The sequence below is a fragment of the Rutidosis leptorrhynchoides genome, chromosome 10 (genome assembly GCF_046630445.1).
Source record: "Rutidosis leptorrhynchoides isolate AG116_Rl617_1_P2 chromosome 10, CSIRO_AGI_Rlap_v1, whole genome shotgun sequence".
In the NCBI taxonomy this organism is placed as follows: domain Eukaryota; kingdom Viridiplantae; phylum Streptophyta; class Magnoliopsida; order Asterales; family Asteraceae; genus Rutidosis; species Rutidosis leptorrhynchoides.
In genome coordinates, this window is record NC_092342.1 from 33,251,673 (window position 1) to 33,323,761 (window position 72,089).

The 72,089-nt window shown below is 35.4% G+C and overlaps 4 protein-coding genes across 8 annotated transcripts; all 4 read right to left on the reverse strand.

Moving 5' to 3' along the window:
• Positions 1 to 15,529: 15,529 nt before the first annotated feature.
• Positions 15,530 to 16,147, reverse strand: LOC139870176 (uncharacterized). The gene is made up of 2 exons (XM_071858018.1): positions 15,753 to 16,147; positions 15,530 to 15,701 (listed from the first exon to the last, which is right to left on the reverse strand). The coding sequence occupies exons 1-2, from the start codon at positions 16,145 to 16,147 to the stop codon at positions 15,530 to 15,532; spliced, it is 567 nt and encodes a 188-aa protein (XP_071714119.1).
• Positions 16,148 to 16,852: 705 nt separating this feature from the next.
• Positions 16,853 to 17,966, reverse strand: LOC139870178 (uncharacterized). Its single transcript, XM_071858019.1, has 4 exons — positions 17,956 to 17,966; positions 17,677 to 17,903; positions 17,464 to 17,591; positions 16,853 to 17,365 (listed from the first exon to the last, which is right to left on the reverse strand). Exons 1-4 carry the CDS (start codon positions 17,964 to 17,966, stop codon positions 16,853 to 16,855), a joined length of 879 nt encoding a protein of 292 aa, XP_071714120.1.
• Positions 17,967 to 25,952: 7,986 nt separating this feature from the next.
• On the reverse strand, positions 25,953 to 27,819 carry LOC139873354 (uncharacterized). Of its 3 annotated transcripts, none has more exons than XM_071861283.1 (2): positions 27,632 to 27,819; positions 25,953 to 27,341 (listed from the first exon to the last, which is right to left on the reverse strand). In XM_071861283.1, the coding sequence occupies exon 2, from the start codon at positions 27,219 to 27,221 to the stop codon at positions 26,373 to 26,375; it is 849 nt and encodes a 282-aa protein (XP_071717384.1). In that variant the 5' UTR covers positions 27,222 to 27,341; positions 27,632 to 27,819; the 3' UTR covers positions 25,953 to 26,372. The 3 variants fall into 3 exon arrangements, with proteins under 3 accessions (XP_071717384.1, XP_071717382.1, XP_071717383.1); XM_071861281.1 differs by having other exon boundaries at positions 25,954 to 27,438; XM_071861282.1 differs by having other exon boundaries at positions 25,954 to 27,469.
• Positions 27,820 to 28,955: 1,136 nt separating this feature from the next.
• LOC139871890 (uncharacterized) lies at positions 28,956 to 37,982 on the reverse strand. 3 transcript variants are annotated; one of them, XM_071859640.1, is made up of 23 exons: positions 37,770 to 37,982; positions 37,189 to 37,263; positions 36,930 to 36,973; positions 36,777 to 36,840; positions 36,516 to 36,630; positions 36,362 to 36,429; positions 36,179 to 36,276; positions 35,918 to 36,089; positions 35,604 to 35,826; positions 34,880 to 35,006; positions 34,663 to 34,772; positions 34,484 to 34,576; positions 34,213 to 34,338; positions 33,994 to 34,127; positions 33,510 to 33,602; positions 33,344 to 33,414; positions 32,285 to 32,471; positions 32,124 to 32,195; positions 31,601 to 31,640; positions 31,198 to 31,454; positions 30,915 to 31,092; positions 29,861 to 30,072; positions 28,956 to 29,506 (listed from the first exon to the last, which is right to left on the reverse strand). In XM_071859640.1, the coding sequence occupies exons 2-23, from the start codon at positions 37,252 to 37,254 to the stop codon at positions 29,204 to 29,206; spliced, it is 2,853 nt and encodes a 950-aa protein (XP_071715741.1). In that variant the 5' UTR covers positions 37,255 to 37,263; positions 37,770 to 37,982; the 3' UTR covers positions 28,956 to 29,203. The 3 variants fall into 3 exon arrangements, with proteins under 3 accessions (XP_071715741.1, XP_071715742.1, XP_071715743.1); XM_071859641.1 differs by lacking the exon at positions 37,770 to 37,982 and having other exon boundaries at positions 37,189 to 37,405; XM_071859642.1 differs by lacking the exons at positions 36,362 to 36,429; positions 36,516 to 36,630; positions 36,777 to 36,840; ... (1 more) ...; positions 37,189 to 37,263; positions 37,770 to 37,982 and having other exon boundaries at positions 35,918 to 36,078; positions 36,179 to 36,214.
• Positions 37,983 to 72,089: the final 34,107 nt, after the last annotated feature.

Consider the following 72,089-nt stretch of genomic DNA (forward strand, 5'->3'; position numbering starts at 1 on the left):
TATCGTCTTCTCTTACTGAAAATGAGAAATCACAACTCATTTCTGTGTTGAAAGCTCATAAACCAGCCATTGCATGGAAGATTCATGATATTAAAGGAATAAGTCCTTCGTATTGCACACATAAAATCCTTATGGAAGAAGGTCATAAAACGTATGTGCAACGCCAACGAAGACTAAATCCTAACATGCAAGACGTAGTTAAGAAAGAGATTATTAAACTGCTAGATGCAGGTTTAATTTATCCAATTTCTGATAGTCCATGGGTAAGCCCAGTTCAATGCGTGCCTAAGAAGGGTGGCATGACTGTCATCACAAATGAGAAAAATGAGCTTATTCCTACTAGGACTGTAACAGGATGGCGTGTATGTATTGATTATAGAAAATTAAATGACGCCACCAGAAAAGATCACTTTCCCTTACCTTTCATAGATCAAATGTTGGAAAGATTAGCCGGAAATAGTTACTATTGTTTTCTAGATGGATTTTCCGGATATTTTCAAATTCCAATAGCACCCGAAGATCAAGAGAAAACCACATTCACGTGCCCTTATGGTACTTTTGCTTACAAACGCATGCCATTTGGACTTTGCAACGCCCCTGCAACCTTTCAAAGGTGTATGATGGCAATTTTTCACGACATGATAGAAGAATGCATGGAAGTATTCATGGATGACTTTTCAGTCTTCGGTGATACATTTAAATCATGTCTAGTTAATCTAGAACGAATGCTAATTAGATGCGAAAAATCAAATCTAGTACTTAATTGGGAGAAATGCCATTTCATGGTTAAAGAAGGCATCGTTCTTGGACATAAAATTTCAAAAGAAGGAATTGAAGTGGATAGAGCTAAAGTAGATGTAATTGCTAAACTTCCACATCCCACCAATGTTAGAGGAGTTAGGAGTTTTCTAGGGCATGCCGGTTTTTACCGACGTTTCATAAAAGATTTTTCAAAAATTGCCACTCCTATGAATAAACTCCTAGAAAAGGATGCGCCATTCATCTTTTCAGATGAATGTATCAAATCTTTTAATATTCTTAAAGAAAAACTCACTAATGCGCCGATCATGATAACACCAAATTGGAATCTACCATTTGAACTAATGTGCGATGCAAGTGATTTTGCAATGGGAGCCGTTTTAGGACAAAGGATTGAAAAACGATTTCAACCTATATATTATGCTAGTAAGACATTACAAGGAGCACAAACGAACTATACAACTACTGAAAAAGAACTCCTTGCTATTGTCTTTGCTTTTGACAAATTTCGATCATATCTAGTTCTAGCAAAAACGGTGGTCTATACCGACCATTCTGCTCTTAAATACCTATTTTCAAAACAAGATGCTAAACCAAGATTAATCCGTTGGATCTTACTCTTACAAGAGTTTGATATTGAAATCCGAGATAAAAGAGGAGCAGAAAATCTCGCCGCTGATCATCTTTCTCGTCTTGAAAATCCCGAATTAGAAGTTCTAAATGAATCGGCCATACAAGACAACTTTCCTGATGAATATCTATTGAAGATAGATTATAAAGAAATCCCATGGTTTGCAGACTATGCAAACTACTTAGTTTGTGGATTCCTTGAAAAAGGATTATCGTACCAAAAACGGAAGAAATTCTTCAGTGATATAAAACACTATTTCTGGGAAGATCCACATCTGTTTAAAAGTTGTCCCGATGGAATAATACGCCGATGTGTATTTGGAGATGAAGCTAGTAAAATTTTAAACCATTGTCACACAGGACCAACAGGAGGGCATTATGGGCCTCAACTAACAGCAAGAAAAGTTTATGAAGCTGGATTCTATTGGCTTACAATTTACAAAGACTCACACCTCCTTTGCAAATCCTGTGATGCATGTCAAAGGGCCGGAAGAATAAGTCAACGTGATGAAATGCCACAAAATGTCATCCAAGTATGTGAAGTATTTGACATTTGGGGTATTGACTTTATGGGTCCATTTCCAAAATCTCATAATAATTTATATATACTCGTAGCCATTGATTATGTATCTAAATGGGCGGAAGCACAAGCTCTCCCAACTAACGATGCACGAGTTGTAGTAAACTTTTTAAAACGTCTTTTTGCAAGGTTTGGAACACCGAAAGCTTTAATAAGTGATCGGGGTACTCATTTCTGTAATAATCAACTTGAGAAAGTTCTTAAAAAATATGGAGTAACTCATAAAATCTCCACCGCATATCATCCACAAACAAGTGGACAAGTTGAAAATACAAACCGAGCTTTAAAACGTATTCTAGAGAAAACCGTAGGATCAAATCCAAAGGAATGGTCCATTAAATTGGAGGATGCACTCTGGGCTTTTAGAACAGCCTACAAAACTCCAATTGGAACCACACCTTTTAGACTTGTTTATGGAAAAGCATGTCATCTTCCAGTAGAAATTGAACACAAAGCATTTTGGGCTTTGAAGACATGTAATCTTGATTTACATGAAGCTGGACGTCTACGATTAAGTCAACTAAACGAATTAGAAGAATTAAGACATGAAGCATACGATAATTCGTTAATCTATAAAGAAAGAACGAAGAAATGGCATGATAAAAGAATCAGAAGATCAAAAGAATTCAAAGAAGGAGACAGAGTTCTTCTTTTCAATTCACGATTCAAGCTATTTCCTGGAAAATTGAAATCAAGATGGTCTGGACCATTCATAGTCAAAAGAGTTTTCCCATACGGAACGATAGAATTGATAAATTCAAATGGGATTGAATTTAAAGTTAATGGTCACAGAGTTAAACATTACATACAGGGTCCAATGGAAGTCGACAACGAAGTTAATCACAATTTCGACAACACAGCTAACTAAGTGTGGGGAGAATCAAGTCTTTAAAGGATAATATGTATTTCTATTAGAGTTAGATTGTCTGTTTTCGTGTAGTTCTCGAAAATGGAACACGTATGGTCTTTCCCTAGCAGACCCTAAAGAACTAGTCTTCTCCCCCCATTCTGAATTTTTATTTTTTTTAGGTTTTTACGAAATGAAGACTGCCTGTGAACTAAACCATGGTCTAATGCTACACGCTTTGATCACTAAAAGAAATAATGACATACTACCGAGTGAATTAGTATCAGTAATCAGAGAAAGAATGGACGGAGTTAGAAAAGGATCCAGATGCGAAGATAATAAGTTACAATTTGGTAAAGGAAAATCAAAATCCGCAGCGAAAAGAAGAGCACGACACCTAGAAAAATGTCACAAATGCGGAAAATGGTCACATGGAGGTAAATGTTCAAATAATCAAACCTATTCAAATACCGAATTTGTTACTTTATGCAGAGACGGACCGTTCATATGTTTAGAAGAAAAGACAATGAATGCTCGAGGTTACGCCTATGCAGCCATGGAAGACCAATTAAACCGACTATCTTATGAATATAATAGATCATATAACTAAGAAATCTATTTCACAGGTATGTCTGTACAGTTTTTATTCTTATTTTTATTTTTAACCTTTTGATAATAAACGCTAATTTGTTCGCTAAAAAGTATTAAATTGGTATTAAATAAAATTAGGTTTGGCGACCGAAATTATTGATATCCTTCAAAAATTTATTACATCACTGCGAAATTTAACGTTTATTCTTAAGGTATAAATATCTTTAATCAATCAAACCAAAATATTTCAAAAATTCGTCATGAGTTAAATTAGGTCTTGGAACCGAAATTACTTTACCGAAAAGAGGGGCGCATATTTTTGATAATATTTGATTGATTAAAGTGGGATAAAAAGACAAAAAGATTTTTAATTTTATTTTTACCATATTTTTAAAAATTAATATTTAAATCTTAAATTAATATTGTAAACTTTGTAAAAACAATATATTTAAATTATAAATATTTGAAAAATTAATATAAGTTTGATATGAATTTATGAATTTTTTAAATTAAGTTTGGTGTGAATTTTTAATTTTTAATTTTTTAATTTTGAATTTTATATTTAAGTTGTGTGAATTTAAAAACAAAAATTTACTTTATCTCATTAAGTTAAAAATATGATTTTTAAAATTCGTCGTAAGTTGAAGACTAGGTCTTTGAACCGAAATTGCTTTACCCGAGGGAGGGACGAGAACTTTTATTATCATTATTTTTAATCTTATTGATTTAAAGTATGCAAAAACATTAAAAAACCCAAAAATCTTAGCTTTTAAAACAATCGCTACAAAAAGACAAATTTTAAAATTTTGTCGAGGGACGGACTAGGGCATAGTCCCGAAACGACCTCGTCTTAAAAAGAAACAAAATTTTTAAAATTTTATTAAATTTTATGTTCTAAAAAGTTTAAGGTTTATAAAATAAAAAAAAAAAAAAATAAAAAAAAAAAAAAAAAAAAAAAATACCTGGGAATTGACCCCCATGCGAGTCGCATGGGGATGGGCAGGCAGCCATGCGACTCGCATGGCTGTTAAAAACTGGACAGGATCAAAAAGGCAGCCGAGTTCTGCTTCATTCACAACACACACACATATACACGAAAACTCTCCAAAATCCTCTCAAAAATCCGCCATTTTTTACCAAATTTCTTGCAAAACTTCACAATAATCATGCCTAGATTCAGTAGTCTCAACCCCTTCAGGAGAAAGGTAAAGATTTCACCCCTAATCTCTTTAAATTCGAATTTTTGTGTTCTTGAGCTAGAAAATTTATATTTTGATTTTGTTAAATTTAGGTGTAATTAGAGCTAAATTGTTGTTATATTATGCATGTATATCCTAGATAGAAGCTATTTAACATGAATTGAAGCTAAAAACTTCAAATTTTTAAGAATCTAGGGTTTGTGTTCTTGAGCAATTTGGGGCTTTTTGATATAAACAGGTTATGGCCGATTTTTGTCATGAATTGTTGCTAAATTAAGTAGTGTAACATGTTTAGGTAGTTAATTGATCCAAACTTTGAGCCTAAACATGTTTTTGAGAATTAAAGTAGACTTTTTAAGTCTAAAAATTCATGAACTTGGATAATTTGATATAAAGGCCATTTGAAACTTGTTTCATTGCTAGTAGTAATTATTTTGGCATGTTATTTAAGATAAATGCTTATGAACTTGATGTACATTTTTCGTATATGCTTATTTGACAAAGTGTAGACTTGACAAAAATAAGAAAATGAGCACTAGTTTGATTTGAATGCCATGTAACAAGTGTTTAATTGTTATAATAATTATTGTTGACATGTTTAAGAGTTTAAATGTGATAAAACATTGTACACATTTTCGTATGTAAAAGTATATAATTGTTATTTTTAGGAAAATATGTATAAAATATGTTATGAATTGAACATGTCATCATAATTGTTTCAAGTTATTATTTTGCTAACACTAATGCATATTTGGATGCAAAAATTTTGTGTTTAATGTGTTTTGCAGAAAGCCGATACTGGAGGTTCAGGAGCATCATCATCCAGGCAACCAGAGCCCGAACCGCAAATGTTTCATGAACAAGAACAACATATGCAACAAGAAGAAGAAGAACAGGAGGAGCAACATATTCCTTATCACGATCAAGATCAATTATTCGTGAATCAGTTTCGTCAATTCGCTCCACATCAAAGGATTCTGAGCTTAGACATTAATGAAGATCAGTTACATCCAAATCTGAGATTTGATAGATGTTGGATAGAGTATCCAGACTATCAAAAGAACATGCACATTCTCTACTTTAAGGTTGTTGAAATGCCAAGGGCAATTGACTGGGTACCTTTGGAAACAGTTGACCTTGCCGAACCGATTCGGCAATTATTGGTGCAAAGGTATGGTAATTCTCAGTTTAACGATTGGATGCGTCTATTTTCCATTCGTAGAACCATATATAGGGAATGGTGTATAGAATTACTTAGTACTATTAAGTTGAACAGTGATGTTAGGAGGATAGATGATAGAAGCTTTATTAGATTTCTGTTAGGTGGACGCATGTACAGAATGTCCATGATAGATTTAGCTAGGGCCTTACAGATTTACACCCCTGCTGAACTTTTGAGCCCCGACTGTAATAGCCTGATTGCCCAAGGAGAAAGGGTAGATAGGGAATTTGATGTTAACGCTGTCTGGAGGCGTATGTCCCACTTTAATGAATTTCACGCCAGTGGAAATCATACATACTTAGATATAGACAGAGCTGAACTCCGGGTTATTCATAGATTCTTAGCAAACACAATTACACAAAGGGGTAGGAATAAGGAGAAATTGACCGTAAACGATTTGTTCTACCTCAAGTGTATTAGAGACCCGAGGAGTTTCGTTAACATTCCCTATTGTGTTGGCTATTATCTCGCTAATGTAGTTTCGGGGATGAAATCGGGGAGTATTATAGGTGGTGGTATTTTCATTACTCTCATTGGAGAGTATTTAGGTGTAGATAAGCACCAAGGGGGTCCAATGAACGAAATAGAGGATGGAGGTGAAACCATAAGTTCAAACCTTTATCACGGTGCAAGGGTATTATTGATGAGACGTGGTCGGGTATATCGATACGAGGGACCTCAGCGACAGGTAGAGAGAGGTTCGGATGATGAGATGGAGGAGGCGAACAACATTATAGGAGTTGTTCGGGAGACTGCTCTTGATTTAGGTATTCGTATGGAGGATGAATACATGACGAACTATGATAGGCATATGCAGTACGAGGCATGGCAACGCCGGAATGACTACGAGCATTCCCGGCAACGAGAGCATGACCGATGGGATTATCATCAGCGCCAAATTATAAGCCAGTTGCAGCCTGGCGAGATGTATTATCCGACCCGACCCGCATACTATCCCGCACATCAGCCAGAGATGAGACCACCCTATGATTCATATGATTATGACGCAGCATACCAGTACACCTATAATCAGCCATGGAACCCGGACGCGAACATGAATTGGGATCCATATCCTAATTTTCCTCCTAACCCACCTCCTGATCAGTAGATATAAGTGGTAATTTCTATTTTTATTTTAAACACTTAACATTTTATTATATTTATGTAATGTTTGATATTTTATTATTATTGTGTACTAATATTTTTCTTATAGTTTGAAAGTGGGATGCCAAAGTTCCATTTCAAATTGCATGTATGATTATATTTGTATTGTATGTATTCTATTTTATGCACAAAACAGGGTAAAACAACGCGTTTTCAAAGACTGGCATTAAGTTCAGCAAAAGCAAGTAATTTTGACGACAATGATGCAAAATGTATGTGAAATAACAACAAGACTGAATGAACAAATGACGTGCACCATTTATCATTCAGCAAGCAAACGCCAATATATTTGGAAACTTTGGTAAAAATTTAATCATTTTCACACAAATCACCCTAAATAATTTAAATTGTTACTGATTTCTTGCAAATGAGGGCATTGCAAGATCTTAAGTGTGGGAAGGGGTTAAATTCTTTCGGATTTTAAAATTTTTATATTAAACACTTGGTTACCATTAAAAATACTAGTAAAGCAGTAGTTGTATTAGAATCTAGTGCTCTCTGATAAAAAAGAACAGCCCTAGTCTTATATACTGACTACCCAATTCTAGTAAAATTTTTCAAAATTTTCAATTAAATGAATTCAAAATCATGTTTATACATATTTATGAACGATAAAACTAGGTTTTAACACCGAAATTATTGTTACCTCGGAAAGGACATAAATTGAGAAACAAACTAAAATGTTAAAATTCATTTAAAAATGGAATAGAGGACGATAAAAAGAAAAATAAAAAGCCAAGTGTGGGAAAATTTACCAAGTTATTTTAAACATATGCCACATATATTTGTAACAAATAACTGAAAATACTTTTGCTTTGGACTAAGCTAAACTGTTTTACCCAATGAAAGAAAAGAAGAGATGGATCCACACAATGAATCAATTCCATCATTAAAAGGAAGTAAAGTCTTCCGAAAAAGACACGCGCTTCTTGATTTAGGTCATGAAGTTGTCGTCCAGACCAGCTGTAGGTTGACGAAAAATCTAGAAAAGTCATCACTAAAATCAGCAGGAAATCCACGGACCTCAGCATCAAACAGGGTCGCCAAGTGGTCAGATTTATCCTAACCATGAGAAGGATTTATCTCGTACAATGGGGGGGCACCGTGCAAATTAGCTTGATAAGACTAATGAATCAGATCCCCAGAAAGGATAATCTCCTTAAAGATTAAAAATCAGCTTTTAAGACTGATATTACTCAATCCTAGAGATTGACCGTAAAGATTGAGAATTCAAACTCATGGAATTCAATGATATCTAAAACTCGAGCTGAAACGAGAAAATATTTTGATCAAAAATACAAACCGATTTGTTTTCTGAAAACCCTATTTTCAATGCGTTCATTACCATTGAACGTAAAATCCTAGGAATTCACCTGGAATTCATTAGGTCACCTGAATTAAATCGGGTGTCAACCGTAAGAACGGTGGTTGCATAGTGGTCAAAGACAGGACCTTGTGCCAGGCCGAAAAATTATAAGGATGAGCTTTACTATTGCTCCTACCAAGGATAGTAATTGCGTCCGACACGTTATAGACCATAATCAAAAGCATGTCACGGGACATTGCCTTAACAGTTGCTTGTTCAACGCTTTCCTTTACAACCGGACGGTAGTTTGCCGAAAGGTAATATACGGGACAAGTAAACTGGACGTGTTGCTTTCCTAATACAAGGTTAGCAAGTGGGTGACACAAAACCGCAAGTTTTGAGCTAAAATTTTCAAATCTGAAACCCACCAAACCCACAAAAATATTTTGCAAACACCGGTAAAGGGTTATTCCGGAAAACTTATCTAGGGTAAAAACTAGATTTCAAAAGATCAAATGTTTTCATAAAGATCCAATTTCCTTAATGGATCTAAATTTTTATAGTCATGTGGGACTGTAAACCATATCGTTACTTCCATTGTTTATACCGCCGTATAGAAATCACTGATGTACAAAGTATGAAGAATAAAGAAGTGATTCTAGTATTTCAAGACAATATTGCTTGAGGACAAGCAACGCTCAAGTGTGGGAATATTTGATAATGCTAAAAACGAACATATATTTCATAGCATTATTCCTCAAGAAAGACAAGCTTTTAGTTGCAATTGTTCTATTTACAAGTGATATTCGTTTAAATAATAAAAGGTGAAGACAAAAGGCAGATTCGACAAAATGAAGACAAAAAGGTCCAAAGAGCTATAAAGTACAAGATACAACTAAAAAGGTTCAAAATATTGATGAAGAACGTCTCAAAATGACAAGAGTACAAGTTGCGGAACGCAAAGTACGCGATTTAAAATAATACGCGAGGACGTCCGAAAATCCGGAACCGGGACCTGAGCCAAGAAGAAACGCCCGACGCAACGGACCAAAAATATCTAGTCTACTATGCACAAGAATATAATATAATATATATATAATTATATATAATTATATATTATATATATTATTATTATTATATTACGTCGGCAAGAAGAAAACAAAAGTAGTTGGCTGAATCCAGGGTGGCCATGCGACTCGCATGGCCAGAAGCACAAAACCATGCGAGTCGCATGGTGTGAGATTACTGGTCAGGTCCTATAAATAGCCAGTTTTCTGACGAGTTTTAATATCCTTTTTCTCTTCCTCTTCATAAGTAATATATATTTATATTTATAATTTATAATTTAATTTTAATTATAATTCTAATAATAAGGGTATGTTAGCGAATGTTGTAAGGGTGTAAGTCGAAATTCTGTCCGTGTAACGCTACGCTATTTTTAATCATTGTAAGTTATGTTCAACCTTTTTATATTAATGTCTCGTAGCTAAGTTATTATTATGCTTGTTTAAAACGAAGTAATCATGATGTTGGGCTAATTATTAAAATTGGGTAATTGGGCTTTGTACCATAATTGGGGTTTGGACAAAAGAACGACACTTGTGGAAACTAGACTATGGGCTATTAATGGGCTTTATATTTGTTTAACTAAATGAAAGTTTGTTAATGTTAATATAAAGATTTACAATTGGGCGTCCCTATAAATTACCATATACACTCGATCGGACACGATGGGCGGGGTATTTATATGTACGAATAATCGTTCATTTAACCGGACACGGGAATGGATTAATAGCCACTAGAATAATCAAAACAGGGGTGAAATTACATTCAAGGGTAATTGGTGTAATTGTTAACAAAGTAGTAAAACCTTGGTTTACACGCAGTCGATAACCTGGTGTATTCATTAAACAAAGTATTAAAACCTTGTTACAATTCGAATCCCCAATTAGTTGGAATATTTATCTTCGGGTATAATAATAATTTGACAAGGACACTTGCAATTTATATTTATGACTGATGGACTGTTATGGACAAAAACCAGACGGACATATTGAATAATCCAGGACAAAGGACAATTAACCCATGGGCATAAAACTAAAATCAACACGTCAAACATCATGATTACGGAAGTTTAAATAAGCATAATTCTTTTATTTCATATTTAATTTCCTTTATTTTATATTTAATTGCACTTCTAATTATCGCACTTTTATTTATTGTTATTTCATTTTATCGCACTTTTAATTATCGTACTTTTTAATTATCGCAATTTAATTTTTATCGCATTTTTATTATTCGCAATTTCATTATCGTTATTTACTTTACGCTTTAATTTAAAGTCTTGTATTTATTTTATATTTTACATTAGGTTTTAACTGCGACTAAAGTTTTAAAATCGACAAACCGGTCATTAAACGGTAAAAACCCCCCCTTTATAATAATAATATTACTTATATATATATTTGTAATTTTAATAAAAGTAAACTAATATAGCGTTGAGCTTTGCTTAAAGATCTCCCTGTGGAACGAACCGGACTTACTAAAAACTACACTACTGTACGATTAGGTACACTGCCTATAAGTGTTGTAGCAAGGTTTAAGTATATCCATTCTATAAATAAATAAATATCTTGTGTAAAATTGTATCGTATTTAATAGTATTTTTCTAGTAAAATAATAACTATTTTATATACTACCCCGCTGCACATCAATACTCGTCTCTCGATTCGAGGTTAGGGAGTCTGGACTCCGACGTTATGCCGAAAGAATTTGGGTACCTCTTTATGGAGATCTACGGAACCTTATACTTAATGAAGCGCATAAATCGAGATATTCGATTCATCTCGGAGCGGGCAAAATGTACCACGATCTTAAGGAACAGTATTGGTGGCCGAATCTTAAGAAGGATGTTGCGACTTATGTTGGTAAGTGTTTGACTTGCTCGAAGGTTAAAGTCGAGCATCAGAGACCTTCTGGGTTACTTCAACAGCCGGAAATCCCGCAATGGAAGTGGGAAAGGATAACTATGGATTTCATCACCAAGCTACCAAAGACGGTGGGCGGGTACGATACCATCTGGGTTATTGTTGACCGCCTTACTAAATCTGCACACTTCCTAGCGATGAAGGAAACGGATACGATGGAGAGACTTGCTCAATTATACATCAAGGAGGTTGTATCTCGTCATGGTGTACCTTTATCGATCATCTCAGATCGCGATCCCCGTTTTGCTTCCAGATTTTGGCGTTCTTTGCAAGAAGCCATGGGAACCCGTCTCGACATGAGTACTGTTTATCACCCACAGACCGACGGGCAAAGTGAACGAACGATTCAGACCTTGGAAGACATGTTGCGTACATGTGTCATCGATTTCGGAAAGGCCTGGGAAAGGCATTTGCCACTCGCCGAATTTTCTTACAACAACAGTTATCACTCGAGCATTAATGCCGCACCTTTTGAAGCATTGTATGGCAGCAAGTGCCGATCTCCTATCTGTTGGGCCAAAGTAGGTGAAAAGCAAATCACCGGACCTGAGGTAGTACACGAAACAACGGAAAAGATTGCTCAAATTCAAGCTAGACTTAAGACTGCCCGCGATCGTCAAAAGAGTTATGCCGATCTTAAACGTAAAGACTTTGAATTCAACGTTGGTGACCGTGTAATGTTGAAGGTTGCACCTTGGAAGGGTGTGATCCGTTTTAGAAAACGTGGAAAGTTAAACCCACGATACATTGGTCCTTTTAAAATCTTGGAACGTGTTGGACCCGTTGCTTACCGTTTGGATCTACCAGCACAATTGAGCTCAGTTCATCCTACCTTCCACGTGTCAAACTTGAAGAAGTGTCTTGCTGCACCCGAACTTATCATACCATTAGAAGAACTTACTATTGATGACAAACTCCACTTTGTGGAAGAACCTGTTGAAATTATGGATCGTGAGATCAAAACTTTGAAACGCAATAAGATTCCGATCGTCCCAGTATGATGGAATGCCAAACGAGGACCTGAGTTTACTTGGGAGCGAGAGGATCAAATGATGCGGAAGTATCCTCACCTTTTCCCGACTCCTCCATCTACCTCAGCTTAAAATTTCGGGACGAAATTTTCTTTAACAGGTGGGTAATGTAACGACCCTGGATTTTCCAACGTTAATTATTAATAATTATTATTATTAATACTTGTGATTAAACAAATGTATGTTATTACATTTACATGTTGCCATGATTAACCGTACTTGACTTTTAAATGCCCTAAACGTCTTTGTGACACACGAAACTTTCACGAATAATATTTTTAAAATATTATTTACATTCATGATTGATTTTATTAATCATTTTAATTAACTATGGTGGTTAGTTAATTACTTGGGCTTTAATTGGATTAACTTGTTAAATACTTGAACTTGGGCCTTGTTAATGTTATGAACTCATGATATTGGGCTTATGAGCCCACCCTACATCTTAAATGGATTCATTAGCCCATGTCTCTCATGTGTAAGTATTACTTAATGATGTAACTAGCTAGTTTTTACATGAAGAATCTAGTTACCACCTTATCCCCATGCAAGCTCCCTTATTATCCAACTTTTAAGGCTTTACATACATGAAACTAGTGGACTAATCCTCTCCCCTACCCTTGATCAAACCGTCAGCCATATAGCATGAAAGGGGAGTTTTTTTTAGTTTCCTTAATACTCTTTCACTAGACTTCATTTCTCACACACACTCAAAAATTACTTGCAACTTTCTCTCATTTTTCTCTCAAGGTTTTCTCTCTTTCTTGTAAGTAACAAGAACTTCTTTTTCTCCCTTTTCTTTGGCCAAAACCGAAACACACACATACATATCATCATCATCTTTTGTTCTTTGTTTGTTGTTTGATACTTGTTAGTTGTTGTTACTTTGTTACTTGTTATTATTTACTTACTAGTTTTCAAGAACCAAACTTGTTATTTTGTTCTTCATTTATCTTGTATTTATAAGAACACACAAGAACATAAACTTTCTAGTTTATGTTCTACACTTAATATGTTAAAAGATTTTAAGTTCATGGTTGTAGAATCATTACTTGTAAGTCATGTTTGTAAACTTAAAGTTTAGATTCTTAAAGATCAAACTTTGGTTTGAATCTTTAAAGTATGAACAACCCATGAACTAGTTACTTGTTTACCTAGCTTGTTTCTTTATATTATGCACTTTAATTTCATGTTTGTTAGTTTAAATGGTCAAGTATTACAAGTTAGTCTTGATCTCATACTTTCTTGAACTGAAGTTAACTTTGAAAGTTCAAGAACATGTAAGTAAGCTTTCTTTAACTATAACTTTGTACACTTATGTTAGATCTAGACTTTTGCGTCTAGGATCTTCAAGATCTAACTAAGAACTATGTTCTACAACTTAAGATCTTGATTTCATAAGTTTACTTTCAAGTTTGTAACTTATTATTAGTTTTAAAGTTCATGTATGTGTTAGATCTAAGACCTTGATGTAACTTTGGTTCATCAAACTTCATACAACTCTTAAGTAAGTTGTGCTACATGTCTTAGACTTACACTTGTGTCATAGTCAAAACTTGGTTAATATTACTTTTATACTTCATGTATGTGTTAAATCTAAGACTTTGATGTAACTTTGGTTCATCAAAACATTTGCAACACTTAATTGAGTTGTGCTACTTATCTTAGACTTACACTTGGGTTATGATGGTCAAAACTTGGTAAAGATGATGCAAACACATCAACGAGTTGTACACTTGAAGCTATATGCATCAAGGATGAGAACCGTGATAAGCATCGAGCACCAAGAACCCCCGGAACCTACTGCTTTACTGTTTTTGTGCCTGACCCGTACGACCTGGGCTACTGTAAAGATGATTTTCAGATATCTCTGTTCTAGTGGAAAACTTTTCATTTAGGACTCATCTTAATCCGAGTTACGTTTTAGGATTTATGGCCCTCCGATCGTCACTATGACCTTTTAACGTTGTGCTGAAAATTCTGACCTACTCACACTTAGACCGTCGCCACGGTCAAACGAAGACGAGTTTGCTTCTGGGATTTTTACCACAACTAAAGGACTCATATACGGAGCCATGGCCACTGGTCTCACCTTATTTCAGTAGGTATATAGGCCGTGGTGACTGACCGAACTCAGCCTTTGTTTTAAACTCTTTCAATAACGAAACTTACTTTACACCTTTTGTTTGATGATGAATGATGATGACCTTTAAGACCTTATTTACATACTTTTAAACCTATTCGGACGATTTACTGACTTAGTACTATTTGACTTAGGTTGAGGACTTTCCGGACCTACACACTTGCTTATTTCCCGAGTCATACTTTACCGCTACTTTATCATTGTAAGTTATAGCATTCCCTTTTTACTTTAACTATTTTGGGAATTGAGAATACATGCGCATTTTACGTTTTACATACTAGGCACGAGTACTTAAAATTTATATGTATAGGTTATACAACGGCATAAACATTCCCTTTAGCTCGGTAACGTTTAGTCATTGGTTTTTGAACCGGTGAACGCGAATCTTAGATATGGATCCATAGGGTTTGACATCCCCACTCAGGCTAGTAGCGCTAGCATTTAACGGGTGTTTAATACTTCGTATACATACGCACTTGCCAAGTGTACTTTCAGGGGGTATAAACGTTAAGTTAGTTACCAAGTGCCCACGGTTAACATATACTTTATCATACTGTTTTGAAACGCTCTTTGTAGCACTGAAATCTCGTGGCCTACCTTACATTACTGTTATACTTAATCTATAGCTCACCAACCTTTGTGTTGACATTTTTAAGCATGTTTTTCTCAGGTGCTTAAGGTTGCTTCCGCTGTGTACTAGTCTTGCTGTAGACACCCGCTGCTTTAGAGATGTCACTGCATGAACTACTTTATCTTGCATTCAAACTTAATTACATTTGAAACTATGATTTGTAACGACCTAAGGGTCACGTACTATTATTAATGGCTTCTGTTCATTGAAGCATACTTTTGGTTACTAAACATTCGACGTTAGTTATGACATCACCTTTTTATCATGAACGCAACTTGTTTTGAAAACGCATATAGTGTTTGACCTTGTAATGATCCTGTTGTTGATGGTCCGTACATGATGATTTAGTACGGGGTGTCACATATTCTAATTCTAGACCTCCACAAATTCCTATCAGAAGTCATGTCCTCGGTCAACAAAATCTCCTTCATGTCGATCTTCACTCGATCTTCCCATCTACGCTTAGGTCTACCTCTTTTCTAACACCGTCCACCGTGAGGGCCTCTACTCTTCTAACCGGAGCCGTAAGTGGGCGCCTCATAACATGGTCAAACCATCGAAGTCGTTCTTCTTTAAGTTTGTTGATGATACTCCCCACTTCCAGGTTTTCTCTAAAAACCACATTTGGTATCATATCTATCATGGTTTTACCACACGTCCACCTAAGCATCCTCATCTGAGCCCCCTCCATCCTTATTTCCAGAGCCTTCGTCAATGGCCAGCGCTCTGAACCATATAACATGGCATGTCTAATTGCCACCTTGAAGAATTTCCCCTTCAGTTTAAAAGGTACCTTCTTATCGCATAAGACTCCGGTCGATGCTCTCCACTTCAACCATCCTACCTTAATACGATGAGTCACGTCCTCGTCAATCCTTCCCGATTTGTGGATCATCGAGCCTAAATATCTAAAAGAATCTTGCGGGTGCAAGATCTGGTCCCCGATGTGAATATCCACATCATCATTGAGCTCGTTTTTGTTCCCATCGAAGTCGCTCATAAGGTATCCAGTTTTTTGTCTACTTATTCTTAGACCATTTCGTTCTAAGACCTCCATAGCTCAAGTTTTCTATTTAGCTCCTCCTTGGTTTCCGGTACTAAAACAATATCATCGGCAAAGATCAAGCACCATGGGATGTTGTCTTGTATCCCTCGAGACAGCTCGTCGAGAGGATTAAAGCGAAAAGAAAAGGGCTAAGTGCCGATCCTTGGTGTAGGCCAACTTCCACCGGGAAAAACTCCGTGTTTCCCACATGCGTCCGAACACGAGACTTCGCATCATCGTACATGTCTTTAATAGTTCTGATGTAACTACTCGGGATACCCCGATCACTGAGGCTCTTCCTAATCAATGCCCGTGGAACACAGTCATATGCTTTCTCCAAGTCTAAGAACGCCATGTGTAAGTTCTTTTGCTTTTCCCCGTACTTCTCCATAAGGCTTCTAATGATATGAATCGCCTCCATCGAAGAACGCTCTGGCATGAAACAAAATTGGTTCTCAGACACCTTTGTCTCGCGTCGAAGCCTAGTATCAATCACTCTCTCCCAAAGCTTCATGATATGGCTAAGTAATTTTATACCCTTATAGTTACTGCATACTTGAGCATCCCCTTTGTTCTTATAGATGGGAATAACCTCGCTGAGTCTCCATTCCGTTGGCATTTTTTGGCTTCTAAACGTCTTGTTGAAAAGACTTGTCAGCCACCTCACACCATCATCGCCCAGACATCGCCAAGCTTCTATAGGGATTTGGTCCGGTCCTACGCATTTATTTCTTCCCATCTTCTTAGAGCCTCTCTAACTTCATTCTCTTTAATCATCGAGTAGGGACAGTTGTTTTGATACTCTTCTATTGATGTGTCATCACGCTCATCGTTGCGCTCAGATCTACCCGCAATGAAAAGAGGCGAGAAATACTCCTCCCATCTTTTCCTAATTCCATCTTCCTTTACGATGCTTTTACCAGCTTCATCTTTGATAAATTTAATATTATCCATGTCCCTTCTTCTACGCTCCCTTGCCTTAGCTATCTTGAAGATATCATTTGCTCCCTCTTTAGAGTCTAGTCTCTTGTACAACTCTTCGTACGCCTTATCTTTCGCACGCGCAACTGCCTTCTTAGCTTCTCTTTTTGCCTCTTTATATCTTTCTTCTGCCCTCGTTCTGTCAACAAGTGGACCGTCTCGAAGGGTGATGAGCTCCCTGAACCTTACATGTTTAACCGTGACTTTGGCTTGGACCTCCTCACTAATCCACCAAGATTCCCTACTTGCCTGAAAGTCCCTACTGTCTCACCTAGGGATTCTTTGGCAACCCCCCTAATGGTGGATCCTAAACTATTCCACATACGATCCACGTCAACATGCGATACATTATACATTTCATCTACTCTTTCGACCACCTTCGCTCTAAAAGATTCTGCCTTATCTCCGCTCAAGTTCTTCCATAGGATTCTTGGTAAAATTGCTCTCACACTCATGTTGGTTCGTCTCTGAATTTCTAAATCCATGACCAACAGTCCATGTTGAGAGCAACAATACAAAGCCTGTCAGGACCTTACAGTCCCTACATGTCCTAAGGTCACCTTTACGAAGCAGCAGATAATTAATCTGAGTACTACGCCCCCCGCTATAAAAAGTAGCTAAATGGGCCTCCGTCTTTCTAAAGAAAGAGTTTGCAATAACTAAATCATGGGCGATAGCGAAATCGAGGATAGAGCAACCTTCTTCATTCCTTACTCCATACCCAAAACCCCCGTGGGCACCCGCATAACCCTCCGTACTGGCTCCTATGTGACCATTGAGATCGCCCCTATAATCAGACGATGATCAGTCGAGCACCCTCTCACAACCTCTAGAGATACCCAAAAAACATCTCTTATCTTCTTCTCCTAGAACCGCATGAGGTGCGTAAGCGCTAATGAGCATTCAAGTGTTTAATGGTAGCCCTTACGACTTTGGTTAGTAAAATTCTTTTTTAATTTTCTCCGTGAGTCGACATTTCTATCCACTCTTGTTCCACTTTCACGTTTCTTTCCAAATATGGCATTTTCTCTCTCTCATTTCACCCCATCCCTACTATCACCACCATCATCATCAACAATCAAACCCACCACTAATTACCAAACACTCAATCCCACCTCTAATTTCACACACAACAAAACCAACCGCCGTTTCTCCATCGTCGTCAAATCAACAGAAAACGACCAACAACAACAACAACAAAAACAACAACAACCATCGTCCGATGAAGAAGAACAATCACAACTGGGAATCGAGATAAAGAAAGCAATGGTGGAAAATAAAGAAAATGAAAGTGAGAGTATTTGGAGTGGAGTAGTGGATGAGATTGGGAAGATTGAGTGGCCTGCGTTTAATAAAGTTATTGGAACTACGGGTGTTGTGTTGGGTGTTATTGCGGGTTCTAGTGTCGTTTTGTTAACTGTTAATGCCGTTTTAGCTGAGCTTTCTGATCGGGTGTTTGTTGGCCGTGGCGTTCAAGATTTTTTTGGTTGATTCACGATAAGGGTTTCCGGTTGGATCCTGTGTGCGAAGGTTTAAGGGTTTACTGTGGACTTTCGTCTCTGATTCTGCCACGTCATCATTTGTTGATTTCGTTAGTATAGTTGATTTTGTTCTATTTCTACTGTATGATTTATTTATTAACATTATATAATGTAAAAAGGTAAATCACTTTGACCTTTTAACAAACACTCAATCCCACCTCTAATTTCACACACAACAAAACCAACCGCCGTTTCTCCATCGTCGTCAAATCAACAGAAAACGACCAACAACAACAACAACAACAACAACAACAACAACAACAAAAACAACAACCATCGTCCGATGAAGAAGAACAATCACAACTGGGAATCGAGATAAAGAAAGCAATGGTGGTAAATGAAGAAAATGAAAGTGAGAGTATTTGGAGTGGAGTAGTGGATGAGATTGGGAAGATGGAGTGGCCTGCGTTTAATAAAGTTATTGGAACTACGGGTGTTGTGTTGGGTGTTATTGCGGGTTCTAGTGTCGTTTTGTTAACTGTTAATGCCGTTTTAGCTGAGCTTTCTGATCGGGTGTTTGTTGGCCGTGGCGTTCAAGATTTTTTTGGTTGATTCACGATAAGGGTTTCCGGTTGGATCCTGTGTGCGAAGGTTTAAGGGATTACTGTGGACTATCGTCTCTGATTCTGCCACGTCATCATTTGTTGATTTCGTTAGTATAGTTGATTTTGTTCCATTTCTACTGTATTATTTTTATCAACATTATACGGAGTATTATGTAAGATAAATCAATAAATTAATTTGACCTTTTAACCTGTATTGAAAGTTCTAAATCAATATTTACAAAACAGAATTCGATTTTTTAAAATCTATAACGTTGATAGAAAAGGAAATTAGTGTAAATGATGAGACTTGAGATTTGATCTAACCTCTAATTTTAAGATGATTTAGATAGAAGTTATTTTATTTTATTTTATTTTATTTTTTTGAAAAGCAAGTCTTTTATTAGAACACGAAAGAATTACGACGAAAGAAAACCCAACAAAGATCCACGAAACCTATACAATCTGAACGACTAGAACTATCGAATATTTACATGAACTAAACTGAAAAAACACGATGTGAAGCTTAGGTTAGCCAATCCCCGATCTATGATTGAATGCGAAGCATAGAAACCAGGATTTATCAACCATTGATATCATTCCAACGAGGATTTTTTATGGCGTTTAGAGATCCATCCGAAGCTCGATGTTTGAATATTGGATAATATCTTTGAAGCATTCTACCCCTGATTTTTGAACACTGGATCGTTTCGAGCTTTCCATAAGAAATAACAACTCACCCATTTTACACCTTGCCAAATAAGCTTTCCTGTCACAGTGATGCTTGGAAACAGGGATTCATCAACGAGCGCTTGTGCCAACGAAAGGGAGATTCCACCATTTAAGAATTTGGTTCCATAGATCAATCCCTTGTGCACATGGTGTTAAACAATGGTCTACTGTTTTCAACATCATTTCTACAAATCGGACAAAGAATAGAGTCGATACCTCGTTTGTCAAGCTCGACCCGAACCGGGATCCTTTTTTGGATTGCCCGCCACACAAAAATACCGATTTTTAAGGGAATAGATTTATTGCGAAGAGTTTCACCAAAGGTAGAGATATTGGCCCTTTTTTCCTCGATAATTTTTTTTATAGTATGGGATTTGATACGAGAAGAATACTACACGATAAAACTATAGCTTTGATTCATATGTTTAGATGCTAATGAATTCCAGATTTTGTAAAACAGAATTTCGATTCCAATTTGATTTATTTACATTTACAATTTTATAAAAGAGAACATGATCAAACATAACCGAATATATAACTGATCATTTCAAACAACCGTTAAAACCAGTGACGCCCCCATCTTCAAAGTATTAGGACATAAAGAGTACCAAGAACCATAACCCAACTAAGAGCGATTTAATCTCACAAATCTTTAATATCACGTTCATAGTTTATGAGGCTGCATTTTAACTCAAAATGAAAGGGCATTAACAAGCACAAACCATAACAAATCTACTACACATTTGCGGGACCCACAAGGTCAGTCAACTCTTTCTTCTTCCTCTCCAAAGATTCATTTAATCGGGTAATCACAACTTCAATTTGTTCCTTACTTTGCTGCACAGCTGGCAAAACTTCCTTGACTGTTCTTTCAACAAGTACACCTCCAATCATTCTGTAAACACGCCTTGTAGGATCAAGTGGTTGTATAGTGTTGATCACTAAAGAGTGTTCACTTGCTTCCATTTCGAGTTCTTTAATTTTGGAGTAAATTTGACTCATCTCTGTTCTTATATTAACTTCTTGCTCGTTGATCGGGTCTCTTTGTTCACGTCCAGCCATGATACTGAAATCAGAGATACTGCAACTCGAGATATCTCTATCAAAATATGATTATTCAAGAAATCATTGGTGTATAGCTATTAAATATGATTATTCTCTTTTACTTGCATTATATTCTATGTCAACGCAACTTGTGTACGTGGAAGCTTACAGAAAAACAAAAATTAACTGCAAAAACTTGTTTATCTACAAGTAAACATATATACTAGAACAAATTACAGTCAAGGTCGAAGAAGACGTGAGACGGGGTCGAGACAGTAGGGACCTTAAAACGTTGGAACGGAAAAACGGCGTCGAGACGGATGTCGACCAATGTTGACTTTTTATATATATTTCAAACATAAATATTTCAAAGTAAACATAGATATTTGCCTTTAATTTGATATATTTATGTTTAAAATGTTTACTTTTGGAATTTATTTAAAAAGGCAACACTGGTCAAACATCCGTCTAGACCCCGTCTCTGCCTTTTTTTACCGTCTCGGCCGTTGTTGACCGTCTTTTTGGCGTTGTTGACCGTTTTTTAAGCGTTGACCATTTTTTTAACTGTTTCTAGGTCCGTTGCAACGCTAGCATGGTAAAACCGTTGCGACGCCCGTCTCGGCCGTTTTTTACAAAACTGGTTACAGTACGATGTAAGATACATATAACAAGCACGAGTTAGTATAAATTAGATAAACAAGTGAGGTTTGATCCTCAAATAGAACTATAATGGGGACACGAGCCACCAAAGTATCTCTTTCACAACGTTACCATGAGTGATGAGTCGAGCACTAAAAACAACTTGACATTCAACGCATTATCATTAATGGATCAAAGGAGTTTTCTACTTTTATTTTGTCACTGGTAAGATATTATCCTATCTTCATATAACATTATGAAGCATCCCTACCCCAAAAACCATAAAAAGGATGATGAGTCCTATTTCACCTTGTAAAAAGACAATATGACTAGATTGCTTAATCGAACTGAAATCTTAGTAAAATATTTCCTCCCTCAGAGAACATATAGTGCCATTTCGTAGAAAAGGTAAACAAAAAATAAAGGCCACATCAGATCCCTTATGATCACAGAAAAATCTATTTAATTGTTGTATTTTCTTGATATTTGCAAATAACTTGAAGACACAGCACTAACAAAAAAAAAAAATGGACTTATAGATATAGACTTTAAACTTGCAAAAACCTACACAAGGACCACTTGAACCATACACAACGACATATGTATATAGCCGACTCCTTTGAGACATTTCATCGAACAGTTGGGCAGCATAACAAGATTCAATTGCATAATAAACAAAATTACAAAACTTCACTGTACATACCATTAAATCAGTTGCTCGCTAACTATTGTAAACAAGGGACTCTAATTTCGTGTAAAGTCGGTAAATTTGCAGCTAAATATAAGTACACAGGGGTGATGATAGCAGCAGAAGAATAAAAAAATAAGAAGAGAAAACAAATACAGAGTAGAAAAAATCTTACTGCGTATACGATGGTAGCAGCTAAAAAAATACGTCAGGATATCAACGGCGACGGAAGCCTTCCAGCGATCGACAAGGTCGGTAACAAGGAACCCTGATATGTTAAGTAGACTCACTTTCTTCCTGTTCAAAAATTACGTCCTGTTTATAATTTTTATTATATTTATTTTCCCCTTTTGGTTGGGTTTATATGTGGCTTAAACTTATTCTTTAAATAAAAGTTTTGTACTTCCATTTACCTGCAAATTACCGACTCTACACGAAATTGGATGGGTTTATATAGCGATTATTTTATTGCCTTTTTAGAGCGGTCATTGAGTTTAATAATGAATGTTAACGATGGTCTTAAACTTCTTCTCTGATTCCGTGCCTGTTTCGCATACGCTTCGCACGTTATTAACGCTAAAAGAGGTCGTTAACAAAAAAAAATTCCTAAATGATGACAAAATACGGGAATTTTTTCATTAATATACATCAAACTTAAACTCACAATCTCTTAGAGTGCACTTTATAAAAGTGAATAACTAATCGTTGTATGATTCATAATCTGAAACATTCAAAAACATCTTAATGAATTTCATTCTAAATGAATTTTGTTATGAACGACAATGACATGTTTGATAAATAATAATCGTTGTGAATGAACTTCTAAATAACGTAGAGTTACCATATTAACATTTTGAACAAATAAATAAAAGACTATATTTATTTAACACGGAGTAATTATTTTTATACATAGTTTTAAAAGGTTCATAGAAATAATGAAGGTGCTCAATGGCTAACAGATGATTTCAACTGGGTAAGATTCGGCATATGATTTTATTTTTTTTTTAGCAGTACTTGTCAGTAAAAGGATACTAACACAATGAATGCTTAACGATTCAACATTCAGCACTGAGTTATTTTATTAAGATGCAACCAAATGCACTCTTAGTTTACTTCGACACAGTTAAACCTATTTTGTACATAAAAGTTAAGATTTTATTGTAAAAGTAAATTTTAGAAGATGAGTTTCAAATAGCTTTTTATAAACTACAAGTTCTAGTATTTTTTTTTAACTGATAAAATCTTTAAATAAAAAAAAATAAGTTATAGAGAAGCCAGGTAAAATAGTTTTTAAAATAATTTATTAGTTTATGAAATAATAAATTACATGAATATCACTAATATAATTAGGTATTGTATCGTATTTGTTTGTCTTGTTACGTCACATTACGTATTTAGGTTTCAACTCCGATTAGTTATGTCCAAATACTTATAAGAGATTTTTTTTTATTTTTATTTTTAATAAAATCATTAAATGTAAGCTTAAAGCTCCAACTACATGCTAATTTCATCAAACACTTTCTTGGTCCTATCATACTCGATACCCGAATCTATATGACTATATAGTCATATAAATCTCTAAATGATGATTTAATTATTAAGCTAATTACCTTTTAATTTTCATAATGATGATGTTATAATTATATACTCCGTATTTATTTAATTAAAAAAATAATAGGAAATCTTTTATAAAAGGAAATACTAATTATACTATATACTAAATATGGACAAAACCCACCAATCATACCACGCCACCTACCCCAAAAATCACTGTAGCTACTGTAGCACTGTAGCGAAATCACTGTAGCATTTATTTTTTTTTTCTCCTTACCACAATGGAGTATAAAAATATAAATTCATAGATAAACAAAGTTGCTCTGAATTTTTTTTTTTTTTCCGCTTACCACAATGGAGTATAAAATATAGATCTTTTGGGTTTTCCCTTACCACAATGGAGTATAAAATATAAATCCATAGATAAACGCAGTTGCTCTGAAATTTTTTTTTCTTGCCACAATGGAGTATAAAATATAAATCCATAGATATACTATATACTAAATATGGACAAAACCCACCAATCATACCACGCCACCTACCCCAAAAATCACTGTAGCTACTGTAGCACTGTAGCGAAATCACTGTAGCACTGTAGCGAAATCACTGTAGTAATTTTTGGGGTAGGTGGCGTGGTATGATTGGTGGGTTTTGTCCATATTTAGTATATAGTATATCTATGGATTTATATTTTATACTCCATTGTGGCAAGAAAAAAAAAATTTCAGAGCAACTGCGTTTATCTATGAATTTATATTTTATACTCCATTGTGGTAAGGGAAAACCCAAAAAATTTATATTTTATACTCCATTGTGGTAAGCGGAAAAAAAAAATTCAGAGCAACTTTGTTTATCTATGAATTTATATTTTTATACTCCATTGTGGTAAGGAGGAAAAAAAAAATGCTACAGTGATTTCGCTACAGTGCTACATTAGCTGCTACAGTGATTTTTGGGGTAGGTGGCGTGGTATGATTGGTGAGTTTTGTCCGTATTTAGTATATAGTATAATTTTCTAAAAAAATTTAAAAGACATTTATTATTACTAATAATTATTATTATTATTAAAAATATAAATACTCAACTTTAAGCGAACTTTATTATTATTATTTACTTTTAATATAATAATTATAATTATTATATTATTAATATTCAAATATGGATTCTTTTTACTAAATTAATTACGTTACACATGTATGCGAAATGCATGTCTCTATATATTTGTAAAAACAACGACAAGTTTCTTAGTCAAATGGGTCATTAAAAATAAATGACTTCAGCATTTATATTCACTTAATACCTAAAACATGTCATTAAATTGTTTCGTTTAAACAAATCTGTGATTTCACGGGTCATTTTATAAGTTAACCAATAAATTTATAGTATAATGACGGTAGCTTCTAGTTTTAATTGTGACCAGGGGCGATTCTGCATTATGCCTTACGGGGTCACCGGACACCACTAGTTTGAAAGGATGTTACGGACAAGCTTTGCGAGAGGTTTAAAACACTCTACCGCCTCGAATCTAGAAAATCTGCACTCATAATGGAGAGATTTAAATGGACGATCTGGGTGGTGAATCATCTTGGAGCTTTATCATAAACCCATCTAAATGGGCTGTAGGTGAGCTGCTCACGCGAACAGAAGAGCTGATGGCATTTTCAACCACAACAAAGGATTACGATAAATGGTGTTTGCCGCTGGAATTGAGTGGAAGCTTCAAAACAAAGAAAATGGCTTCGCTAATAATAGATGACAAAAATAATCCCGACTCCTTTTATAGAAAATATGTGCAATCCGTTAATCCCACAAAAGGTGGGTATCTTTATGAAAAGGAGGCTATCAGTTCGCGTGGAGGTTGACATGAGAGACATTTATTTACACTTTGTTCATTGCCCTTTTTGTGATGATGTCATAAAAACAGTAGAACATTTGATTGTTTTCTGTAAGTTTGACATGGAACTATGAGCAAAAGGTTTATACATGTTGGGACATGGGAGTTTTTCAAGCACAATTATTGGTGAAATTTTCCTCGGTAATGGAAGACATGCAAAGACCTCCATTGGTAAAAGGCGTCGCCAAGCTACAGAATGGATTACTGGATATATCATATGAAAAAACAGGAATCAATCTGTTTTTGGGAAAGACCGAATGAGTGATGCAGTTTTGTTCAATGAGATACGGGTAAAGAGTTTTGAGTGGATCACTATTCGCTGAAAGAAAGCTTCACAAGTTTGGCATCCATGGCTAACTTCTCCTAGCTGTTATGATCCTTCACTACAAGATAGAATAATTATTGGTTGAGGCGTCCTGCATGCACCTACTATTCTTCACTCTAATCCTAAATCGAGTGTACAGGGCTGTAGCTTTTTTTGTTTATAGGATCACTTCTTTAATTAGCTCTCCAAGTATACCATGGTCTGCACAACGCAGCCATACAACTTTGTACATATAACTGTATATTTATAATAACAAAATGATTACATGTATGTCACCACTAAATTAAACTACCATAATTAAACTGCAGAAGTAGTCGGAACATTACTTGAATCTGCACCACCACCACCACCACCACCGCCATCACCCGCCACTTTAACAACGGTCGTCCTATCACCCCCACCAATTCGTTTCTTCTTTTTTCGGTACGAAACACCTCGAGCTTTTGCTTGATATTCTTTGACTTGTCTCAAATAAATCTTCACGACCCGAACTCCAAACGGGTTCGACTCCGGGTTCCCTCCATTTTCCTCGTAAGCGGCTCGAAGTCGACCAATTACCGCATCCAGACTGCCCCAAGCTTGTTTTAGTAGACAACTACATGAAACCGGTTGATTTGGGTACCCAAAATACGGACAAGTAGAAATGTGCACTTTTGTTTGACCAAATCGATCAAGGTACTTTAAGAACTCGATCACGTGAACTCCATTACATGTACTTAAACTTAAGGGTGGTTTATGGTCACATAAGTATTGTAAGAACGTGTTCCAGTCACGTTTTTTTTGTGACTCGTATCGGCTCGGTCGTTGTTGATGTTGTTGTTGTTGTTGTGGTGGTTGTGGTTGTTCGGGTAGTTCTATTGGGTCGGGTGACTTGGGTCCCAATGCTAGTGGTTGTGGTTGTGATTGTTCGGGTAGTTCTATTGGGTCGGGTAACCTGGGTCCCAATGCTTGTGGTTGTGGTTGTGGTTGTGATTGTTCGGGTAGTTCTATTGGGTCGGGTGATCTGGGTCCCAATGCTTGTGGTTGTGGTTGTGATTGTTTGGGTAGTTCTATTGGGTCGGGTGACCTGGGTCCCAATGCTAGTGATGGTGATTGTTCTGGTAGTTCTACTGGGTCAGGTGACCTGGGTCCCAGTGCCAAATCCATTGAATGTATTTTATGCACCAATTGTGAGGATGAAATACGACGATCCAAACAGTATACTGATATTTGCAAATAACTTGCTGACTTACTGCTTACATATACCCACTTGAAACTTGCAAAAACCTACACATAATCAATTGAACTCTAAACAACGACATATGTATATAGCCAACTCCTTTGAGACATTTCATCGAACAGTTGGGCAGCATAGCAAGATTCCCTTGCATAAGAAACAAAATTACAAAATTTTACTGCACATACCATTAAATCAGTTGATCACTAACTATTGCAAACAAGGAACACTAATTTCGTGTACATACGATAAATTGCGGCTAAATGGAAGTACACAGGGGTGATGATAGCAACAGAGGGAAAAAAAAAAAAGAAGAGAAAACAAATATAAAACAACTTACTGCGAATTCGATGGCAACAGCATAAAGAAATACGTCGGGATATCAACGGCGACGTCGGGAGATCAACGGCAACATCAGAGCGTCCGGCGATCGACAAGGTCGGTAAAAAGGAAGCCTAATATCAAGTGGGCTCACTATCTCCGTGTTCCAAAATCTATACTGTGTATTTTTATACTGTGTGTGTGATCTTTTTTTCCGTTTTCTTTTTTTTTTTTTTTTTCTTCTTAATTTTGACTGTTATATATGGATTAAACCTTTTCTTTTGAAGGGGTCACGGGTTCAAACGAGATTTCGAAACCCACTCACTCCCAGAGGAACATCACAATCCTACCACCACTTAAGAGGGAACTTCACGGCGAATTCATACGGACATCACATGTGATAAAACCTCTTCAGACGAGGATCGAATGCAAGACGTCTGCAACCTCCGAAGCCCATAAAATGAGCAGGTAACTTCAAGAGAAATATTTTGCAGCTTATGGAGATCGTACCTCTAACCTCGGAAGTCGGGTCATTACTAGTAAACCAACAGCTTGAAGTTATATATGGCTTATATCCTCTCTATAGAATTTTAAGTACTTTTTATTGTTTTTCTTAAGCCGATTATAAAGACACGTAAAAGTAAAGGTAAAGTGGTTGATGGCAATCTGTTGAGGAACTTTGGAATCGGATTATGGCTGCTACTCACACTCCTTTGACTATTCTCATTTTCGAAGCTATTTGCTATGCCACTCTCTGGTCACTTTGAAGATACATAAATGGGCAAATCTTTGACCCATCAAAATTTAAAATAAATGTCATATTATAGATTCTATCGTGTTATTCTCTTTTGATTGGCTTTCGTGTCGATATAAGAAAGTCAATCTTAATTGGAATGTTTGGGTTCTTAATCCTTTATTGTCTTTGTAATTTTCTAGCTTCTTGCTAGTTTTTTAATAAAAAATTTCAGCTGTTAAAAAAAGAAAAAAGTTTGTGAACGGTTTGTTATTTTTGTATTGTTAGTCTTTTTTGTTAGATTTGACTTACTGTTTTGGATCTTATATTTATTTGTGTTCCGGGATGGTTTTAGTGATTTAGTTGCTCAAGGCTCGGGTTTAGTTGACTTTTACTCTTTGGTTAATGTTAGAGGTCTTTTACTGCGTTCAAGCCTTGTAGCGCGTTTATTTCGATTGTAACTTTGTTTGTCTTTTTCATCTATTGATCAAAAAATTTTGTTTTAATGTTATCGTTATTTTAGCTATAAAAAAGATAGTGAAGTGATGTACAGTCGTAGTCAACTCAGATATAGCTTGAAACTATCGAAATGATCAACACCATTCCTTCTTGAGTAATTTTCTTATTCCACAATATTTGATATTGGTAATTGAGTCTAGTATATCCAAACTCGAGTCTAGCATATCCAAACTCAATTATACCCCTACTTGCATATGTAGTTCGTAGATACATCACTAACCAACTATTTCTACTAGATCAGTTCTACAACTTTGAGAAAAAAGTGTGTAAATGTGTTCTAGCAAAGTAAGTGAAGAATCATGTGTATATAAACACAGATTAACACCATAAAACATGTAATCAATCACAAGATGTAACAGACAATGCTACCCTTAGATCATTTGAAGTACCACAAATGTACATCCTATGAGTTTCTATTTCTTGCTCATAACTCCATGGATTCCGATTCCCGGGAGCATGGTAACTGCTGTCCACTCTGTCACGCAACGAGAATACAATTTCTCTTAGAATTGGTTCGTGTCCGTTCAATAAATTCCCCATGCTCAACACTTTTCTCCAAGATTGGCTAGCTGAAGGTTGAACAAACATACTTGTAACTACATCTCTCTCATTCATCCTTACTTCTTCCTTCTTTTTCAATTCCTGAAAACAACAATTAGCTATTGTTAATAGAGGTGGCAAGATGGATGGTACACATGGGTCGACCCATTTAATGTTAAACTGAAAAAAGATTTATTATTACTATATTATTCTTAATTAGAAAAGATATTAGAAGTCTGTAAACTCTGTAAGCACTATAAATAGACTTGGGACAACTTCCAATCGGTTTGACCCATTTTCCACATGCTCCACGTGGTACAACACACCCAACTTGACCCATTCACACTCATTCATAAGTAAACGGGTCAAAATGGCCACCTTTATTTGTATCTAGCACAAAATTAACGTGATTTTTTTTATTTGGTCGAGATAATTGAAAGATCAATTTTGACATACCTTGGGTAGATCTTTTTCAACTGAGCCTTTTCCCATTTTTGGTACATAGAAGTTGTAGAAATCATTAAATATAGTTTGCGCAAGACGGGGTGCATGCAAGAATTTGCGATGCAGTGAAGCTGCTAGTGTTATTAACTTTTCCACATGCTCAAATACAACACAAAGTCGTTTCAAGTCTTCAATTATCTCAATATCCCCAGGTAACTTGTTTGCTGCAATTCAAATAACATTAGTTATAATAACACGTAGAGTTAAGTGTATGGAAATGCAGTTAACTAAATTCTGACATACGTAGTGTGTGTCTACTCAGGGTGTACACTGTGCGTAGGTAATTTGTTATGTATTGCTTTTAGTTACATGTCAACTTGTAAGGATGCCACGTGGCACGATGATATGTGAATAAAAAATACCATTAATTACATACAATAGCAACAAATAACAAGTTTCTTACGCACAACGTAAACCCGAGTAGTTGGGTACAAACTACGAATGTCAGCCTTTGTTAATTGCATTTTCATGCACTTTATCCAAAGACATACAACATAAGACGGTGTGTTTGAAGTTGTACAGTGAGATAATCAAGTATTTGAACGTCAGGAAAGTTCTGATTCTTTAAGCAAATTTATAGATACATGACCAAAAGAACAATTTATTGTTGTATAAAGTATAATCTAAAATGTGACAATTTTGTTTGTGAAAGTAACTTTCAAAAAAATATGACAAACTTTTAATAATGTTTAGATATTGTCTTTTATTTAATTCCAAAAATAATAATTTGTCCACAGTGAATAAGGTGGATAACAATTTGGTTCAAAGAAGGGTTAATAAAGAGTTTTAGTTTTTCCTTATATAATCAGATTTATAGCAGCTGGAATCATTTGACTCTTCAATAAGCGTAATCACAAATTAATCAGCTTCTACTAACACTAAAAGCTGATCATCAGGACTACAAGGAACTATACTCATATAATATGTTTCACACAAAACTCTGAATGCCCCCATAGGTCAACTATAAATAAGACAAATAGAAATAAAAAAGGACAACTATATGTACCTTGCAAAGGCCTCAATGCAGAAGCTATTGTTAAGTATAGTTGATCGATTTTAGTTGTCATGTTCTTTAACCCTCCAAAGCTAGTCAGGTTAAGAGTGTCAGCTGCTGCACGGAAAGCAGTACACACCATTTGTTCCAGCAATTGATGTGGTCTTACCGTTTCCAGATAATGAAGAATCTTTGGAGTAGAAGATATGAAATGTTAGGTTTCATTTTATCATTTAAACAAAACAATATATGAAAAGATTTTTTTATTAAAGATGCATATGTGAAACTTATGTACCTTTTCTCCTTCTCTATTTGGATCCATAAGTGGCTTCTGGTCTGAAGCAGGTAAAGGAGGTGCATCGTTCCATATTTTGCGCCATGAATTCCCAGATTCTGACATTCTATCTGAAAGTTTTCCTGAAGGAGGCCATTTCTTTTTAGAAGATGCTGACTCAGCATTGTCGTCCTTCTCCTCCCAGTCTTTAGGGGAATGCCATCGAATAAAATCTTCAAAAACAGCATCTGGATTTGCAGCTTTGAATGCTGACATATCTATTATCATGAAAACATTATGCAATGATAAAAAGGGAGAGAGATTTGATTTATATGTTTCTGAATATACCCAAAAAAAAAAAAAAAAAAAAAAAAAAAAAAAAAAAAACAACAACAATCATTAAATACAGAAGTAGGATTGTTACCTGAAGATAAGATGTCCTTCTCCAGCTGACCAGAAAAGCTCTGAAAATTTATATGATCTTTTAGCAAAGAAACTATTGAAATACTAACTACTTTGTAAATGCTCTACAAAAGGTTGCTTTGTGGTGTTTGGGTGTGATTTTTTGAAAGTGATTAATAACATGGACTATACAAAATAGTGTTAGGATATGCTTTGGGCTATATGAAGTTCTAATAACCAAAATAGAATCAGACGTACAACTGGAAAGAAAAACCTAATTATTCAAGAAAATAATAGGTCAGCAAGTGTTGATCATAAATGGCACTTTGTTAATTAAAATGGAAGCAAAAGTGTCTCAAATCAGATAAAAAAGATGGCGTCAATAATCAATTTTATGGCAGCTGGTATGAAACTCATAATTTGACCCTCCAATAAGCAGAACCAGAATCTGTTTTTACTATACTTAATAACAAATCAGTCAGCTACAAATCTTATCCAGACACCCCTGTCATCATCATTTAACACAGATATATGAGGAAACTTACAAAAGAATCACCCAATACTTCAACTGCACGGAGCCTTTCTTCATGTATATCTTCAGTCATAATTGGTGGATCCTATAAAAAGAGAAGATTTTCAATTTGTTGATTGTATAATAGGAGACAAACACATATAAAATAGTAAGCAATGTGAAAATGAGATGAACCTGCGTGAATGGAGCATGCATGTAGTTTTGTGAGTTCAAAAGCATCATGGATTCCACTACACCTGCTGATCCCCTCCTTTTAAGATTCAAAGATTCTAAATCATCGGATTTCACAGAAGATTGTGGCATAGAATTAAGCTTAGAAGCCGCAGTTCCAGAATTATGGAAGCCATCAGATGTTGAACCGCTGCAAAATAAATAAGACGATTTGAAAACATTATGCAAGGTAAAATAATGGAAATTTATAGACTACATGTTTTCTTATCAAGTGTTGCAAACTCGGCCGACTCGGTCGAGTACTCAGGGAGAAATCGGCAGATCAGAGGAAACGAGAAATCGGCCACATACTCGGTCAAAACTCGGTCAACCTCAGTCAACGCCAGTCAAACCTGCAAAATTTTCTATTTTTTTTCTCACCTTTTTCATATTCTTGTGGGCTAGAAAATGAATTTTGATGGCTGAAATTGGAAGTCATTTGCCGGAATTTGAGTTAAGGAAGAAAGAGTTAAAAATATAAATAAAAGGGATGAGAATAACGTATATGAGCTCTATAAGTTAATAAATAATATTATAAACTTAAATATATATAAAATATACTAAAAAACTAAAAAAAGTCAACATCCGAGTTCTCCCCGAGTCGCCGAGAACTCCTCAAAAACCTCCTGCCGAGTTCTCCCCGAGTCGCGAGTTTTACAACCTTGTTCTTATATGATAAATGCTTTAGTAAATATAACATGTAAATAACATATAGAACAAGTTGTGTGCACTTGTCTTTAATATTTTAAGTAGTGTAAATGTAGATTACATAGATAATACTTTCTGATCACCTGTGTGTTATGTTGGGAGTTTAAATGACAAAATATGGGACGCATTTGCTTCTGACCCATAACCATATATTACAATCTAAATGTAAACTGAAGGTTTATATTTCCAGGTGTGTAAGTAATAAAACAGTTTTTTACTTTATGTCTTGAAGCCACAAGGATAGTGTGATTTTCCTCATGGCATATTACTAGTGTATATAGCTAAGACCAAGGAGTTCTCACATGCTTCATTCACCTTTGACTTTCTGGCATTACTCCTTTGACCCTCGATGGATCAGGTAAGTCCACATTAGCCATATCACTTGCCTGTAGTTTGAAAAAATAAACCATTAGTATAAATTTTAATTCTAATATATAATGTTAGTTAAAAAAAAAAACATAAAAACAATCAGTCAACCTACCTCAACCTCAGCATTACGAGAATAACTAGTTTTGTCACCATCACTACGTTGAAGGCTGTCCAGCTGGCGTTTTTTCTCAATACAAATTGCAAGCTGAGAAGCAACAAAAAAGCATATTATTGGCAAACATCACAATCAATATTATATAGCCAACATCAAAGATAATATGCAATATGCAATTAAAATAAACATTGGTTAAGAAAACGCCATCTAGTACAGTTACTTGATTCAAATACGACTAGACAATAGAAAATATGCATATTTAAATAAATTGTTCAATTTTTTGTAGGCAAGTTAAAAGTTCAACAATTTTGAAGTTTTTACTTGGTATTGATATTGTTATTCTTGGAGCTAGAAATTTTAGACTTAGTATCACAAAAGTTGGAGGCCATTTGACACCAATGTAAAACGGAAGGAACCATTGTACTTTAAGCTCAAATTAGTGTACCTCATGTGAACAAAATATATTTAAAGAACTGATTACCATTTGCAGCTTTTGGTTAACTAGACAAGTTGATAGGTCAATGGTGCCATTGACTGGCATACGTGGCAATGGTTGTGACTCTTCCCAACACCAACGAATTTCTCTAATAAGCTCTATCCATAGCACCGCAATGGCTAACATAAATAAATATAAATATAAAAATAATTAGCAAAAAACAAAAGTAAACTTTAATCAACTAAGTTAATTTACTATGTTTACCACGTATGTTACAGTCTCCAAACCATAATGAGTGTAAGCAAAACTGAGCAAACAAAGTTTCCAATGGTGCACCCTTGATAATTCTTGAACTCTTATGTCTGTTTACTGGAGATATGTTTTCTGGTCCTGTAATAGAGAGAGTAAAGTAATCATCAGTCTGACATCATCTAAACTATAAAAACCTCATCAAAATTTTTAATTTTTGAATAATTTCTGGTCGTTAGCCATTTCTAATATTATCCCAACTATTCTGGAATAAAAGGAAACGTACCTTCATGACAAAGATCTTTGAGCACACGATCAAGAACTGTTGGTGGAGGAACTATTGCAGATGACTTTAATTTATCGGATCCCGATGTTTCAACTGTAAACAAGGATTTAAAAACAGTTAGCAATAAGCAGGATTTGTAGACTATTTCTCACACAAATATACTGAAAATCTAAGTTGACCTGACACAAAATCTTCCATGAATTGTACTTGCAAGGACATAGCCAATGCATCAACCAAATGCCCAAGTTGTGATGCAAATCCAACCATCTTTCCAACAAAGTCACCCATGCTATACAACATAATTGTGTACGTATAAGAAAATACTGACACAATGAAAACATTATATAATGGTGAAAAAAGAACATTCCAAAGATGATATAAGAAGGAATTCCTTACAGATACGAAGAAAATTCTGGAAGAATGAACCACTTTTGAGCTTCATGTATAGACACATTTTCCAGTTCAGCCATCTCCATTGAGCTTTCAACCGTTTTCTCATCCCACATGGCAATCAATTCAAAAGCTACATACATTCTATGAAAGTATCAGTTACAAGTATACCTGGCAATTGAGATCCATACTCTCAAATTTGGGTCAAGCTTTCAGGTCAATTGGGTCTTGAAAAAAATTAGGTTTGCAATGTAAACAAAAACTTAAAAAAAAAAGTCCAATGAGATTTTCTTCAACCTATTGGGTCTTATACAAAATATAAAAGAACGGGTAAAATGGGTATCATATCCTAAAGTTCAATAGAGTAAACAGGTCTAATGGGTCTTGTGAATGGTTCAAATGGGTCGAGCATAACAAGATTCATCCGTCAATCATTTATGAAAGCATTAGTGGTTATATCAGTTATTATGTATATTAATATTTTCTTATATATATAACTGTAAAAAAACAAATGTAAAAGTATGTGACTTGTTTGGACCCATTACCCAAACCGACCCAACCTGACCCGTTGGAATTTTTTACCCGTTTGACCCTTGACCTATATCAAGCCAAAACCGTTTTGACCTCTTACCCAAACCGACCCGTTTGTCAGGTATAGTTACAAGAAACACTTGTATTTCAAAATATACAAATATTACAGAGTTTGTCAAATACTTCTACAATATGCTACCTTTTAAGGGGTCTTCTGCAGTGTACCACTCAGTCCACGGGCAATCGTCATCCCATTGCAGTTTGTTGCGGTTATCACCTCCATTGTCATCTCCAGATTCAGTAACCTCGGTCTCAGATTTTAGCACTTCATTATCATCATCATAAGGAAGAGTTTTGTATGTTAACTTCATTGTAAAATTAACTCTGAAGAAATGTGTAGAGAGATCTGATGACGAAAATGCCTGCATGAATTCATGAATTGAGTAGATACATAAGAGATAGTGAAAGGCAATATTTTCTTATTAAGAGATATGAGTGACTAAAGTGACTTACAAACTTAGAAACAAAGAGTTCATATAATCCCTCCAAATGCATGAGTTTTATTGGAACCTGGCTAGCAATAAGATCTCCCTCAAATCTTCTAGTAAAAACTGTCCCCATATTTTGTATACCAATGTAAGCTTTTCTAGATGGATCATGCACAGGAACAAATGCTGGCCACAAACTAAATGGTTCATAGTATCAGAGTTCAAGAAAACATTATATTTAACATAAAGATATAAAGAATAACTTATTATGAGTTGAAGGTCCCACCTGGAACAATTAGAAAAGGCTATAGCAATTGCACTTAAAAGCTTGCTAGCCTCTGGTGAGTCAAGAATAACCCCACTGGCACTTTGAGGGGCAATCACCTGTTTACACTTTAAACATAAGTTCCTTTCTATATTTAATTATATGAAACAATGTTTGAATGTTAAGATCATGAACTATTAATACCATGAATTCTTTCACTCCAAAAGACAATTGCAGGTCATGTAAAGAAGAATTCCAATCAACAGGTTTTCCTAATCAATATAGAGCAACAACTAATATGATACAGTAGTAAAAAGGATATGTATATTTCGAAACTGAAAACGGTTGTTCGATATACCAGCATTGCTAATTTCAAAGTAGTACTCCATGCAATAGTTTTTCATAGCATATTTCAGCTCAGATTTGACCTTATACAAGTTCTTAGGCTCTCCTAATGAAACAGCTCCCTTTTCCTATAGGAAATACACAAGAAAGTATTAAAAAATAAAATAATATTTGAATTTGAATTGAACATAATAAGAACAGGGTTTCCCATAATTAGATTAGTAATACAAAAAACAAATAAGCAAACTGGAGTATCTTGTTACATCAAGCATACCAACAAATTTTTGGGACCACTTGCTAACCATTGTCGACAAACAGCCTCAATTTCAGATATGAACCTACAAACAAAATTATCTATCAAAAGTACTTTTATTCGCTTCAAACTGAAAAGATCGTGCATTAGAATATCGACAGAAATATATAATACCTTTCCCATGAAGAGGCTAGAGTAAAGTCATCAAAATGTTCAAACTGCATAGTAATAGTAAAAAATCAAGAGACAGTTAGTTAATCATGTATCTACTCAACAACTACTTCATAAGATAATAGACTTCAGTCTAATCTTTATGTCAAAAAGATACTTTCCGAAACAAAATTACATTTCTGTAACAATATACAACTGACATTATTCTATTGGTAGTAGTAAACTAGGTTCAAGGCATATGAGAAGATTTAATCAAGTCTACCTCTTCTTCTACTTCTTCCTCGAACTCATCTACCACTTCATGTCTTTTTCTTCTAGATGATGCCATTAGATATTCCTAAAATCCACACAAAAATATCAGACAATAGTATTCTCTTAAGTAAAAAAAATAATAATAATAGATACACGGATCACAGATCACGCAATGTAAATGAGAATCTGACCTAATTCATGCAATGCATTGCTGCAGAGTAATTAAATTATACATGCAAAGCACTAGAGATTTACCTATTTCATGAAACGAACTGCAACAATATATGAAATTGGTATGGTAAAATAAAAGTCTCCAACATAAGGCTATTTAATATCTGAATCAATGATTCACAAATTCCTATCACATTGTGTTACCCTATATATGATGTAAATTAGTTAACACAAATGTTAAACAGATATTGATCCAATTTATAACTGTAGCACTGAATTAAATTAGTGGATCAACACTAGAACATATAAGCTACATAGTATCTGAAACAATAATTCCAATAACGCCTAATCCCAAGCTGATGACCTAGACATATAAATATGTTAATTATTAATTAACATAACAGTTAAAAATAAATTAACCTAATTTGTGATTGTAGCACTGAGTTGAATAAGTGAATCAACAATGGAACATGGAAAGCTTGCTAAATATATAGCATCTTAAACAACAGCGAATTGATGAAACCCTGGCAAATTAATTCCGAGGTTGAAACGACATTGAGGATGATCAACGGGATGAAATCAGAGATCTGTTTGTATGAATCAAATATAATGAATTCACAAGGACGATTTAGGTTTTGGAAGCGTATAAAGGAGTTATGGCGTTTAATTAATAACGAGAAGAAAACGAAAATGATAAAAATGAAAGCGTGAGTCGCAGGATTCGAACCTGCACGAGCTTTTCTACAAGTTTTATTAACTTTATTAATACGGAGTACTTAATACCAATACCAATACCAATGTTGTAAAAAACCCAATTAGTGGCCGATTAATCTCGATTAATCATTTTTAGAAGCAATCCGTTCTGATTTTCAAAAATCCGTTTAATTAAACGGTCAACGTCAATTGATGGATCAAAATCGTATTCGGTAATCAAAGTAAGTCAAAGTAAAAAATGGTTAACATTTTAACATGAATTTAAACTATAATTTTATAGTTTTTAAGTAAAATGAACAATTTTAGACAATTATGTTAAAAATTATCTTTATATTTATGGTTTTTTTTCTATAATTACACATATAATTTTTAGAATTTAAAATTTAAATGTATATAGTACAATTCGATTAATCCCCGAATTGCCGATTAATCCTTCCATAGTCCTGACCGATTAATCCCCGAATAGCGAATTTTGCAACCTTGCTTAATACAACTAGAGTTGATAAATCTGTCAAGATTTACTAAAGACCTTTAATGATATTTTACACAAATTTCTTGTTACATATATCCAAAAGCATTATTGAAAAATAGCCATAAATATTGATGAATTTATCAATTTCAATTATGAAAATCTCACCTCCCAAAGTCCCAACCTATAGAATGTTTAAGTGAATAACTAAAATCGTTAATTTTTACTTAACTTTTATTACCTCCGTTTCATTACAAGTAATCACTTACTTTTTCATACATATTTAGTTAATACAACTAACTTTATTATCTACTAATCAAAAATTTTATCACTCCATAATAACTTCTTCCGATTAGTTGAAAAACAAAGTGGACATTTGATATGAGACAACCGACAATAAAAAGATGGACATTTGAAGTGGGAGGGAAGGAGTACTAGGTTAGTTAAGTGAGTCACTAAATTGTACATTTTCACTTTTTATTACTGTATGTTTATCAATCAATCAATTTATTCTTCATTCTAAATCTTGTGTTGTAGCTCAAATGGTAGTAACATGACACTCTTTGTTAGAGGTCAGGAGTTTGACTCTCGGGAACTACAACATTGCACACAAGGTTATTCCTTAACCTTGAAATCCGCCCAAAATCACCTGTCGCACATTGCGTTGCGGGGGCAACGAGAGGGGGTATTACCAGCCATGCCCTCGAATTGGTCCGGGTTTCCTTCAAGACAGCAGTTGGGGCGGGTAATGCAACTGTAGGAGATGATCGTGTGAGTGATTTAGTCCATTTAAATGATCCCAAACTGTTATTCTAGGGGGGGAAAATTATGCTACATTCTAGTTTATGCTAAGATGTCACTACAATTTCGGTTTCCATTTTAAGCTTATTATTAAGTGTACTATTAAAGTTTGGCAGCTTTGTGTATTAAATGAACTATTTATTTCCATTCATTCTTTTAAGGTATCTTTTTTTTATTTCTTTTTGTTATTTTTTACTCCAGTTACCCCCAACAAACAAAAGTCAACGACCATTGTTGACAACCGGTAAACATCGTCAGCCAAGATGACCGTCATCGCTCTCCATCATCGACCACCGCCGCTGCCAACCACTGCCGCCAACCGCAGGATAAAAAGATGAATTTACCGTCATATACTTAGCATGAAATGCCCCGTTCATATCGATTATAAACGTTACATAATAATTGATTTCGTTGCGAGGTATTTGACCTCTATATGATACATTTTACAAACATTGCATTCGTTTTTAAAAGATAAACTTTCATTACAGCGAAAGTTGACAGGCATGCATACCATTTCATAATATAACCAAACTATAAATGACCTAATCTGTCATTTACTTAATAATAATCTTTATCGAACTCGATAACTTGAATGCAACGTTTTTTGAAAAAATGCCATGAATGACTCCAAGTAATATCTTTAAAATGAGCAAATGCACAGCGGAAGATTTCTTTCAATCTTGAGAATAAACATGCTTTAAAGTGTCAACCAAAAGGTTGGTGAGTTCATTAGTTTATCATCAATATTCATTTTCATAATTTTAATAGACCACAAGATTTCATATTTTCATTTCTCATAAATATCATGCATGCATATAGCCATCTGCATAAAAATCATTCATATGGATTGAACATCTGGTAACCAACATTAACCATAATGCATAGAATATCCCCACAGACATCGACGTCTGTATAATAATAATCTCGAAGTACTAAAGCCATCCATAGACATGAATGGGGGTTGTTAGGCCCAATAGATCTATCTTTAGGATTCGCGTCAATTAGGGGTCATTTCCCTAATTCTTATGTTACCAGACTTGAAGGGCGATATTCGATTTCGATAATCCAATCATAAAATGTAATTTTCGAGTACTTGTGTCTATTTCGTCAAACATTTATAAAACAGCGCATGTATTCCCAGTCCCAAAAATATATATTGCAAAAGCATTTAAAAAGGGAGCAAATGAAACTCACAATACTGTATTTCGTAGTAAAAATACATATGACGACATTGAACAAGTGCTAGGTTGGCCTCGGATTCACGAACGTATCAATATTGTGATTCAATATTGCAGGAAAGTACGTAGACACAACGAAAATGATAAACGTTAGGTTGACCTCACGAGCAATACCCTCGAACAATACCCATAACCTCCATAGCTATAACCCATAATTTCCTTAGCTCTATCCCGTTTGAAAACTTATTTTGAAATCGCCTGAACATAACTCCGTCGTAGTATTTTATGTATACTAATAATATCTTAAAATAATACTGATGTGTGCGAGGTGTAGTACGAAATAGATTATATTTTACTACGTAATACTATTAAATACGATACAATTTTACACAAGTTATTTATTTATTTATTGAATGAGATATACCTAAACCTTGCTACAACACTTCTATGCAGTGTACCTAATCGTAGAGTAGTGTAGTTTTTAGTAAGTCCGGTTCGTTCCACAGGGATACAGCTAAGTTTAACGCTATATTTTTATTAACTATATTTGTGTATATATATATATATATATATATATATATATATATATATATATATATATATATATATATATATATATATAAGTAATATAGTAGTATTATTATTATAAAAAGGGGGTTTTACCTGTAACGACCCAACCCGTTATCCGACCAAAATCACGCCTATAAAAATTTTTTCTGAAACTGTGCATCTGGACGGCGTCCAGTTATCTGGACGGCGTCCAGTATTGAAAGACAGGACGACGTCCAAGAGCCTTGGACGGCGTCCAAATGAACTAAAATTTACTGATCAGTTTTACAAATACACGCGAGCGAAAAACCCCCTTCCCGACACTTTCACACGAAAACACTTTCACAATATGTTATAATAATTAAAACTAAGAGTTTTCCACGATAAAACCGAGTTTTACGACACCGGGCCCACATCGGCCGTTTTACGACTTTCGTACAAAATTACGAGTTTTCGACCACGTGAGTTTTAACATAAACTAAAGACCGAGCATGGCGATTGGGGATACGCTACCCAATCCTAACGAATCCAAAAGCAAGATCTTCTAAAGCAACTACGCGAGTCCACTAGTTCCCACGCTTACCCGAGCCACCGCATCCATGCAAATCTATAAAATGTAAACAACGAGAGGGTAAGCTAACGCTTAGTGAGTGAGAATATACTACATACATATATATGCATAAAATGGACACGCCACACGAATAATCAAATAACACATACCGGAGCATCCAAGTATAAGGCAACTAACTAAGCATACTGTTCACCCGCTATACAACAAGCTAATAATCATCAAATAAGTTCACCAATGATGCTATGAACAGATTCCAACAAGCTACACCCGGAGGGTTAGCTACATCACAATAACACAACAATATACAACAAGGCGTAAACCGCCCAAGGTTAACCCCTTAACCCGTATACCGAAACCAAATACCAAAATGAAGATTAGCCGAACTATACGAGCCTTAGTAGATCCGCATCCACACGAGATTACTATCTTCAATACCACAACAACATCGAGGTTGGCCGAACTACACGAGCCTTAGTGAATCCGCAACCACACGAGATCACTACCTCAATAAGATGACCGAACTACACGTGTCATCGTGAATCCGAACTACACGAGACTCACTTTCTCAATAAGATGACCGAAACTACACGCGTCATCGTAAATTCGCATCCACACGTGATCCACTTCTCCAATCACAACTCAATACTAACCCTTCGCCATTGGGGTTGTATAATCCACATCACAAGCATAAGTGATAACGTACACACAAAGTGTGCACCTCGCCAAAGGTGGTCAACCAAAACGCACAACCATGCCAATTGGACCTATACGCAAGTCCATCAAATCCACTTATATGTGAAGTGAGCTCTATAATCGAAAACCACTTCACCCGACCCGCACCCATCCTACACATACATATGTACATAGGATATTAACACTCACCATGTCGTCTTTGATGAATGCAACCGAAATTCGCAACACGCCAATGGAAAGTACCTATTCCATTATCACAATACAAACAACACATTTATAGTGGATTTACAAACCAACTCAAAATTGACACTTGGTGCAATTTCGACCCCTTGCACTTCCAAGCACCAAACCGCGTCCAAACTAACCAATAATCACTAACACGAGTGAGAATGGTCCTAATACGCCAATTAAACCCGAACACAAGTGTTAAACGCTCGTCTTGCCCAATTTGACACATAAACCCTAATTTTGACCCATTCCAAAATTAATCAACCAAATACCCCCAAATGGGTTCCAACACTTCCATAATCACTAACACTAGTGATTATACCCATTATCAAAGCCTAATCATGGCCAAAACGTCAACCAACGCAAAACCCACCAAGTGACAAGAATAACTAGTCACCACAAACCCACTTCATCATCTAAAAGGATTTCACAACTAATCAAGCTCAAACCCTAACTTGAACATCAAATCTAACAAATGAAATTCGGAGTTTGAACTTACCAATACTACCACAACGTAGCTAGGAACGAGATGAACAACTTTAGAACCCGAGCTTTTGCGAGAATCCGACTCCTTCCTCTCCAAATCAAGCTCTCTCTCTCTCTCTCTCTCTCTCTAAACCCTTCCTCTCTCTCTAGAAACAAATGTGTGAGTGAAAAGAGGTGAAATGAGGATAAGATGGCCAATGGATCAGTTTTGTGGCCACCAAACCGACACCCAAGTGAATTTACCAATTTGCCCCTTTTTAAAACAAAACCAACAGCTGGCCCGTCAGACCATTTGGACGGCGTCCCACTTTCTGGACGGCGTCCAGTCCTTCTTTACTGGACGGCGTCCCACTTTTTAGACGGCGTCCCACATAACTGAATCAGGAAACAGGGTCTTACAACTCTCCCCCACTTAAACATGATCGCGTCCTCGCGATCTGCGCCACTTAACCGAATGGACCACACTCAACGGTCCTCAACATGTGTCCCAATCGGACTTTCCTAGGCAACTTTTCTCAATGAATCACCTTTAACAACTAAATCGTCATCCGCGATTTATCAAATCCACAAATCCGAGCACCAAAATCTTGCTCAATCCCTCACATCGGGAAAGCTCAACTAATCTCGAACCGAGATATCAATCCCTTAGCGTACCCTTGCCAAGTACAATGCTAAAAGCAACCAAGTCTCAACCTAAGGTCAACAACCCGAACGATGAAGACCGAATAAAAACGAATCCTTACGGATAATACTTACCACTTTTCATCCCTTATAGTGCGCAATACGACCAATACGCAACTATCGTAACATCATAAGCAACGGCTAAAACCGCTAGCGCCCAAAACGACTATGGCAACGCTAATCCCAAGGTGTACAAAATCGACTATTGTTACACCCGTAACAACATGTGAGTGAAACACGGCTATCGCATCACTAATCACACAACATGCTCCTCACGACCCCCACCATTGGTGTATAAAACCACCAATAGTTCACAAATCCAATCAACACGAAGGCTGGCCGAAACTACACGCGCCTTAGTGAATCCACAACCACACGCGACTCACCACCTCCATCGCAACAACAATCGGGATTGGCCGAACTACACGCGCCTTAGTGCCTCCAAACTACACGAGAGTCACTATCCCAACAGAATGACCGCATCCACACGTGTCATTGTGAATCCGAACTACACGCGATTCACGTCCTCAATATAATGACCGCATCCACACGTGTCATTGTGAATCCGAACTACACGAGACTCACTTCCACAATAAGATGACCGAACTACACGCGTCATCGTGAATCCGCATTCACACGTGATCCACCTCCCAAATCTCAACACATGAATGGTACTCCCATTCCCCATCGGTACTCGCATTTCCCGATAACGTTATACCATACCGATATAACAATACTCCCATGATGAAGTTAGCGGACCAAGTCAACGGTCATAACTCACCAATCACACGCTCTTTTGGCCCCATACAATGAGTAGCGTAACACCGCGCACTGCTACACCATAGTGAATCCTAACAGATTACACTAACCATCCATTAGTGTACATACGCCGCGTAATCACTAATCCCTCGGGTGATGTCTTAAACACCGCGACTAACTCACCCCCATGACAATGTGGTGTCTTGAACACCGCGACAATTCCACATGTCAATCAAACCAATGAGTGGTGTCTTAAAAACCGCGACAATTCCACTCATTACGTAGAATGTGGTGTCTTGAACACCGTGACTATCCCACATTCCACGCTACACAAATAAATACATTATTCCACTCACTTGGAAATCCTTGCACATGCATCATACGTACGTGTACACAATGCCATCGCAATCGAGCAAGAACCACCTATATCGCACATAGGCACAATACAAAAATTCTCTAGAAGAGAATCCGACACGTACATCCCTTAACCGAGAGATTTCACCTTGCTCGTCAAATACGCCTATTATCTCTCAACGAGATTCACCACATTACCACCTCAGTGATAATTCAAATCCAACCATAAGTACAATTTATTCCAAATCGTACTTTTACCATAATCGACCAACGTAGGTCCCAATACTAGCTCCGAATCCATACGAGCATCGTCCAATATCAATACACTAGAGCATCTTCGTGCGAGAGTTTAAACTCCCCCACTTAGACTCCGTTCCATAACCACATCATCGAGATAAAGTTATCCCATGATATACACTTCACAATACCTTGCCCTATCCTTGAGCACACGAAGGATTTTAATGTAGTGACCCGAACTTTTCCATGTTTATATATATTAATTGAGATTGATATTTACATGATTAAATGTTTCCAACATGTTAAGCAATCAAACTTGTTAAGACTTGATTAATTGAAATAGGTTTCATATAGACAATTGACCACCCAAGTTGACCGGTGATTCACGAACGTTAAAACTTGTAAAAACTATATGATGACATATATATGGTTATATATATAGTTAAAATGATATTATGATAAGTAAACATATCATTAAGTATATTAACAATGAACTACATATGTAAAAACAAGACTACTAACTTAATGATTTTTAAACGAGACATATATGTAACGATTATCGTTGTAAAGACATTTAATGTATATATATATCATATTAAGAGATATTCATACATGATAATATCATGATAATATAATAATTTAAAATATCATTTGATATTATAAACATTGGGTTAACAACATTTAACAAGATCGTTAACCTAAAGGTTTCAAAACAACACTTACATGTAACGACTAACGATGACTTAACGACTCAGTTAAAATGTATATACATGTAGTGTTTTAATATGTATTCATACACTTTTGAAAGACTTCAAGACACTTATCAAAATACTTCTACTTAACAAAAATGCTTACAATTACATCCTCGTTCAGTTTCATCAACAATTCTACTCGTATGCACCCGTATTCGTACTCGTACAATACACAGCTTTTAGATGTATGTACTATTGGTATATACACTCCAATGATCAGCTCTTAGCAGCCCATGTGAGTCACCTAACACATTTGGGAACCATCGTTTGGCAACTAGCATGAAATATCTCATAAAATTACAAAAATATGAGTAATCATTCATGACTTATTTACATGAAAACAAAATTACATATCCTTTATATCTAATCCATACACCAACGACCAAAAACACCTACAAACACTTTCATTCTTCAATTTTCTTCATCTAATTGATCTCTCTCAAGTTCTATCTTCAAGTTCTAAGTGTTCTTCATAAATTCCAAAAGTTCTAGTTTCATAAAATCAAGAATACTTTCAAGTTTGCTAGCTCACTTCCAATCTTGTAAGGTGATCATCCAACCTCAAGAAATCTTTGTTTCTTACAATAGGTTATCATTCTAATACAAGGTAATAATCATATTCAAACTTTGGTTCAATTTCTATAACTATAACAATCTTATTTCAAGTGATGATCTTACTTGAACTTGTTTTCGTGTCATGATTTTGCTTCAAGAACTTCGAGCCATCCAAGGATCCATTGAAGCTTGATCCATTTTTCTCTTTTCCAGTAGGTTTATCCAAGGAACTTAAGGTAGTAATGATGTTCATAACATCATTCGATTCATACATATAAAGCTATCTTATTCGAAGGTTTAAACTTGTAATCACTAGAACATAGTTTAGTTAATTCTAAACTTGTTCGCAAACAAAAGTTAATCCTTCTAACTTGACTTTTAAAATCAACTAAACACATGTTCTATATCTATATGATATGCTAACTTAATGATTTAAAACCTGGAAACACGAAAAACACCGTAAAATCGGATTTACGCCGTCGTAGTAACACCGCGGGCTGTTTTGGGTTAGTTAATTAAAAACAATGGTAAACTTTGATTTAAAAGTTGTTATTCTGAGAAAATTATTTTTATTATGAACATGAAACTATATCCAAAAATTATGGTTAAACTCAAAGTGGAAGTATGTTTTCTAAAATGGTCATCTAGACGTCGTTCTTTCGACTGAAATGACTACCTTTACAAAAACAACTTGTAACTTATTTTTCCGACTATAAACCTATACTTTTTCTGTTTAGATTCATAAAATAGAGTTCAATATGAAACCATAGCAATTTTATTCACTCAAAACGGATTTAAAATGAAGAAGTTATGGGTAAAACAAGATTGGATAATTTTTCTCATTTTAGCTACGTGAAAATTGGTAACAAATCTATTCCAACCATAACTTAATCAACTTGTATTGTATATTATGTAATCTTGAGATACCATAGACACGTATACAATGTTTCGACCTATCATGTCGACACATCTATATATATTTCGGAACAACCATAGACACTCTATATGTGAATGTTGGAGTTAGCTATACAGGGTTGAGGTTGATTCCAAAATATATATAGTTTGAGTTGTGATCAATACTGAGATACCTATACACTGGGTCGTGGATTGATTCAAGATAATATTTATCGATTTATTTCTGTACATCTAACTGTGGACAACTAGTTGTAGGTTACTAACGAGGACAGCTGACTTAATAAACTTAAAACATCAAAATATATTAAAAGTGTTGTAAATATATTTTGAACATACTTTGATATATATGTATATATTGTTATAGGTTCGTGAATCAACCAGTGGCCAAGTCTTACTTCCCGACGAAGTAAAAATCTGTGAAAGTGAGTTATAGTCCCACTTTTAAAATCTAATATTTTTGGGATGAGAATACATGCAGGTTTTATAAATGATTTACAAAATAGACACAAGTACGTGAAACTACATTCTATGGTTGAATTATCGAAATCGAATATGCCCCTTTTTATTAAGTCTGGTAATCTAAGAATTAGGGAACAGACACCCTAATTGACGCGAATCCTAAAGATAGATCTATTGGGCTTAACAAACCCCATCCAAAGTACCGGATGCTTTAGTACTTCGAAATTTATATCATATCCGAAGGGTGTCCCGGAATGATGGGGATATTCTTATATATGCATCTTGTTAATATCGGTTACCAGGTGTTCACCATATGAATGATTTTTATCTCTATGTATGGGATGTGTATTGAAATATGAAATCTTGTGGTCTATTATTATGATTTGATATATATAGGTTAAACCTATAACTCACTAACATTTTTGTTGACGTTTTAAGCATGTTTATTCTCAGGTGATTATTAAGAGCTTCCGCTATCGCATACTTAAATAAGGACGAGATTTAGAGTCCATGCTTGTATGATATTGTATAAAAACTGCATTCAAGAAACTTATTTTGTTGTAACATATTTGTATTGTAAACCATTATGTAATGGTTGTGTGTAAACAGGATATTTTAGATTATCATTATTTGATAATCTACGTAAAGCTTTTTAAACCTTTATTGATGAAATAAAGGTTATGGTTTGTTTTAAAATGAATGCAGTCTTTGAAAAACGTCTCATATAGAGGTCAAAACCTCGCAACGAAATCAATTAATATGGAACGTTTTTAATCAATAAGAACGGGACATTTCAGTTGGTATCAGAGCGTTGGTCTTAGAGAACCAGAATTTTGCATTAGTGTGTCTTATCGAGTTTGTTAGGATGCATTAGTGAGTCTGGACTTCGACCGTGTTTACTTGAAAAATGATTGCTTAACAAATTTTGTTGGAAACTATAAATTTTTAACATGTGAATATTATGTGATATATTAATCTCTTAACGCGTTTGATATTATGTGATAGATGTCTACCTCTAGAAAAAGTCCCATTGACTCACCTAATAATAATGAAGAGTCAAATGTAAATTGGAATGATTCGTGGACTGATTCACAAGTTCCCGAAGAGGAACCGGAAGAAGAATCGGAACCAGAAGAAGAATCGGAATCGGAAGAAGAATCGGAACCGGATGAAGAAATAGAACCGGTGGGGGAAATAATAAAACGGTTAAGTAAAAGAAAATCCTCAACCAACCGACCAAGGTTAATTATGGTCAATGGTGTTTCCGCTAAGGAAGCAAAATATTGGGAGGATTACCAATTCTCCGATGAATCGGATTCTGACAAGAATTCCGATGATGTTATAGAAATTACCCCAACTGTATTTAAAAAGGCAAAGGAAAATAATAAGGGAAAGGGCATAAAAATAGAGAAATCTAATTCCAACCCCGATGAACTTTATATGTATCGTCAACCCCCGAAGTCCTTAAGTTGTAACAATGACCCGGGAACCTCTAAACCACCAGGTTTTTCTAAACCAATATGGACAACGACGGCTCATATTAGGGGAACATCATATATCCCTAGAAACTTGGCAAAACGAACCAAAACCGAAGAAGAAGAAACAAGCGAGTCGGAATAAGATAGTTGTATTCGTGTGGTGTAATATAAGTAATATAGTGTGCTTATGCTTTATGATATATGTAAAAATTACTTGTATTAATAAGTATTTTTTTTATGAATCTAACTCTTGTCTATTTTACAGTATAAAAACACAAAATGGATAGACAACCCAATATTTTAAGAGACCTACCCGGAGACATGATTGATGAAATCTTGTCTAGAGTCGGTCAGAATTCTTTGGCACAACTATTTAAGGCGAGATCAGTTTGTAAGACATTCAAAGAACGTTCCAAGAATGCCTTGGTTTATAAAAGGCTTTCATTCGAAAGATGGGGGATATCACATTGGGAAATCCATAAGTTACGATGTGTTTACTTTGACGCATATATTGCGGGGAACCCAAATGCTATTTTACGCAATGGGTTAAGAAATTATTTTGACTCAGTATATCCGAATATAGGACTTCGTGATTTAGAAAAAGCGGCTAACATGCAACATAAAGAAGCATGTTATGCTTACGGATTAGTAATGTTCGCTTCTCACCAAAGTGAGAACAAGAACATCGGGCTACAACTATTAAACAAAACGTTCCCACAAGTGACGGAGTCGGTAATTGGGGTAAGAAATGAGGTTTTTAGATTGTTACGGGACTGTTGGACATTACGTAACCCTCGTCCCTTTGACGACGTTACAACACGCTGTTTTATCAACGGCCATAATGGTTATGTTCCACAAGACCAAGGATGGGAAGTAATCCTAGTAAAACCAGAATGCATGACTTGTTTCTGGACGTATGAATTACGTGTCTTTATTGCCTTTGCTGAACGACTTGTGTACTAGCTAGAATTATCTTCACAACCATCTTGTATCAAATTTATTGTGTGCTATATTTCATGCTATATGTAAAATAAGCGGTATTGTAAGTTTGTAAAATATTGTGTAAAAGTTTGAACGCGAAATATTATTATAATCAGTTTTTCATATAGAATTGTAGTAGTTGAATTGTATATTAGCTACTAAGTATGAACTTAACGGGTAGGTACTACCCGAATTTAAACTTATAAAACGCTAATATGAAGAAAAAGCTTTTATAAATGAGTTCATATTATGCTACGAAATACTATTAACTACTCTTAATATTCTGTATGATTAACTTATTCCATTTGACTATTTTGAAGGAAATGGCACCGACTACTCGACACACTGTGAATATGAATGAAGAGGAATTCCGTACTTTTCTAGCTTCAAACATAGCCGCAGTACAGGCTGCGCTACATACCAACAATAACCTTGGATCTAGCAGTACAGGAAATCGTGTAGGATGCACCTACAAAGAATTCACTGCCTGCAAACCTTTGGAATTTGATGGAACCGAAGGACCAATCGGATTGAAACGGTGGACCGAGAAGGTCGAATCGGTGTTTGCCATAAGTAAGTGTACTGAAGAGGACAAAGTGAAGTACGCTACGCATACCTTCACAGGTTCTGCGTTAACATGGTGGAATACCTATCTAGAGCAAGTGGGACAAGATGATGCGTACGCACTACCGTGGTCAGCATTCAAGCACTTGATGAACGAGAAGTACCGTCCCAGAACCGAGGTCAATAAGCTCAAGACAGAACTTAGAGGGTTACGAACCCAAGGATTTGATATTACCACGTACGAAAGACGATTCACAGAATTGTGCCTATTGTGTCCGGGAGCATTCGAAGATGAGGAAGAGAAGATCGACGCGTTTGTGAAAGGATTACCGGAAAGAATCCAAGAAGATATAAGTTCACACGAGCCCGCCTCCATACAACAGGCATGTAGAATGGCTCACAAACTAGTGAACCAGATTGAAGAAAGAATTAAAGAACAGACTGCTGAAGAGGCCAATGTGAAGCAAGTCAAAAGAAAGTGGGAGGAAAACGGTGATAAGAATCACCAATACAACAACAACAGCAATTACAACAATAATCGCAACAATTATCCCAACAATCGCAACATCAATCGCAACTACAACAAACGGCCCAACAACAACAACAACAACAACAACAGTAACTACAACAATCATCCCAACAATAATAATAACCGCAACAACAACAACAATCAGAAGCAGCTATGCCAAAGGTGTGAAAAGTATCACTCGGGGTTCTGCACCAAATTTTGCAACAAGTGTAAAAGAAATGGTCATAGCGCGGCGAAGTGTGAGGTTTACGAACCAGGGGTTAATAGAACGAAAGGAACAAATGGTGTCGGAACGAGTAATGGCGGAGCAAGTAGTGTCGGAGCAAGTTATGCCAATGTAGTTTGTTATAAATATGGAAAACCGGGCCACATTATTAGAAATTGCCCGAACCAGGAGAACACGAATGGACAAGGCCGCGGAAGAGTTTTCAATATTAATGCGGCAGAGGCACAGGAAGACCCAGAGCTTGTTACGGGTACGTTTCTTATTGACAATAAATCTGCTTACGTTTTATTTGATTCGGGTGCGGATAGAAGCTATATGAGTAGAGATTTTTGTGCTAAATTAAGTTGTCCATTGACGCCTTTGGATAGTAAATTTTTACTCAAATTAGCAAATGGTAAATTAATTTCAGCAGATAATATATGTCGGAATCGAGAAATTAAACTGGTTAGCGAAACATTTAAGATTGATTTGATACCAGTAGAGTTAGGGAGTTTTGATGTGATAATCGGTATGGACTGGTTGAAAGAAGTGAAAGCAGAGATCGTTTGTTACAAAAATGCAATTCGCATTATACGAGAAAAAGGAAAACCCTTAATGGTGTACGGAGAAAAGGGCAACACGAAGCTACATCTTATTAGTAATTTGAAGGCACAAAAACTAATAAGAAAAGGTTGCTATGCTGTTCTAGCACACGTCGAGAAAGTACAAACTGAAGAAAAGAGCATCAATGATGTTCCCGTCGCAAAAGAATTTCCCGATGTATTTCCGAAAGAATTACCGGGATTACCCCCACATCGATCCGTTGAATTTCAAATAGATCTTGTACCAGGAGCTGCACCAATAGCTCGTGCTCCTTACAGACTCGCACCCAACGAGATGAAAGAACTGCAAAGCCAATTACAAGAACTTTTAGAGCGTGGTTTCATTCGACCAAGCACATCACCGTGGGGAGCTCCTGTTTTGTTTGTCAAGAAGAAAGATGGTACATTCAGGTTGTGTATCGACTACCGAGAGTTGAACAAACTTACCATCAAGAACCGCTACCCACTACCGAGAATCGACGACTTATTTGATCAACTACAAGGCTCGTCTGTTTATTCAAAGATTGACTTACGTTCCGGGTATCATCAAATGCGGGTGAAAGAAGATGATATTCCAAAGACTGCTTTCAGAACACGTTACGGTCATTACGAGTTTATGGTCATGCCGTTTGGTTTAACTAATGCACCAGCTGTGTTCATGGACCTTATGAACCGAGTGTGTGGACCATACCTTGACAAGTTTGTCATTGTTTTCATTGATGACATACTTATTTACTCAAAGAATGACCAAGAACACGGTGAACATTTGAGAAAGGTGTTAGAAGTATTGAGGAAGGAAGAATTGTACGCTATGAAATGTCCCGTTCTTATTGATTAAAAACGTTCCATATTAATTGATTTCGTTGCGAGGTTTTGACCTCTATATGAGACGTTTTTCAAAGACTGCATTCATTTTAAAACAAACCATAACCTTTATTTCATCAATAAAGGTTTAAAAAGCTTTACGTAGATTATCAAATAATGATAATCTAAAATATCCTGTTTACACACGACCATTACATAATGGTTTACAATACAAATATGTTACAACAAAAAAAGTTTCTTGAATGCAGTTTTTACACAATATCATACAAACATGGACTCCAAATCTCGTCCTTATTTAAGTATGCGACAGCGGAAGCTCTTAATAATCACCTGAGAATAAACATGCTTAAAACGTCAACAAAAATGTTGGTGAGTTATAGGTTTAACCTATATATATCAAATCATAATAATAGACCACAAGATTTCATATTTCAATACACATCCCATACATAGAGATAAAAATCATTCATATGGTGAACACCTGGTAACCGACATTAACAAGATGCATATATAAGAATATCCCCATCATTCCGGGACACCCTTCGGATATGATATAAATTTCGAAGTACTAAAGCATCCGGTACTTTGGATGGGGTTTGTTAGGCCCGATAGATCTATCTTTAGGATTCGCGTCAATTAGGGTGTCTGTTCCCTAATTCTTAGATTACCAGACTTAATAAAAAGGGGCATATTCGATTTCGATAATTCAACCATAGAATGTAGTTTCACGTACTTGTGTCTATTTTGTAAATCATTTATAAAACCTGCATGTATTCTCATCCCAAAAATATTAGATTTTAAAAGTGGGACTATAACTCACTTTCACAGATTTTTACTTCGTCGGGAAGTAAGACTTGGCCACTGGTTGATTCACGAACCTATAACAATATATACATATATATCAAAGTATGTTCAAAATATATTTACAACACTTTTAATATATTTTGATGTTTTAAGTTTATTAAGTCAGCTGTCCTCGTTAGTAACCTACAACTAGTTGTCCACAGTTAGATGTACAGAAATAAATCGATAAATATTATCTTGAATCAATCCACGACCCAGTGTATACGTATCTCAGTATTGATCACAACTCAAACTATATATATTTTGGAATCAACCTCAACCCTGTATAGCTAACTCCAACATTCACATATAGAGTGTCTATGGTTGTTCCGAAATATATATAGATGTGTCGACATGATAGGTCGAAACATTGTATACGTGTCTATGGTATCTCAAGATTACATAATATACAATACAAGTTGATTAAGTTATGGTTGGAATAGATTTGTTACCAATTTTCACGTAGTTAAAATGAGAAAAATTATCCAATCTTGTTTTACCCATAACTTCTTCATTTTAAATCCGTTTTGAGTGAATCAAATTGCTATGGTTTCATATTGAACTCTATTTTATGAATCTAAACAGAAAAGTATAGGTTTATAGTCGGAAAAATAAGTTACAAGTCGTTTTTGTAAAGGTAGTCATTTCAGTCGAAAGAACGACGTCTAGATGACCATTTTAGAAAACATACTTCCACTTTGAGTTTAATCATAATTTTTGGATATAGTTTCATGTTCATAATAAAAATCATTTTCTCAGAATAACAACTTTAAAATCAAAGTTTATCATAGTTTTTAATTAACTAACCCAAAACAGCCCGCGGTGTTACTACGACGGCGTAAATCCGGTTTTACGGTGTTTTTCGTGTTTCCAGGTTTTAAATCATTAAGTTAGCATATTATATAGATATAGAACATGTGTTTAGTTGATTTTAAAAGTCAAGTTAGAAGGATTAACTTTTGTTTGCGAACAAGTTTAGAATTAACTAAACTATGTTCTAGTGATTACAAGTTTAAACCTTCGAATAAGATAGCTTTATATGTATGAATCAAATGATGTTATGAACATCATTACTACCTTAAGTTCCTTGGATAAACCTACTGGAAAAGAGAAAAATGGATCTAGCTTCAATGGATCCTTGGATGGCTCGAAGTTCTTGAAGCAGAATCATGACACGAAAACAAGTTCAAGTAAGATCATCACTTGAAATAAGATTGTTATAGTTATAGAAATTGAACCAAAGTTTGAATATGATTATTACCTTGTATTAGAATGATAACCTACTGTAAGAAACAAAGATTTCTTGAGGTTGGATGATCACCTTACAAGATTGGAAGTGAGCTAGCAAACTTGAAAGTATTCTTGATTTTATGAAACTAGAACTTTTGGAATTTATGAAGAACACTTAGAACTTGAAGATAGAACTTGAGAGAGATCAATTAGATGAATAAAATTGAAGAATGAAAGTGTTTGTAGGTGTTTTTGGTCGTTGGTGTATGGATTAGATATAAAGGATATGTAATTTTGTTTTCATGTAAATAAGTCATGAATGATTACTCATATTTTTGTAATTTTATGAGATATTTCATGCTAGTTGCCAAATGATGGTTCCCACATGTGTTAGGTGACTCACATGGGCTGCTAAGAGCTGATCATTGGAGTGTATATACCAATAGTACATACATCTAAAAGCTGTGTATTGTACGAGTACGAATACGGGTGCATACGAGTAGAATTGTTGATGAAACTGAACGAGGATGTAATTGTAAGAATTTTTGTTAAGTAGAAGTATTTTGATAAGTGTATTGAAGTCTTTCAAAAGTGTATAAATACATATTAAAACACTACATGTATATACATTTTAACTGAGTCGTTAAGTCATCGTTAGTCGTTACATGTAAGTGTTGTTTTGAAACCTTTAGGTTAACGATCTTGTTAAATGTTGTTAACCCAATGTTTGTAATATCAAATGAGATTTTAAATTATTATATTATCATGATATTATCATGTATGAATATCTCTTAATATTATATATATACATTAAATGTCTTTACAACGATAATCGTTACATATATGTCTCGTTTAAAAATCATTAAGTTAGTAGTCTTGTTTTTACATATGTAGTTCATTGTTAATATACTTAATGATATGTTTACTTATCATAGTATCATGTTAACTATATATATATCCATATATATGTCATCATATAGTTTTTACAAGTTTTAACGTTCGTGAATCACTGGTCAACTTGGGTGGTCAATTGTCTATATGAAACATATTTCAATTAATCAAGTCTTAACAAGTTTGATTGCTTAACATGTTGGAAACATTTAATCATGTAAATATCAATCTCAATTAATATATAATAACATGGAAAAGTTCGGGTCACTACAGTACCTACCCGTTAAATAAATTTCGTCCCGAAATTTTAAGCTGTTGAAGGTGTTGACGAATCTTCTGGAAATAGATGCGGGTATTTCTTCTTCATCTGATCTTCACGCTCCCAGGTGAACTCGGGTCCTCTACGAGCATTCCATCAAACCTTAATAATTGGTATCTTGTTTTGCTTAAGTCTTTTAACCTCACGATCCATTATTTCGACGGGTTCTTCGATGAATTGAAGTTTTTCGTTGATTTGGATTTCATCTAACGGAATAGTGAGATCTTCTTTAGCAAAACATTTCTTCAAATTCGAGACGTGGAAAGTGTTATGTACAGCCGCGAGTTGTTGAGGTAACTCAAGTCGGTAAGCTACTGGTCCGACACGATCAATAATCTTGAATGGTCCAATATACCTTGGATTTAATTTCCCTCGTTTACCAAATCGAACAACGCCTTTCCAAGGTGCAACTTTAAGCATGACCATCTCTCCAATTTCAAATTCTATATCTTTTCTTTTAATGTCAGCGTAGCTCTTTTGTCGACTTTGGGCGATTTTCAACCGTTGTTGAATTTGGATGATCTTCTCGGTAGTTTCTTGTATAATCTCCGGACCCGTAATCTGTCTATCCCCCACTTCACTCCAACAAATCGGAGACCTGCACTTTCTACCATAAAGTGCTTCAAACGGCGCCATCTCAATGCTTGAATGGTAGCTGTTGTTGTAGGAAAATTCTGCTAACGGTAGATGTCGATCCCAACTGTTTCCGAAATCAATAACACATGCTCGTAGCATGTCTTCAAGCGTTTGTATCGTCCTTTCGCTCTGCCCATCAGTTTGTGGATGATAGGCAGTACTCATGTCTAGACGAGTTCCTAATGCTTGCTGTAATGTCTGCCAGAATCTTGAAATAAATCTGCCATCCCTATCAGAGATAATAGAGATTGGTATTCCATGTCTGGAGATGACTTCCTTCAAATACAGTCGTGCTAACTTCTCCATCTTGTCATCTTCTCTTATTGGCAAGAAGTGTGCTGATTTGGTGAGACGATCAACTATTAACCAAATAGTATCAAAACCACTTGCAGTCCTTGGCAATTTAGTGATGAAATCCATGGTAATGTTTTCCCATTTCCATTCCGGGATTTCGGGTTGTTGAGGTAGACCTGATGGTTTCTGATGCTCAGCTTTGACCTTAGAACACGTCAAACATTCTCCTACGTATTTAGCAATATCGGCTTTCATACCCGGCCACCAAAAATATTTCTTGAGATCCTTGTACATCTTCCCCGTTCCAGGATGTATTGAGTATCTGGTTTTATGAGCTTCTCTAAGTACCATTTCTCTCATATCTCCAAATTTTGGTACCCAAATCCTTTCAGCCCTATACCGGGTTCCGTCTTCCCGAATATTAAGATGCTTCTCCGATCCTTTGGGTATTTCATCCTTTAAATTTCCCTCTTTTAAAACTCCTTGTTGCGCCTCCTTTATTTGAGTAGTAAGGTTATTATGAATCATTATATTCATAGATTTTACTCGAATGGGTTCTCTGTCCTTCCTGCTCAAGGCATCGGCTACCACATTTGCCTTCCCCGGGTGGTAACGAATCTCAAAGTCGTAATCATTCAATAATTCAATCCACCTACGCTGCCTCATATTCAGTTGTTTCTGATTAAATATGTGTTGAAGACTTTTGTGGTCAGTATATATAATACTTTTGACCCCATATAAGTAGTGCCTCCAAGTCTTTAATGCAAACACAACCGCGCCTAATTCCAAATCATGCGTCGTATAATTTTGTTCGTGAATCTTCAATTGTCTAGACGCATAAGCAATCACCTTCGTTCGTTGCATTAATACACAACCGAGACCTTGCTTTGATGTGTCACAATAAATCACAAAATCATCATTCCCTTCAGGCAATGACAATATAGGTGCCGTAGTTAGCTTTTTCTTCAATAACTGAAACGCTTTCTCTTGTTCATCATTCCATTCAAATTTCTTCCCTTTATGCGTTAATGCAGTCAAGGGTTTTGCTATTCTGGAAAAGTCTTGGATGAACCTTCTGTAGTAACCAGCTAGTCCTAAAAACTGGCGTATGTGTTTCGGAGTTTTCGGGGTTTCCCACTTTTCAACAGTTTCTATCTTTGCCGGATCCACCTTAATACCTTCTTTGTTCACTATGTGACCGAGGAATTGAACTTCTTCTAACCAAAATGCACACTTTGAAAACTTAGCGTATAGTTTTTCCTTCCTCAATACTTCTAACACCTTTCTCAAATGTTCACCGTGTTCTTGGTCATTCTTTGAGTAAATAAGTATGTCATCAATGAAAACAATGACAAACTTGTCAAGGTATGGTCCACACACTCGGTTCATAAGGTCCATGAACACAGCTGGTGCATTAGTTAAACCAAACGGCATGACCATAAACTCGTAATGACTGTAACGTGTTCTGAAAGCAGTCTTTGGAATATCATCTTCTTTCACCCGCATTTGATGATACCCGGAACGTAAGTCAATCTTTGAATAAACAGACGAGCCTTGTAGTTGATCAAATAAGTCGTCGATTCTCGGTAGTGGGTAGCGGTTCTTGATGGTAAGTTTGTTCAACTCTCGGTAGTCGATACACAACCTGAATGTACCATCTTTCTTCTTGACAAACAAAACAGGAGCTCCCCACGGTGATGTGCTTGGTCGAATGAAACCACCCTCTAAAATTTCTTGTAATTGGCTTTGCAGTTCTTTCATCTCGCTGGGTGCAAGTCTGTAAGGAGCACGTGCTATTGGTGCAGCTCCTGGTACAAGATCTATTTGAAATTCAATGGATCGATGTGGGGGTAATCCCGGTAATTCTTTCGGAAATACATCAGGAAATTCTTTTGCAATGGGAACATCATTGATGCTCTTTTCTTCAGTTTGTACTTTCTCGACGTGTGCTAGAACAGCATAGCAACCTTTTCTTATTAGTTTTTGTGCCTTCAAATTACTAATAAGATGTAGCTTCGTGTTGCCCTTTTCTCCGTACACCATTAAGGATTTTCCTTTTTCTCGTATAATGCGAATTGCATTTTTGTAACAAACGATCTCTGCTTTCACTTCTTTCAACCAGTCCATACCGATTATCACATCAAAACTCCCTAACTCTACTGGTATCAAATCAATCTTAAATGTTTCGCTAACCAGTTTAATTTCTCGATTCCGACATATATTATCTGCTGAAATTAATTTACCATTTGCTAATTCGAGTAAAAATTTACTATCCAAAGGCGTCAATGGACAACTTAATTTAGCACAAAAATCTCTACTCATATAGCTTCTATCCGCACCCGAATCAAATAAAACGTAAGCAGATTTATTATCAATAAGAAACGTACCCGTAACAAGCTCCGGGTCTTCTTGTGCCTCTGCCGCATTAATATTGAAAACTCTTCCGCGGCCTTGTCCATTCGTGTTCTCCTGGTTCGGGCAATTTCTAATAATGTGGCCCGGTTTTCCACATTTATAACAAACTACATTGGCATAACTTGCTCCGACACTACTTGCTCCGCCATTACTCGTTCCGACACCATTTGTTCCTTTCGTTTTGTTAACCCCTGGTCCGTAGACATCACACTTCACCGCGCTATGACCATTTCTTTTACACTTGTTGCAAAATTTGGTGCAGAACCCCGAGCGATACTTTTCACACCTTTGGCATAGCTGCTTCTGATTGTTGTTGTTGTTGCGGTAATTATTGTTGTTAAGATGATTGTTGTGGTTGCTGTTGTTGTTGTTGTTGTTGTTGTTGTTGTTGGACCGTTTGTTGTAGTTGCGATTGATGTTGCGATTGTTAGGATAGTTGTTGCGATTATTGTTATAATTGCTGTTGTTGTTGTATTGGTGATTCTTATCACCGTTTTCCTCCCACTTTCTTTTGACTTGCTTCACATTGGCCTCTTAAGCAGTCTGTTCTTTAATTCTTTCTTCAATCTGGTTCACTAGTTTGTGAGCCATTCTACATGCCTGTTGTATGGAGGCGGGCTCGTGTGAACTTATATCTTCTTGGATTCTTTCCGGTAATCCTTTCACAAACGCGTCGATCTTCTCTTCCTCATCTTCGAATGCTCCCGGACACAATAGGCACAATTCTGTGAATCGTCTTTCGTACGTGGTAATATCAAATCCTTGGGTTCGTAACCCTCTAAGTTCTGTCTTGAGCTTATTGACCTCGGTTCTGGGACGGTACTTCTCGTTCATCAAGTGCTTGAATGCTGACCACGGTAGTGCGTACGCATCGTCTTGTCCCACTTGCTCTAGATAGGTATTCCACCATGTTAACGCAGAACCTGTGAAGGTATGCGTAGCGTAATTTACTTTGTCCTCTTCAGTACACTTACTTATGGCAAACACCGATTCGACCTTCTCGGTCCACCGTTTCAATCCGATCGGTCCTTCGGTTCCATCAAATTCCAAAGGTTTGCAGGCAGTGAATTCTTTGTAGGTGCATCCTACACGATTTCCTGTACTGCTAGATCCAAGGTTATTGTTGGTATGTAGAGCAGCCTGTACTGCGGCTATGTTTGAAGCTAGAAAAGTACGAAATTCCTCTTCATTCATATTCACGGTGTGTCGAGTAGTCGGTGCCATTTCCTTCAAAATAGTTAAATGGAACAAGTTAATCATACAGAATATTAAGAGTAGTTAATAGTATTTCGTAGCATAATATGAACTCATTTATAAAAGCTTTTTCTTCATATTAGTGTTTTATAAGTTTAAATTCGGGTAGTACCTACCCGTTAAGTTCATACTTAGTAGCTAATATACAATTCAACTACTACAATTCTATATGAAAAACTGATTATAATAATATTTCGCGTTCAAACTTTTACACAATATTTTACAAACTTACAATACTGCTTATTTTACATATAGCATGAAATATAGCACACAATAAATTTGATACAAGATGGTTGTGAAGATAATTCTAGCTAGTACACAAGTCGTTCAGCAAAGGCAATAAAGACACGTAATTCATACGTCCAGAAACAAGTCATGCATTCTGGTTTTACTAGGATTACTTCCCATCCTTGGTCTTGTGGAACATAACCGTTATGGCCGTTGATAAGACAGCGTGTTGTAACGTCGTCAAAGGGATGAGGGTTACGTAATGTCCAACAGTCCCGTAACAATCTAAAAACCTCATTTCTTACCCCAATTACTGACTCCGTCACTTGTGGAAACGTTTTGTTTAATAGTTGTAGCCCGATGTTCTTGTTCTCACTTTGGTGAGAAGCGAACATTACTAATCTGTAAGCATAACATGATTCTTTATGTTGCATGTTAGCTGCTTTTTCTAAATCACGAAGTCCAATATTCGGATATATTGAGTCAAAATAATTTCTTAACCCGTTGCGTAAAATAGCATTTGGGTTCCCCGCAATATATGCGTCAAAGTAAACACATCGTAACTTATGGGTTTCCCAATGTGATATCCCCCATCTTTCAAACGAAAGTCTCTTATAAACCAAGACATTCTTGGAACGTTCTTCGAATGTCTTACAAACTGATCTCGCCTTAAATAGTTATGCCGAGGAATTCTGACCGACTCTAGACAAGATTTCATCAATCATGTCTCCGGGTAGGTCTCTTAAAATATTGGGTTGTCTAACCATTTTGTGTTTTTAAACTGTAAAATAGACAAGAGTTAGATTCATAAAAAAATACTTATTAATACAAGCAATTTTTACATATATCATAAAGCATAAGCACACTATATTACATATATTACACCACACGAATACAACTATCTTATTCCGACTCGCTCGTTTCTTCTTCTTCTTCGGTTTTGGTTCGTTTTGCCAAGTTTCTAGGGATATATGATGTTCCCTAATACGAGCCGTAATTTTCCACATTGGTTTAGAAAAACCTGGTGGTTTAGAGGTTCCCGGGTCATTGTTACAACTTAAGGACTTCGGGGGTTGACGATACATATAAAGTTCATCGGGGTTGGAATTAGATTTCTCTATTTTTATGCCCTTTCCCTTATTATTTTCTTTTGCCTTTTTAAATTCAGTTGGGGTAATTTCTATAACATCATCGGAATTCTCGTCGGAATCCGATTCATCGGAGAATTGGTAATCCTCCCAATATTTTGCTTCCTTGGCGGAAACGCCATTGACCATAATTAACCTTGGTCGGTTGGTTGAGGATTCTTTTTTACTTAACCGTTTTATTATTTCCCCCACCGGTTCTATTTCTTCTTCCGGTTCCGATTCTTCTTCCGGTTCCGACTCTTCTTCCGGTTCCTCTTCGGGAACTTGTGAATCAGTCCACGAATCATTCCAATTTACATTTGACTCTTTATTATTATTAGGTGAGTCAATGGGACTTGTTCTAGAGGTAGACATCTATCACATAATATCAAACACGATAAGAGATTAATATATCACATAATATTCATATGTTAAAAATATATAGTTTCCAACAAAAATGTTAAGCAATCATTTTTAAAGAAAACACGGTCGAAGACCAGACTCACTAATGCATCCTAACAAACTCGATAAGACACACTAATGAAAATTTTCTGGTTCTCTAAGACCAACGCTCGGATACCAACTGAAATGTCCCGTTCTTATTGATTAAAAACGTTCCATATTAATTGATTTCGTTGCGAGGTTTTGACCTCTATATGAGACGTTTTTCAAAGGCTGCATTCATTTTAAAACAAACCATAACCTTTATTTCATCAATAAAGGTTTAAAAAGCTTTACGTAGATTATCAAATAATGATAATCTAAAATATCCTGTTTACACACGACCATTACATAATGGTTTACAATACAAATATGTTACAACAAAAAAAGTTTCTTGAATGCAGTTTTTACACAATATCATACAAACATGGACTCCAAATCTCGTCCTTATTTAAGTATGCGACAGCGGAAGCTCTTAATAATCACCTGAGAATAAACATGCTTAAAACGTCAACAAAAATGTTGGTGAGTTATAGGTTTAACCTATATATATCAAATCATAATAATAGACCACAAGATTTCATATTTCAATACACATCCCATACATAGAGATAAAAATCATTCATATGGTGAACACCTGGTAACCGACATTAACAAGATGCATATATAAGAATATCCCCATCATTCCGGGACACCCTTCGGATATGATATAAATTTCGAAGTACTAAAGCATCCGGTACTTTGGATGGGGTTTGTTAGGCCCGATAGATCTATCTTTAGGATTCGCGTCAATTAGGGTGTCTGTTCCCTGATTCTTAGATTACCAGACTTAATAAAAAGGGGCATATTCGATTTCGATAATTCAACCATAGAATGTAGTTTCACGTACTTGTGTCTATTTTGTAAATCATTTATAAAACCTGCATGTATTCTCATCCCAAAAATATTAGATTTTAAAAGTGGGACTATAACTCACTTTCACAGATTTTTACTTCGTCGGGAAGTAAGACTTGGCCACTGGTTGATTCACGAACCTATAACAATATATACATATATATCAAAGTATGTTCAAAATATATTTACAACACTTTTAATATATTTTGATGTTTTAAGTTTATTAAGTCAGCTGTCCTCGTTAGTAACCTACAACTAGTTGTCCACAGTTAGATGTACAGAAATAAATCGATAAATATTATCTTGAATCAATCCACGACCCAGTGTATACGTATCTCAGTATTGATCACAACTCAAACTATATATATTTTGGAATCAACCTCAACCCTGTATAGCTAACTCCAACATTCACATATAGAGTGTCTATGGTTGTTCCGAAATATATATAGATGTGTCGACATGATAGGTCGAAACATTGTATACGTGTCTATGGTATCTCAAGATTACATAATATACAATACAAGTTGATTAAGTTATGGTTGGAATAGATTTGTTACCAATTTTCACGTAGCTAAAATGAGAAAAATTATCCAATCTTGTTTTACCCATAACTTCTTCATTTTAAATCCGTTTTGAGTGAATCAAATTGCTATGGTTTCATATTGAACTCTATTTTATGAATCTAAACAGAAAAGTATAGGTTTATAGTCGGAAAAATAAGTTACAAGTCGTTTTTGTAAAGGTAGTCATTTCAGTCGAAAGAACGACGTCTAGATGACCATTTTAGAAAACATACTTCCACTTTGAGTTTAATCATAATTTTTGGATATAGTTTCATGTTCATAATAAAAATCATTTTCTCAGAATAACAACTTTAAAATCAAAGTTTATCATAGTTTTTAATTAACTAACCCAAAACAGCCCGCGGTGTTACTACGACGGCGTAAATCCGGTTTTACGGTGTTTTTCGTGTTTCCAGGTTTTAAATCATTAAGTTAGCATATCATATAGATATAGAACATGTGTTTAGTTAATTTTAAAAGTCAAGTTAGAAGGATTAACTTTTGTTTGCGAACAAGTTTAGAATTAACTAAACTATGTTCTAGTGATTACAAGTTTAAACCTTCGAATAAGATAGCTTTATATGTATGAATCAAATGATGTTATGAACATCATTACTACCTTAAGTTCCTTGGATAAACCTACTGGAAAAGAGAAAAATGGATCTAGCTTCAATGGATCCTTGGATGGCTCGAAGTTCTTGAAGCAGAATCATGACACGAAAACAAGTTCAAGTAAGATCATCACTTGAAATAAGATTGTTATAGTTATAGAAATTGAACCAAAGTTTGAATATGATTATTACCTTGTATTAGAATGATAACCTACTGTAAGAAACAAAGATTTCTTGAGGTTGGATGATCACCTTACAAGATTGGAAGTGAGCTAGCAAACTTGAAAGTATTCTTGATTTTATGAAACTAGAACTTTTGGAATTTATGAAGAACACTTAGAACTTGAAGATAGAACTTGAGAGAGATCAATTAGATGAAGAAAATTGAAGAATGAAAGTGTTTGTAGGTGTTTTTGGTCGTTGGTGTATGGATTAGATATAAAGGATATGTAATTTTGTTTTCATGTAAATAAGTCATGAATGATTACTCATATTTTTGTAATTTTATGAGATATTTCATGCTAGTTGCCAAATGATGGTTCCCACATGTGTTAGGTGACTCACATGGGCTGCTAAGAGCTGATCATTGGAGTGTATATACCAATAGTACATACATCTAAAAGCTGTGTATTGTACGAGTACGAATACGGGTGCATACGAGTAGAATTGTTGATGAAACTGAACGAGGATGTAATTGTAAGCATTTTTGTTAAGTAGAAGTATTTTGATAAGTGTATTGAAGTCTTTCAAAAGTGTATAAATACATATTAAAACACTACATGTATATACATTTTAACTGAGTCGTTAAGTCATCGTTAGTCGTTACATGTAAGTGTTGTTTTGAAACCTTTAGGTTAACGATCTTGTTAAATGTTGTTAACCCAATGTTTGTAATATCAAATGAGATTTTAAATTATTATATTATCATGATATTATCATGTATGAATATCTCTTAATATGATATATATACGTTAAATGTCTTTACAACGATAATCGTTACATATATGTCTCGTTTAAAAATCATTAAGTTAGTAGTCTTGTTTTTACATATGTAGTTCATTGTTAATATACTTAATGATATGTTTACTTATCATAGTATCATGTTAACTATATATATATCCATATATATGTCATCATATAGTTTTTACAAGTTTTAACGTTCGTGAATCACTGGTCAACTTGGGTGGTCAATTGTCTATATGAAACATATTTCAATTAATCAAGTCTTAACAAGTTTGATTGCTTAACATGTTGGAAACATTTAATCATGTAAATATCAATCTCAATTAATATATAATAACATGGAAAAGTTCGGGTCACTACACGCTAAGTTTTCAAAGTGTGCATTTTGGTTGGAAGAAGTTCAATTCCTCGGTCACATAGTGAACAAAGAAGGTATTAAGGTGGATCCGGCAAAGATAGAAACTGTTGAAAAGTGGGAAACCCCGAAAACTCCGAAACACATACGCCAGTTTTTAGGACTAGCTGGTTACTACAGAAGGTTCATCCAAGACTTTTCCAGAATAGCAAAACCCTTGACTGCATTAACGCATAAAGGGAAGAAATTTGAATGGAATGATGAACAAGAGAAAGCGTTTCAGTTATTGAAGAAAAAGCTAACTACGGCACCTATATTGTCATTGCCTGAAGGGAATGATGATTTTGTGATTTATTGTGACGCATCAAAGCAAGGTCTCGGTTGTGTATTAATGCAACGAACGAAGATGATTGCTTATGCGTCTAGACAATTGAAGATTCACAAACAAAATTATACGACGCATGATTTGGAATTAGGCGCGGTTGTTTTTGCATTAAAGACTTGGAGGCACTACTTATATGGGGTCAAAAGTATTATATATACCGACCACAAAAGTCTTCAACACATATTTAATCAGAAACAACTGAATATGAGGCAGCGTAGGTGGATTGAATTATTGAATGATTACGACTTTGAGATTCGTTACCACCCGGGGAAGGCAAATGTGGTAGCCGATGCCTTGAGCAGGAAGGACAGAGAACCCATTCGAGTAAAATCTATGAATATAATGATTCATAATAACCTTACTACTCAAATAAAGGAGGTGCAACAAGGAGTTTTAAAAGAGGGAAATTTAAAGGATGAAATACCCAAAGGATCGGAGAAACATCTTAATATTCGGGAAGACGGAACCCGGTATAGGGCTGAAAGGATTTGGGTACCAAAATTTGGAGATATGAGAGAAATGGTACTTAGAGAAGCTCATAAAACCAGATACTCAATACATCCTGGAACGGGGAAGATGTACAAGGATCTCAAGAAACATTTTTGGTGGCCGGGTATGAAAGCCGATGTTGCTAAATACGTAGGAGAATGTTTGACGTGTTCTAAGGTCAAAGCTGAGCATCAGAAACCATCAGGTCTACTTCAACAACCCGATATCCCGGAATGGAAATGGGAAAACATTACCATGGATTTCATCACTAAATTGCCAAGGACTGCAAGTGGTTTTGATACTATTTGGGTAATAGTTGATCGTCTCACCAAATCAGCACACTTCTTGCCAATAAGAGAAGATGACAAGATGGAGAAGTTAGCACGACTGTATTTGAAGGAAGTCATCTCCAGACATGGAATACCAATCTCTATTATCTCTGATAGGGATGGCAGATTTATTTCAAGATTCTGGCAGACATTACAGCAAACATTAGGAACTCGTCTAGACATGAGTACTGCCTATCATCCACAAACTGATGGGCAGAGCGAAAGGACGATACAAACGCTTGAAGACATGCTACGAGCATGTGTTATTGATTTCGGAAACAGTTGGGATCGACATCTACCATTAGCAGAATTTTCCTACAACAACAGCTACCATTCAAGCATTGAGATGGCGCCGTTTGAAGCACTTTATGGTAGAAAGTTCCGGTCTCCGATTTGTTGGAGTGAAGTGGGGGATAGACAGATTACGGGTCCAGAGATTATACAAGAAACTACCGAGAAGATCATCCAAATTCAACAACGGTTGAAAACCTCCCAAAGTCGACAAAAGAGCTACGCTGACATTAAAAGAAAAGATATAGAATTTGAAATTGGAGAGATGGTCATGCTTAAAGTTGCACCTTGGAAAGGCGTTGTTCGATTTGGTAAACGAGGGAAATTAAATCCAAGGTATATTGGACCATTCAAGATTATTGATCGTGTCGGACCAGTAGCTTACCGACTTGAGTTACCTCAACAACTCGCGGCTGTACATAACACTTTCCACGTCTCGAATTTGAAGAAATGTTTTTCTAAAGAAGATCTCACTATTCCGTTAGATGAAATCCAAATCAACGAAAAACTTCAATTCATCGAAGAACCCGTCGAAATAATGGATCGTGAGGTTAAAAGACTTAAGCAAAACAAGATACCAATTGTTAAGGTTCGATGGAATGCTCGTAGAGGACCCGAGTTCACCTGGGAGCGTGAAGATCAGATGAAGAAGAAATACCCGCATCTATTTCCAGAAGATTCGTCAACACCTTCAACAGCTTAAAATTTCGGGACGAAATTTATTTAACGGGTAGGTACTGTAGTGACCCGAACTTTTCCATGTTTATATATATTAATTGAGATTGATATTTACATGATTAAATGTTTCCAACATATTAAGCAATCAAACTTGTTAAGACTTGATTAATTGAAATAGGTTTCATATAGACAATTGACCACCCAAGTTGACCGGTGATTCACGAACGTTAAAACTTGTAAAAACTATATGATGACATATATATGGTTATATATATAGTTAACATGATATTATGATAAGTAAACATATCATTAAGTATATTAACATTGAACTACATATGTAAAAACAAGACTACTAACTTAATGATTTTTAAACGAGACATATATGTAACGATTATCGTTGTAAAGACATTTAATGTATATATATATCATATTAAGAGATATTCATACATGATAATATCATGATAATATAATAATTTAAAATATCATTTGATATTATAAACATTGGGTTAACAACATTTAACAAGATCGTTAACCTAAAGGTTTCAAAACAACACTTACATGTAACGACTAACGATGACTTAACGACTCAGTTAAAATGTATATACATGTAGTGTTTTAATATGTATTCATACACTTTTGAAAGACTTCAAGACACTTATCAAAATACTTCTACTTAACAAAAATGCTTACAATTACATCCTCGTTCAGTTTCATCAACAATTCTACTCGTATGCACCCGTATTCATACTCGTACAATACACAGCTTTTAGATGTATGTACTATTGGTATATACACTCCAATGATCAGCTCTTAGCAGCCCATGTGAGTCACCTAACACATGTGGGAACTATCATTTGGCAACTAGCATGAAATATCTCATAAAATTACAAAAATATGAGTAATCATTCATGACTTATTTACATGAAAACAAAATTACATATCCTTTATATCTAATCCATACACCAATGACCAAAAACACCTACAAACACTTTCATTCTTCAATTTTCTTCATCTAATTGATCTCTCTCAAGTTCTATCTTCAAGTTCTAAGTGTTCTTCATAAATTCCAAAAGTTCTAGTTTCATAAAATCAAGAATACTTTCAAGTTTGCTAGCTCACTTCCAATCTTGTAAGGTGATCATCCAACCTCAAGAAATCTTTGTTTCTTACAGTAGGTTATCATTCTAATACAAGGTAATAATCATATTCAAACTTTAGTTCAATTTCTATAACTATAACAATCTTATTTCAAGTGATGATCTTACTTGAACTTGTTTTCGTGTCATGATTTTGCTTCAAGAACTTCGAGCCATCCAAGGATCCATTGAAGCTAGATCCATTTTTCTCTTTTCCAGTAGGTTTATCCAAGGAACTTAAGGTAGTAATGATGTTCATAACATCATTCGATTCATACATATAAAGCTATCTTATTCGAAGGTTTAAACTTGTAATCACTAGAACATAGTTTAGTTAATTCTAAACTTGTTCGCAAACAAAAGTTAATCCTTCTAACTTGACTTTTAAAATCAACTAAACACATGTTCTATATCTATATGATATGCTAACTTAATGATTTAAAACCTGGAAACACGAAAAACACCGTAAAACCGGATTTACGCCGTCGTAGTAACACCGCGGGCTGTTTTGGGTTAGTTAATTAAAAACTATGATAAACTTTGATTTAAAAGTTGTTATTCTGAGAAAATGATTTTTATTATGAACATGAAACTATATCCAAAAATTATGGTTAAACTCAAAGTGGAAGTATGTTTTCTAAAATGGTCATCTAGACGTCGTTCTTTCGACTGAAATGACTACCTTTACAAAAACGACTTGTAACTTATTTTTCCGAATATAAACCTATACTTTTTCTGTTTAGATTCATAAAATAGAGTTCAATATGAAACCATAGCAATTTTATTCACTCAAAACGGATTTAAAATGAAGAAGTTATGGGTAAAACAAGATTGGATAATTTTTCTCATTTTAGCTACGTGAAAATTGGTAACAAATCTATTCCAACCATAACTTAATCAACTTGTATTGTATATTATGTAATCTTGAGATACCATAGACACGTATACAATGTTTTGACCTATCATGTCGACACATCTATATATATTTCGGAACAACCATAGACACTCTATATGTGAATGTTGGAGTTAGCTATACAGGGTTGAGGTTGATTCCAAAATATATATAGTTTGAGTTGTGATCAATACTGAGATACGTATACACTGGGTCGTGGATTGATTCAAGATAATATTTATCGATTTATTTCTGTACATCTAACTGTGGACAACTAGTTGTAGGTTACTAACAAGGACAGCTGACTTAATAAACTTAAAACATCAAAATATATTAAAAGTGTTGTAAATATATTTTGAACATACTTTGATATATATGTATATATTGTTATAGGTTCGTGAATCAACCAGTGGCCAAGTCTTACTTCCCGACGAAGTAAAAATCTGTGAAAGTGAGTTATAGTCCCACTTTTAAAATCTAATATTTTTGGGATGAGAATACATGCAGGTTTTATAAATGATTTACAAAATTGACACAAGTACGTGAAACTACATTCTATGGTTGAATTATCGAAATCGAATATGCCCCTTTTTATTAAGTCTGGTAATCTAAGAATTAGGGAACAGACACCCTAATTGACGCGAATCCTAAAGATAGATCTATTGGGCTTAACAAACCCCATCCAAAGTACCGGATGCTTTAGTACTTCGAAATTTATATCATATCCGAAGGGTGTCCCGGAATGATGGGGATATTCTTATATATGCATCTTGTTAATGTCGGTTACCAGGTGTTCACCATATGAATGATTTTTATCTCTATGTATGGGATGTGTATTGAAATATGAAATCTTGTGGTCTATTATTATGATTTGATATATATAGGTTAAACCTATAACTCACCAACATTTTTGTTGACGTTTTAAGCATGTTTATTCTCAGGTGATTATTAAGAGCTTCCGCTATCGCATACTTAAATAAGGACGAGATTTGGAGTCCATGCTTGTATGATATTGTATAAAAACTGCATTCAAGAAACTTATTTTATTGTAACATATTTGTATTGTAAACCATTATGTAATGGTTGTGTGTAAACAGGATATTTTAGATTATCATTATTTGATAATCTACGTAAAGCTTTTTAAACCTTTATTGATGAAATAAAGGTTATGGTTTGTTTTAAAATGAATGCAGTCTTTGAAAAACGTCTCATATAGAGGTCAAAACCTCGCAACGAAATCAATTAATATGGAACGTTTTTAATCAATAAGAACGGGACATTTCATTTAACCTATCCTTAAACACTTCGAACGAAGAGTTCACCACAATTTACACAAACTTTAATCTTGCAATATTCCGATTGCTCTAGCTTGTCAAATTTCCACCTAGTCACTCATGTACCTAAGGGTTTCTCTCCGGTACCCTAAGTACAATGTAACCTCAACACCATCGGAGTCGAATACCACGCTAGTAGGTATGAAAGAGGCACCTAATATCGCATCACGTAGACTCCATTACCAACATACATCGAGATCAAACACTCGACCTTTAGGGTTTTATCCACCCGTCGAACCTCATGGTTCATCAACTTCAACACGAAAGCAAACACGCGCTTAGCAACCGAACACCAAAGCCCATACCCATGGCTTGGTAGAAACATTTTCCAACACTAAGGAATGCTTGGTTGCACCAAGTCTTACGCCCTTCGCCCATTAATCGAAACGTCACCGCAGGATAATTCCATTAGGAACGTCACCCATAACAATATTATGCACATCAACAAACCCGAACTCATCGGCACATAATAAATAATTAAAGGACATATTTATTAAAACGAAACGTACCTTAACGTCTCCTTGCCACGCCCATCCCCGCTAACTCGGGACACTCCG

What these genes read in the sequence shown, in the direction of transcription:
- LOC139870176 (XM_071858018.1), bottom strand. Translation starts at nt 16,147, where the DNA reads ATGGAGGTCTTAGAACGAAATGGTCTAAGAATAAGTAGACAAAAAACT. An exon ending in GCTCAGATGAGGATGCTTAG is followed by an intron (nt 15,702 to 15,752) that starts GTGGACGTGTGG and finishes TGTGGTTTTTAG; the next exon opens with AGAAAACCTGGAAGTGGGGA.
- LOC139870178 (XM_071858019.1), bottom strand. An exon ending in TTATCTGCTGCTTCGTAAAG is followed by an intron (nt 17,592 to 17,676) that starts GTGACCTTAGGA and finishes TCATGGATTTAG; the next exon opens with AAATTCAGAGACGAACCAAC. An exon ending in GAGTAGATGAAATGTATAAT is followed by an intron (nt 17,366 to 17,463) that starts GTATCGCATGTT and finishes AGGGACTTTCAG; the next exon opens with GCAAGTAGGGAATCTTGGTG.
- LOC139873354 (XM_071861283.1), bottom strand. Translation starts at nt 27,221, where the DNA reads ATGGATTTGGCACTGGGACCCAGGTCACCTGACCCAGTAGAACTACCA.
- LOC139871890 (XM_071859640.1), bottom strand. Translation starts at nt 37,254, where the DNA reads ATGGCATCATCTAGAAGAAAAAGACATGAAGTGGTAGATGAGTTCGAG. An exon ending in TTAACCAAAAGCTGCAAATG is followed by an intron (nt 33,603 to 33,993) that starts GTAATCAGTTCT and finishes GTTGCTTCTCAG; the next exon opens with CTTGCAATTTGTATTGAGAA. An exon ending in CTCGTAATGCTGAGGTTGAG is followed by an intron (nt 33,415 to 33,509) that starts GTAGGTTGACTG and finishes TTCAAACTACAG; the next exon opens with GCAAGTGATATGGCTAATGT.